This window comes from Homo sapiens, chromosome 18 (genome assembly GCF_000001405.40).
Source record: "Homo sapiens chromosome 18, GRCh38.p14 Primary Assembly".
NCBI lineage: Eukaryota > Metazoa > Chordata > Mammalia > Primates > Hominidae > Homo > Homo sapiens.
Genome location: NC_000018.10, coordinates 61,624,897 through 61,696,985, shown reverse-complemented (window position 1 = coordinate 61,696,985; position 72,089 = coordinate 61,624,897). Strand labels below are relative to the sequence as shown.

General features: G+C 40.5%; 1 long non-coding RNA gene across 2 annotated transcripts, besides 2 other annotated features; it reads right to left on the bottom strand.

The window, feature by feature from the left end:
- Positions 1 to 34,409: 34,409 nt before the first annotated feature.
- On the bottom strand, positions 34,410 to 44,914 carry LOC105372157 (uncharacterized). 2 transcript variants are annotated; one of them, XR_001753472.2, is made up of 3 exons: positions 44,873 to 44,914; positions 44,583 to 44,700; positions 34,410 to 34,761 (listed from the first exon to the last, which is right to left on the bottom strand). It is a non-coding gene; the product is annotated as an uncharacterized LOC105372157 (long non-coding RNA). The 2 variants fall into 2 exon arrangements; XR_935559.3 differs by lacking the exon at positions 44,873 to 44,914 and adding an exon at positions 34,910 to 35,006 and having other exon boundaries at positions 44,583 to 44,664.
- Positions 34,534 to 35,733: an enhancer, noted in NCBI's record as "BRD4-independent group 4 enhancer chr18:59328486-59329685 (GRCh37/hg19 assembly coordinates)". NCBI's record gives its function as "activates an origin of replication core promoter dependent on BRD2, P300/CBP, MED14 and CDK7 cofactors, and independent of BRD4, by STARR-seq in HCT116 cells {active_cell/tissue: HCT116}" and the evidence as "EXISTENCE:reporter gene assay evidence [ECO:0000049][PMID:35650434]".
- Positions 61,026 to 61,075: an enhancer, noted in NCBI's record as "active region_13428". NCBI's record gives its function as "activates an Ori minimal core promoter by ATAC-STARR-seq in GM12878 lymphoblastoid cells {active_cell/tissue: GM12878}" and the evidence as "EXISTENCE:reporter gene assay evidence [ECO:0000049][PMID:35858748]".

Here is a 72,089-nt window from a genome sequence, read left to right as displayed (position 1 = left end):
ATTAACTAGCTTTGTGAACTTGGACGTGTTGCCAACCACTCTGGGTTTCAGAAGTTTTTCAGTCTGTAAAATGAGATAATATGGTGAGACAGCTGCTAAGATCCCTTCTAGCACAAAGAATCTATGCTTGGTTCTTTTACTCCTTTCCTGCATGTCCTGGAGAGGAACTGTCCAGAAAGATCATCAGGTGATGACCTGCCTAAGAGTAAGACCCTGTCTAAAAGACAGAAGTGCAGTGGCATGATCATGCTTATTGCAGCCTTGACCTCCTGGGTTCAAGTGATCCTCCCACCTCAACTTCATGAGTGGCTGGGACCACAGGCATGTGCGACCACACCCAGCTATTTTTTTATTAATATTTTTAGAGATGAGGTTCTGTTATTCTGCTCAGGCTGGTCTTGAACTCCTGAGCTCAAGCAATCCTGCCGTGGCCTCCCAAAGTACTGGGATTACAGGCATGAGCCACTCCACCATGCCCAGCCTCTGTTGCATATTCTTTTTAGCTTCCTGCCTCCCACACACTGACTTTCTCCCTAGATGCTGAACCAGTGACTTAATCTACCCTTTGACACCTGCCTGATCCCTTAAACCTCACCCAGATCCCCCACATTGGCATTGATGTCCTACTTAGGTGCTGGCTTCTGCTCCAGCTGATACCTACCTGGGTCTGGGTTACTTCTGTGCTTTTCCCTTATCCTGGGTTATCAGTCTTTTCTTAGGTCTTCTGATCCCAGGTGCTCACTCATTGTATATAATACTAAATGACAGCAAAAACAGAATTCTTAAAAGCAAAGACCTCAGAAACTACAGGGGATGTTGAAAATTGCTTCAAAGGATGTAAGGTACATCTCTTTACTGGCCTGCTCTCTCCCAGTACCTTTCTTTATCGCCTTGAGGTCAGGTATTAACAAGGGTCAGAGGAGGGGTGTGTTGTATGGGAGAACAGTCAGCTTTCTTCTTCTCAAAAAACATTGATTTGCTTCTGCACTGCTGCCTAGACTCCTTTGGGTGCATATTCTTAGGCTTTTTTTTTTTTTAATCAGAAACAATAGCAATCTTGTTTTCTTATTTGGTGACAACTTTTGATGGGCCAGATTTATATTCCAAAGTAAGTGTTGCAGCAAGAGGCAGCATATACTTATAAATTATCTATTGCTGTGTAGCAAATTACCACACACTTAGCAACCTACAAGGGTACACATTCATTGTCTCACAGTTTCTGTGGGTCAGCCTTCTAGGCTTGGATTAGCTGGATCCTCTGTTTCAGGGACTCTCACAAGGGTGTAATTAATGTGTGGGCTGGAGCTGCAGTCTTATCTGAAAACTCAACTGGGGAAGGATCTATGTCCAAGATCACATGGTTGTCAGCGGAATTCACTTCCTGAAGGGTTGTTGGACTGAGGGCCTCTGTTCCTTGCTAATTGTTGGCCAGAGGCCACCCTCAGTTCTGTATGCAATGTAATGATGGAAACAAAATCGCATCTCCTTTGTCATATTCTGTTGGTGAAAAGGAAGTCATAGGTCCTATCCACACTCAAGAGGGGAAGATCACATGTTGTATGAACACCAAGCAGTAGGGATCCTGAGGCAGCAAAATATGTTGGTGAAGACATAGACTCTGGAGTTATTTGTCTGCTTTCAAATCTCAGTCCAACCATTTAGTATCTCTGTCTCAGTTTCTTCATTTGTGTAACAGGGATGATAATACTAGCTACATTATAGGGTTGTGAGGATTAAATGAGTTATTATATTTAAAGTTCTTAGTACAGCCTGGCATATAGTAAGTGCCATGTTACTGTTAATTTTTGCATTTTCTCTTTGTTACTATTTCTAGAGAGGTGGGCATGGCAGCTGGGCAATGTTTGCCTTCTTTCTGAGAAGATTTTACACTCTTAGGCAGTGGTGTCTTTCAATCACTTCCACGTATGTATCAAGTACACACTGTGGTTTGAAGATAATTACAAACAAGCCCTATATTATGCATTTAACAAATTGCTTCCTATTGATTTATGTCCAGTTATTCAAGGGGAGAGTAAGAGCCCACAAATGATAAGTAAAGTGATTAGAGCCAACTATTCAGATAGAAGAGTCATTGGGGGCAATTGGATACTGTACGAAGTGCTTTCATCTTTAGGAACTGTTAAGATTGGACCATAAAATATTTATGGGCTTAAGCAAAAGCTGTTGTCCTTCAGCTAGCTTGTGGAGTCTGTTACATGAGTTCTGACTGAAAACTAGTGCCTACGGTGGGCCTTTGGGAAGGGTTCTATGTAGAAAATGATCTTTACAGATACTTTAGCTTTGTAACTGAAGGAGTAGATTGGCCCCTGTGGCAGCCTCCAGGTAGAAAGTGTAATAACTTTGTTTAAAAAAGCGATACGAAGTATTAGGGAAAAAAGGAGGTTTAAATAAGCCCAGAAAAATCATACACTGTTGTGATATTATGAAATATATGTTTTGTCTTTGTCTCAGTTTCCTGGTATAAGGCTCCTAAAACCCTTTGTCCTGGTTTCCTGACTTACATTCCTAAAACCTGAGTGATAAGAGTGTCTTTTGTATGTTATTGAGCTGATTCAATAATGTAGATGGCTGGGGGCCCCTAAATAGCTTCAGGACAGGGGCTGGTCATTGGAAAGACCAAGGCATTAGAAGATTGGGCCTTTTAGCCCCAGCCTCTAACCTCAGAGTAGGGAAGAGGGACTGAAGGTTAAGTTGATCACCAGTCGACAATGATTTAATCAATCATGCCTTGGTAATGAAGCTTTTATAAAAACCCAAAAAGACTGGCTTTGGAGAGCTTCTGGATAGCTAAACACACAGAGGTTCCTGGAGGGTGGTGTGCTCAGAGAGGACATAGAAGCTCCACACCCCTTCCCACATGCCCTTCCCTATAAACCTGTTCACCTGTATCCTCTGTAATGTCCTTCATAATAAGCTGGTAAACCTAAGTAAGTGTTTCCCTGAGTTTTGTAAGCTGTCCTGGCAAATTGATTGAACTTGAGGAGGGGGTCATGGGAATCCCAATTTATAGCCAGTTGGCTGGAAATACAGGACACAACCTGGGGCTTGTGATAGGCATCTGAAGTGGGGGGCAGTGTATGGGACTGAACCCTTAACCTGTGGGAGTGTCAGAATTGGGTTGAATTATAGGACACCTAGTTGGTGTCTTCTGGAGTATTGCTTACTTGGTGTGTGGGGAAAACTCCCACACATCTGGTGTCAGAAGTGCTGGGTGAGAAAAACACCAACACCAACACTGTTTTTCTCCTATACCTAATAACTATATTTCACCAAATTAAGAAAACATGCAATAGTAATAAAGATTCCAGAATGTAAATAGCCAACAAAGTTGGAATAATCATCATGATTCACTATTTTTAGAAAGTTTGGCAAAGGACAGATTTTGTCTAGTACCATAGCAGTAGTGCAGGCTCAGGGTGTTGTCAGTCAAGACAGATGCAAATGCCTGTCACTAGGATACATGGTAGAATGACAGAGCTGAGCTAGCAAATGTTGGATGCTCAGAGAAAGCGCATCCATTAGGATTATATTTAGCTGCAAGTAACAGAACACCTAACTGACAAGGCCTAAACAAGGAAAGTGTTTATTTGTCACATGCAACATAATTCTGGGGGTAGATGATTCTGGACAAGAACACCAGTTCCAAATATCATCAAGAACAAGTCCTGTTTATCTTTCTCTTCTCTCATAGCAAGTGGCTTTCATTTTCATGGTCTCCAGATGGCTGCTGCATCCCCAGGTGTCATGGAGGAGGGAGTGAGGCTGAAAGGCAGAGGTAAGGAGCTGTGCTAGCCAAGCCCATCCCTTTAAAGAACTTTCCTGAGAGCTCTATCCAGTGACTTTTTCTTTTATTATGAGGACTAAGCTCTGATTGTTTTTTTTTGAGACGGAGTCTCGCTCTGTCACCCAGGCTGGAGTGCAGTGGCACTATCTTGGCTCACTGCTACCTCCACCTCCCTGGTTCAAGCAATTCTTCTGCCTCAGCTTCCTGACTACCTGGGACTACAGGCGCACACCACCATGCCTGGCTACTTTTTTTGCATTTTTAGTAAAGAAGGGGTTTCACCAGGCTGGCCAGGCTGGTCTTGAACTCCTGAGCTCTTGATCCACCCACCTCGGCCTCCCAAAGTGCTGGGATTACAGGCGTGAGCCACCGCAGCCGGCAACAACTCTGATTTTTTATCTTGACCAAATTCCTATCTAACGGTCTGGGGAGTCATACTCTACAAACCACATATTCTCATTAGCTGGACTTTATTTATTTATTTATCGTGACTTATTTTCCAACCTGATTCTGGCATAACATTATGAGACAACGAAGGAACATCAAAATATTTTACCACCAAAACATGTTTTTTGTCACATTTTGAAACGGCCCTGCGAGACATCCTTTGTGGGGGAATATTCACATCTGTAAGGAATCCCTATTAACATAGCTAGACCTTTTCCTTCCAGGCCCATCCAATTCTGAATAGATTAACTGAGAGTCTAACACCTTTTAAAGGGTCTGAATAGGACACATTTGTCATCTATTGTTTCTAAGGGCAGCCACTATGAGACTTCTGAAAGAACCTTGGTCTCCGCAATCTTTTAACCCAAACATTCCTTTCTGCTAATCTCAGGTCTTTAGACAAAAACTCAACCAATTGTCAATCGGAAAATGTTTAAATTCACTTATAGCCTGGAAGCTCACCCCCTCCCCATCCCCCACCCTCCCCCCCCAACTCCCCACCCCACCTGCTGCTTTAAGTTGTCCCACCTTTCTGAACCAAACCAATGTATTTCTTAAATGTATTCAATTGATGTCTCATGCCTCCCTAAAATGTATAAAACCAAGTTGCACCCTGACCACCTTGGACACATGTTCTCAGGACCTCTTGAGGGATGTGTCACGGGCCATGGTCACTCATATTTGGCTTGGGATAAATCTCTTAAAATATTTTGCGGACTTTGACTCTTCTTGTTGACAATTACATTGGCTAGAACTGTGTCCCTAGGAAAGAACATATTTTATTTTTCTGGCCTCCATAGGAAGAAGTAGAGGAAGGCAAGGGGGAAAAGGTTGTGAAAGATCTTTGAGTTTCTGATTTACAGAGGCTGCCACAGTAATTTCTAGAGCTCCACATACACCTTGTCACTCTTGTTTATATATCTCAAGCTGAGTTTTCAAATTATTTCTTTTGTCTGTGAGCAGAGAGACCATCAGAGATGTCTTATGGTGGCATTAGAGAATCGGGTAATTTGATATCAATAATTGGCTGAAGCATGTGTGTAAAGAAAGACTTCATATCTGGTTACACCCATATTAGTGGCCACAAAAGTATTCCTACCTCTAATCTTGGGTGCAGTCATTTGGACAATACAACTTTTAATAAATTGTGTTTTAGAGTCTAGTGGTCAAGAGGAATGAACATAAATAGTCTTGTCCACAAAAGCCTGTCCTTTTAGAATGAAGGCTGGCCATGACTTGTTTTTATTCTCTTTTTTTTTTTTTTGAGATGGAGTTTTGCTCTTGTTGCCCAGGCTGGAGTGCAATGGCACAATCTCGGCTCACTGCAACCTCCGCCTCCTGGGTTCAAGTGATTCTACTGCCTCAGTCTCCTGAGTAGCTGGGATTACAGGCACGTGCCACCACTACACCTGGCTAATTTTTTGTTTTTTGTTTTGTTTGTTTTTTGAGTAGAGACTGGGTTTCACCATGTTGGCCAGGCTGGTCTTGAACTCCTGACCTCATGTGATCTGCCTGTCTCAGCCTCCCAAAGTGCTGGGATTACAGGCGTGAGCCACCATGCCCGGCTGTTTTTATTATTTTAGAAAAACCAGCAGCTGCCAGCTAGGACATGGCAGTTCTCGACCAATACCTCATTCAGCAAGTACACAGTCCTTTCCTCTCTGACTGTCTCCCATGGTCACAAGGCCAAGGCTAACAAAGCAACTCACTTGCATGCAACATTAGCCCTCTAGCATATGCACGAAGATTCTGTAAGCTGCAATGCTACTGCATGGTTTCCATTGGACGGTGAGATGTGCTCATCAATATACCCAGTGTAAATAGCTTGCTTCATATTTTGGCAAAGTGCCCCCTCACTTTTCTGTATCACCATATCATTTGCCTTGTATGGGGAGCATTTATTAACTCATTTTGACCATGGCTGTTCTCATTTCACACAAGTAATCAAGGTAAATTGCAGGGATCTCTTCTTGATGCAAAGGTAGGAGGACAGAAGAAAGAGGCTGAAATCTGAATTTCCTTATGGAGGGACATGTGAGAAAGGCCATGGGGCACACAAGCATGTCACAGTCAGCTGGTCATGGTGACGGAGAAGAGGGGTTGGATATGAGAGAACTATTCTGTAAAGCTTAAATAAATACCCTGGCCTGATTCCCACTTAGGAAGATGCCAAGTCTTTGAGGAAAATACCTAGCTGATCATTAAACAAGCTGGCAGAGTATGTGTAATAAGACTGAAATCACGTGTTCACCTCCACATTTAGTCAAATTGCTTTGACACTTTATTGACAAGAAAAATAAAATGCTTAAGTGAATCCATCCCATAGATGGAAGGAGAGATTTTTGGAATTTTTTTCAAAAACATGATTTTGACAAAATAGCATTACTTGCCTGGTCCCATGGAGCCTCTGGGAACTCTAATCCTTTGAAAGCTATTGATTTCCTTTTGTTTTATATGGCAAGGCACACTTTCTCACGACTCAATTAGAACACATTTTTCCAGTGGGCAACAATCTTGATCACATTAACATTCATGAGATGAGTCTGTGTCCTACTGTTGTTTAATAAAAGAAATGAAATCTGGGGATATTATTCAGTCATAGTAGCCCATCACCTTGGGACAGTATTACTACTGCAATTCCATTAAAAGCACTAGCTATTGAAAGGCAAGTAGCAATAACAAAAAACTGTTGCTTTTAGGCAACAACTAGAAAATACTTGCTTGTCATGAATGTCCTGTCTTGGTTGTTTAATCAAGAGTGGAAGCAGACATGTTACAGGCAGCTGGAGAGGCTGCAGTGGCTCAAAAGGAATGGCCATGATGACAAGGCCAAAATCTCACTCATAAAGGAAGGAGATGGCATGCTACTCTTCAATGCTGTCTTCTAGAGCTTCTTTTCCACTGCAAGGAAGATCCACCTCCCACTAGCACACCCCTCCTCTTCCTTGTTGGGATGGCATTTTGCCAAGCATTGTGCCAGATGCCTTCTACATATTAGTTCATTAAATTCTCACCACAAGCCTAAGAGGAAGGTATTGCAACCCATCTTATAAATTATTGTCATTAAGCGTCTTACCCAGGGTTATATTGCCAATAAATGGTAGAAACTAGGGTTAGAAATCAGATCCTTGTAAGTCACGAGTGATAGAGAGTGAAATTTACACCAGTGAAGAGTAGGCCTATACAAAGGTTTTCTGTCTTTAGCCAGAATGTGTGTATAAGGGAAAATACAGACTCATCCTTTCAGCTTTTTCAGATTACTTCCTTGGCTACATCCACAAGTGGCCCCTATATCCTGACCCCTTCTCAGCGATGTGTCATTGTGTTAGTTGGCTCTTGTTTCCATAATAAAATCCAATAGACTGTATACCTTAAGTGACAATATATTTTTTGCAACTCTGGAGGTTGGGAAATCCAAAGTAAAGGTGCTGGCTGATTGTTCCTGGTGGGGGCTCTATTCCCGGCTTGTAGATCTCCCTTCTCTCTGTGTCTTCACATGGCAGAGAAAGATAAATAGCAGGCTTTCTAGTGTCTCTTCTTATGAGAGCACTAATTCCATCACGAGGGCCCCACCTTTATAATGTTGTCTAATCCTGATTATCTCCTAAATGTCCATCTCCAAATACCATCACATTAGGGGTAGGGCTTCAACGTATGAATTTTGGGGTGACACAAACATTCAGGTCATAACAGTCATCAACAATGTCTTTTTCAGGCCACATGCTTAGGGAACAACAAAATTGTTTATCTAGTGTAAGGATGTCACTTATCCATCCTAAGGACTCCCAGCGAGCACATTATGACTGTGCTCAGGAGGCCTGCCCAAGTCTTCAAGACAGGTGCAGCATCCAGCTTCAAGGAGAAGGAAGCAGATGTAGACATTCTTAAGGGCCAAACACTTCATCCAGATCCTCAGCTCAGTCCCTTCCTATCTTGGGTCCTTCTCTGGGCATTGATTTCCCCTGGTTCTTCATTAAGGTCCCAGGAGGGTCACACAACAGTTTTTCTTTGTTTTATTTTATTTTTTATTAAATTTTTTTTGCAGAAATGGGGTCTCACTTTGTTGTCTAAGCTGGTCTTGAACTCCTGGGCTCAAATGATCCTCCCACTTTGGCCTCCGAAAGTATTGGGATTACAGGCATGAGCTACTGCGCTTGGCTAACAGTCTTTCTTGCAGAGGAAGAAACATCCATTCTTTCTCCATCTCCTGCTTGTATCTTAAGTCAGGCTGAGCTCATCATTGGTGGTCAGCAGAAGTGCTGAACAATGGGCATCTCAGTCCAATCTGCAGAGACCAGTTCATTCTGGGGAGCCCCTACCATCATTCAATCTGCAGCACCCTCCTTTTTGGGCTGCTACTCTTTCTCCTTGGGTTCCTGGGTTCATTTTATTATTCTTTGTCTTTCTCCCATGCTTCTGACTGATGTTTCAATCATTTTATATACATATATATATATATATATATATATATATATATATATATATATATATATATATTTAACATGAAGAGACTCTGTTGAGTAGACACTTGGGAAGGACATAGAAAATGCAAGGCTTTTCATCCATCTCATGAATGGGTTTTTATTTAGAAGAAGGCTTTTTTTTCCCCCTTAACCAAAGAACACTTAGTTACTGCATAATGAATAATTAAAAAGCCTCTTCTCGTGATCAGAGTCAGGAGTTTTTCTATGTTCAAGTTAATCCAGCTCCTCTGGCAAAGAAAATCTTTATAAAGGATAATACCAATATAACATTTCTAGTTATTATGGAATCTGAATTTCTTTTATTGAGTGGTTCAGAAATAATTATCGTTTCTCTTAACTGGGTAAATGAAAAACGTAGAGGGAGATATAATAATGACCTTGGGGTTTTCTTGAGGCTAAGAGGCTTTGCAGTGGCCACCCGTGTCCTTGGCCATTTTGGGGTAATTTGATACAGTCCCTCAGTAATGAGGGAAGAGGACGTGAATAAGGATAGAGGGAAACTTAGCTTGGAACATGGTGCTTTTGCTTAATGAAAATTACTGCTTTCTTACTTCTTTGAGAGTTCAAAGACCTAGGGTGATTTCCCTAAATGGTTTTAGCTAACTGGGTGCAGAAAGGAAGATGAGAATTAACGGCACCCTCACTGGAAAGTTGAAAGTCTAATTAGCTCTTGGGCTGTTAATTCATCGACGGGATTCTGGGAGGGCAGGCAGGCCAGGCGGGCGGTGAGAGCTAAGTTCAAATGGTGATGCAGGGAAAAGCAACCAACCAAGGGGATTTGTTCCACATTTTGACCCACCTGGCCCATAAGCCATTACTGATTTGTGACGTTAAAAGGCTCCAGGAGAAACTTAGAATAGTGGCCCGCTTACGATTAATGTTCTATAACTCAGGATTCTGCAAGTAAATGGATTAAAGAACCATTTGATCTTCAAAAAGAGGTTTATGGTTGCTTTGATGATTAAGTACCCAGGGGACACATGGATTATCATGGATAATGGATTAGGAGAAGAGAGATATTAAAAAATGAACTCTCCTTCCTGGCCACATATAGATGGTGCTAAGTGGTTACATGGGGACTAGGTTAACTCTGTCATGCACTTGAATGACTAGTAGAGATAAGCAGAGTGAACTCAGTTAAGCTGAGTGCAAAAGCCAGTCAATGCGGGGAAGAATATCTTTTCCAACAAATGGTGTGGAGCAATTGGATATCCATGGACCAAACAAACAAAAACAAAACCTCATGCCTTATACAAAAGTTAACTCAAAATAGATTATAGATTTAAATGTAAAGCATAAAAATTTTAAAAGTTTTAGAACAAAATAAAGGAGAAAATCTTCAGTACATAGAGCTTTATGAAAAGCTCATAGACATAATACCAAAAGCATGATCATAAAAGAAAAAAAACTGGTAAATTATGCTTCATCAAAATTAAAAACGTGCTCTGGGAAATACTTTGTTAAGAAAAAAAGACAAGCTACAAACTGGGAGTAAATATTTGAAAACCACATATCTGATAAAGACCTCATGTCTAGAATACATACAGAACTCTCAAAACTCAATAATAAAACAAATAAGAAATAATCCAACCAGAAAATAGGCAAAAGACATGAAGATAAGGTCACCAAAGAAGATAAATGGATGGCAAACAAGTCATGAAAAGATGTTCGATATCACTAGCCATCAGGGAAATGTAAATTAAGGAAATGATGAGATATCACTGCCTACCTGTTCAAAGAGTAAAATAAAAAATATTGATAATACCAAATGCTGCCAATAATGTGGAAAACCTGAATTTCTCATATGTTGTTGATAGGACTATAAAACAGCACAGCTACTCTAGAAAATAGTTTGGTAGTTTCAAAACAATGTAAACCTATACCTATTATGCTATCATTTATCCCAGAGAAATAAAAGTTTATGTCCACACAAAAACCTATTCACAATTGTTCATAGCAGCATTATTTGGAATAGTCATACATTGGGACTATTTCCACTGGTGAGTGGTTTTATAAATATATCTATACTATGATGATATGATTTGGCTGTGTCCCCACTCAAATCTCATGTTGAATTATCATCTTCATTGCTGGAGGAGAGGCCTAGTGGGAGGTGACTGGATCATGGGGGCAGATTTCCCCCTTGCTGTTCTCATGATAGTGAGTTCTCACGAGATCTGATTGTGTAAAAGTGTATGGCACTTTCTCCTTTATCTCTCTCTCTCTCTCTCTCCTGATTCACCATTGTGAAGAAGATGTCTGCTTCTCGTTTGCTTTCTGTAGTGAGTGTAAGTTTCCTGAGGCCTCTTCAACTATGCTTCCTGTACAGCCTGCAGAACTATGAGTCAACGAAACCTCTTTTCTTCATAAATTCCCAGTCTCGGGTAATGCTTTATAGCAATGTAAGAATGGACTAATGCACTATATATTCCTACTCAGAAATAAAAAGCAACAGACTATTGAAAGACTCAGTGTAATAGACAGAATTATGTCCTTCCCCAAGATATCCACATGTTAATTCCCGAAACCTTTGAGTATATTGCCTGACGTGGCAAAAGGGACTTTGCAGATGTGATTGAGTTAGAGATCTTAGGGTGGGGAGTTTATCCTGGATTACCCTGGTGGGCTCACTGTTATCACAATGGTCCTCAAAAGAAGGAGGCAGGAGAGTCAGAAACCTCTGAATGATGAGCCTGAGGCACAAGCAGAGGCATGAGTGATGTGGGGCCTTGAGCCAAGGAATACAGGCAGTCTCTACCAGCTGGAAAAAAGCAAGAGAGCAGATTCTCCTCCAGAGCCTCCAGAAGGCATGCAGCCCCACCAACACCTTGATTTTAGCCCAGTTTTGATTTCTGACCTCCTGAACTGTTAGATAATACATTTATGTTGTTTTAAGTCACTAAGTTAGTAGTAATTTATTACAGTATAATAGGAAACTAATGTTCAACATATTTAATGAACCTCAAGGGAATTATGCTGAGTGAAAAAAGTCAGTCTCAAAAGCTCATATACTGCATGATTCCATTTACATAACAATCTTCTTTTTTTTTTGAGAAAGAGTCCCACTCTGTCACCCAGGCTGGAGTACAGTGGTACAATCACAACTCACTGCAGCCTGGAACTCCCGGGCTCAAAGGATTTTCCTAGCTCAGCCTCCCAAGTAGCTGGGACTACAGGTGTGCATTATGATGCCTGGCAAATTATTTTTATTTTTTGTAGAGATGGATCTCACTATGTTGTCCAGACTAGTCTTGAACTCCTGGCTTCAAGTGATTCTCTCACCTCAGCCTTCCAAAGTGCTGGGATTACTGGCTTGAGTCGCCGTTGGACCATAACATTTTTGAAATGGCAAACTTATAGAGATTGGGAACAAATTAGAGGTTGCCAGAGATCAGGAATGGGTGGGGGGAGGGTGGTAGTGTGACTATGAAGGGATAGCATGAGGGAGATCTTTGTAGTGATGGGATAGTTCTATATCTTGATCATGGTAGCAGTTACAAGAACTTCCACATGATAAAATGACATAGAACTATATACGCACATTGTGCCAATGTCAATTTCCTGGTGTTGGTACTGTACTATAGTTACATAACATGTAACCAGTGGAGAAACTGGGGAAAGGGTGCATGGGACTGCTCTGTACTATTTTTACAACCACTTGTGAATCTATAATTATTTTAAAATAATTAAAAAACAAAAATAACAATTAAAAATGAAGACTAATTCAAAACTTGCAGCAAAACATCTTTTCTGAAAGTATCTTTGATTGTAAATATCTGCCTAAACATATACACACTGCAAGTTTTGCTGCTTGGAGTCCATCTGCATTACTACATCACTCTAGTAAATTCTATAGTGATCATTTAAATTTATAAATACCAAATCTCAGTAACCCTTCACTTAGCAGTTTACTAGTGAGTAGCTATTAGTAGATATTTTAAAATATCTGAAAGAAAGAAAGTCTGCATTTTTGGTTCAGCTCTTGGCCCAGCAAGAGGATCCTGGGCTGCCCTTTAAGAATTATTATGTTGAGAGATTTAAGCAAGTCAAATAATGTCTAAAGAGCACAGTCCCCTGGATTGAATTCAGAAGGATCCTGTATTAATCAGCTTGGGCTGCCATAACAAAGTACTGTAGACTGGGTGACTTAGGCAAAAAGTTATTTCTCAGCTCTGGAGGCTGGAAGCCTGAGATCAGGGTGCCAGCATGGTTGGGTTCTAATGAGGGCTCTCCTCTTTGCTTGCCGACAGCCACCTTCTCACTGTATTCTCACAACGGCAGACAGAGAGGGGAGGGCAAGCTCTTGGGTCTCTTCTTATAAGGACACTAATCCCATAATGAAGTTTCTTCCTTCCCCTCCAACCCCTGCCCATGACCTCATCTAAACCTAAGGATTTCTCAAGGTCTCATTTCCAAATATCATTACATTGCAAGCTAGGGTTTGAACATATGAATTTGGGGTCGGGGGACACAATTCAGTTATAACAGACCCTGAAGTGGAGATTCGAGTCTGAAAGGACAAGAAAGAAATTGAGATTTAAATGAATTAGGAAGGAGACAGTTTGGTGCTCATTGCTCTAGGCAGTTTCCTGGGGGCTTGTCAGAAAAATAATCTATAAAGGGAAAATACCTTGTTATGAGTGTTAAATATTTTCAGTACAGCTGTATATGTTTGAGGCTTTAAATTTAGAAATATTGATGTGTCAAATGTGGTAGACTGAAAAGTCTTTGAAATTGGACTTGGGTTTAAATCCCTTTCCTGTGTATCTTTGGGCATGATGTCTCACCTAGCTAGCAAAGCCACCTTTCCCAGATTTGTAAAAGAGAACACTATCACACATTTGATTGTTGTAAGTGTTAAATGAGATCATATATCAAGTGCCTAGGGCATCATTGAGCACACAATAAGTGTAATAAATATTAGTTTATCCCTCTTTTCTTTTTATATTATTATCTAAAAAATAAGGTCTCTTTAATGGAAAATATATTTTACAAGTGGAAAAATGGATGAGAGATTCAAAGGGATAGAGGAATTGTAGGAGTTAGAAAACTACCAGCAATAAATACTGGCGATCTGCAAGGTCAACATCTTGAGGCAAGAAAGATTCCTGAAAATTGAAGGTGACATCACAGATACAACACCTCCAACCTGAAGTGACCCCCAAACTGACAAGGTCAAAGATTTTTAAAATTACCTCTCCATGGATGATAAAACAGGATACCACCCACAGTAAATTAATCTACCCAAGTTAAATAAGCCACCAGGGCTTGAAATGGAAACACTATTTCAAGTCTCATCACATTTTTTTCCCATTTGAAGCAGAAAAGGAAAATCATTTCTTTCTGTACCCTTTAAATGCAACTTTTATTTCTTTCCTTTGTTTCTTCCAACAGAACATCATTGCTTTTTAAATTTTTTTTTTACATATTTTACATATTTTTACATATTTTAGGGTGAGCCTCACCAAGCAAACAAAAGTGGAGGGCAGGACAAAGGAGAGTAGAGAAAACAATGAGGAATTTGATATGAACATTTGCTAGGCTGGCATAACATTTTACTTTTTGAAAGTTAGTCCAGAGTCATGACTAAATAAAAAGTAGAATCAATTTAATACAGACCATATTCATGTCTTTTTCCAACATTATTGCCTTTTTTTAAGCTTCGTTGTCTTGGTCACAGATAAGACAGATCTCCAGAGAGTTACTGGCAAATACTCCACCCTGGAATGGAAGCATCTGGTTTTTAATCTAGATGACAGATTTATAGAACTAACACCTGATATTTTAATCATTACCTTAGAGTGAGTTTCTAAAAATTGGATTCTAGCTGGATTCCAGTTCAACAATAATCTATTGTACATTTAAAAATGTACAATAATGAGGTGGGAGGATCACTTGAGCCTGGGAGGTCAAGGCTGTAGTGATCTGTGATTGCTCCACTGCACTCCCGCCTGGGTGACAGAGGGAGACCCTGTCTCAAAAACAAGCAAATAAATGAATAAAAATAAATATATTTTCATGTAATACAGAATTCTAAGGTGACAGTTTTACTTTTTTAATTTTTTTTTTAGTACTTTTGTGAAGCATTATGTGCTTATCTTAGTAGTTCTTTATCCTCTATCCTACAGAGGTAAGTATTTTCCTTTACACACAGTGAGAGTTCAATAAATGTCTGATTTGGATTGTACTAGTTACACACAAAAAAACCATCATTTTCAACTGGCATTATTTACAAACAGAATTCTAAAACATTGATGTAGAATATCTCCAGTACACCTGTCGAGGAAGAACCTTCATTCCCCTGGCCATGTCTTCCTGCGGGGAGAGACCCAAGCCACTCTTCTCTGTCATGAGGAAGAGTTAGCTTAGTTATCTAATAAGTGACTTCAAGGAAACCAAATGTGCCCAGTCCAGCCCTTCCTGAGGTTTCTCCTTTGGCTTTCCTTACTCCTGAGAGGTTTTGGCTGGTCTGTTCTCCATGTGGTGAATGTAGAGGGGAGCCTTGTGGGTTTGAGGTATAAGCTCTTTCCATGGGAGATGCATCATGAACTCCTTTTGGCTGTGAATCCACGTTGGCGCTGATATTAGGACCAAAGGAAAGGACTGTGGACAGTATAAACTTTTAGATTTATGTGACTTGTCCACAGATTCAAGGGTTGTCAACCTAAAATAATTTAAAAGAGTTAGAATTTAGTTTAAAGAGTTTATTTAAGAGCAAACTTTGAGGACTGCTGCCTAGGAAACACAGATTCCAAAGAATGGAAATCCGTGTTCTGAAGCATAGAAGTTTGGGGTCATTTATGAGCTTGGGAAGCCTAACAGAATTTTAACATGTTTTAATATAATAAAATGTGTAGCTAAAGCAATCTGATTAGTTGAGGCAGTCTGTTTTCTGGGGGCATGGAGAAGGTATATTTAACATTTCACACTGAAAATGTAACAGTCATGGGGCCTTGTGTACCATCTGGTCTGAGTTAGGTACAGGACGATAAAGGAAGCAATTAATCTACAACAAAGATCAGTGATTGGAAGGGGAGGAGGTCTGGGCTCTGATTGCCCCTAGTCATTCACAGAACAAGAACAATGAGGAGGAGAGTTAATCCATAATCTAAGAAGCAGAAGTTATAAAAACGTATTATGTGACTCAGATCATAGTTATACCTCTTCAAGGTTTAAAGTGTTTTGGGGGTTCTAATAGCTTTTAAATTTTATTTATTTTCAAAGAGTCATTATATAAGCCCTGATCAAAGTTTTAATTTCAGATATCCAGAACTTGACTTTATTCATAGAAAAGTTATAGTTTTATTAAAGTATTACCCCCTTTTTTCATGTCGTTAGATTCACTCTCATTACATTTTGCTTAGAACTTTTGCATCTATGTTCATGAAGAATATTGGTCTGTAGTTTCCTTTTGTGTAATGTCTTTGGTTTGAGTATCCGGGTAATGCTAATCTCATGTTCAAATTTTCACCTTTTTTTCAAAATTTTGAAAGATATTAAGTAAATTGATGTTTTTTTCTTTCTTAAATTTTGGTAGCATTCACCAGCAAAATCATCTGGTTCTAGATTCTTCTTTGTAACACAGTTTTAACTTCAAATTTAATTTTATTTTTTAAAAGATATTTTCCCACCTAGGACAACATATTGAGACTTTGTCTACAAAAATAATAATAATAATGATAAATTACCCAGGCATGGGCCTCTAGTCCCACCCAGTAGGGAGGCTGAGGTGGGAGGATCACTTGAGCCTGGGAGGTCAAGCCTGTAGTGATCTGTGATTGCACCACTGCACTCCAGCCTGGGTGACAGAGGAAGACCCTGTCTCAAAAACAAACAAGCAAATAAATAAATAAATAAAAATAAAGACATTTTCATTGGATATAGAATTATAAGATGGTGTTTTTTGTTTGTTTTTAGTACTTTAAATATGTTGCTTTATTCACTGCTTTCTCCTTTTTTTTCTTGGCTTCTTGTAAGATTTTTTCTTTATCATTGAGCAGTTTGACTATGACAGTCCTGGCTGTAGGGTTTTTTTTTTGTGTGTGTGTTTCTTTTGTTTGAGATTTGTCGACTATCTTAAATCTTTGGGTTGATAGTATTCATTAAATTTTGAAAAATTTTGGCCATTATTTCATCAAAAATTTTTAGACCTCCTTCTTCAAAGACTCCAATTATACGTATATTATGCCTCTTGAGGTTGTCCCACAGCTCACTGATGCTCTTGGACCTGCATAACTCAAGAGCAATGATGCTCTTGAGTCTGCATCATTGTTGGGTTCAGCCTGGTTGGGTTCAGCCAATGGAAAGTACGAGCAACAGAAGGAGGATGGGAGAGAACCCTTGATGCAATGCTGGCCACTCATCTCCCTTGGCTGCATTGCTTACCAGGCTCAGGTAATGCAGTTCCCTTTACTGTTGGATATAATGAGCTTCCTACTGTTAGTCTCTGGGTGGATCAGCATTGTCAATTCCCTTAACCCTTCAACCTCTGGGAGAAATCTCTTCAAAATCCCAACTGTGGACCTTCAAAATCCTGCTTAATGGATACAATGTCACCAAAAAATATTTATTGAATTTCTTTCATGGACCATGCACAGGGATACAAAGACATGATCCACTTTATGTAATTTGTCATCTAATGAGGGGTTCACGATCCAATTGTAGGATGTATTGCACTGCATTCCCAAGAATCATTCAGGAAGAAATCTTAGGAGGTTGGCATTCGTTGGGTGAATTTAGCCATAGCAGAATTGGCTTCAGCAAGCATCCCCTAGCTTTTGGGTTTACTTTCTATAAGTTAGGCTGGACATACGTACATGTAACTGTTTTTTTTAATTTTAAAATTATTTTATGCATACATAGTAGGTGCATATATTTATGGGGTACATGAGATATTCTGAAGCATACAGTATGTAATAATTACATCAGCTTAAATGGAGTATCCATCACCTCAAGCATTTATCATTTCTTTGTGTTATAAACATTCCAATAAAACTTTTAGTTATTTTTAAATGTGTAATAGATTATTGTTGACTGTAGCCACCCTGTTGTGCTATTACATACCAGATCTTACTCATTCTATCTAACTATATTTTTATACCCCTTAACCATCCCCACTATCCTTCTTAGCCTCTGGTAGTGACTGTTCTACTGTCTATCTCTGTGAGTTCAGTTATGTTAATTTTTAGCTCACACAAATGAGTGAGAACATGCAAAATTTGTCTTTTTGTGCCTGGCTTAGTTCACTTAACATAATGGTCCTTCAGTTCCATTTATGTTGTTGCAAATGACAGGATCTCATTCTTTTTTATGGCTGAATAGTGCTCCATTGCATATATGTACCACATTTTCTTTATTCATTTATCTACTGATGGACACTTAGGTTGATTTCAAATCTTGCCTATTGTGAAAAGTGCTGCAATAAACCTGGTAGTAAAGATATCTCTTCAGTATGTTGACTTCCTTTCTTTTAGGTCATATATTTAACATTCAATATGCCCAGTGCTGAAACAATATGTTATAATTACTCCATACTCTTTCTAATCTGAGGTACAACGTTTATCAAGGAAGGCTGCTTATTTGTTGTGCCTTTGGGTTTTGAAAACTGCCTGATTATGGATATGCAATGGCTTGGCCAATCAGACTAAAGTAAGGTAAGGCTGGCCTGTAGGCATAACTTTGTGTTCTGAAGGAAATCAAAATATTTCACCCTAAAATATACTTCTTTGATGTATTTTGAGATGGCTGTTGAGAGGGCCCACAAACAGAACTAGCCCTGCAAAGCTGTCTATTGTGAGGGAGATTTGTATTTGTAGAGAAAATCTGCATTGATGCAGCCAGGCTTTTTCTGAGACTCTCGCTTGTCCAGATCTAGGAAAGAGTAAGAATCTGATGCCTTGAAAGGTCTGAAAGAAACATTTTCCATCTCTTCTCTGAGGGCTGCTACCTGTAAGGTTTCATCTACATAACAAGACCACCTTTGCTAGCCAAGCCTCCTCTTCTTTCCCTCCCATAACGTGTCTTGTCACCATAACTTGATTTACCACCATACTCTCTTTTTTGGTCATTGACTGAACCCCCATTCTTTCAAGATGATGTAGAAGTGTTAACCACCTGGTCATTTCTTTGAGTTTTTCATTTTTATGTATGACTCACATGCACATGTGTGCATGTAATAAAATTTTTATGCCTTTTCTTCCTGTTAATCTTGTATTAGCAGTTTATTATATAGACTTAAATTATCAAGCCTTCAGAAAAATTTAAACTTCTCTGTAGCTCCATGGTTCCCACAGTGTCCATGTTCCTTCATAAAATGGAATGAGTGTTCTCAGATTGTGCTGGGCTTAAGGCAGTGAGGGAATGAATGTTTTCCCTTTGCCAGAGGAGGTATATGTTAGGATTGTACTTTCTGGCTCCCTGTGGTTCATTCAACCAATCTGGTCGTTGAGCCATGAACAAAAGTGACATGTATCACTTCCAGGCCAGAGCATTTAACTGCTAATGTGAGATACTCCAAAGCTCTTTCCTTCTACCCGGCAAAGTTCAAGGTTGTAGCTCTTCCAGCAGCCTGGGTCTTAGTGAGGAGACACGAGTCCTTAGCTAACTTGCTGACTTGCAGTGAACATGTGTTGTATGTCAGGAATAAACCTCCAGTAGTGAAAGCCTATCCTTTCTTCACTGATATGAAGACACGCACATAATCCACAGGAGACAAGTCATAGGGATTGCTTTTCTCCTTTGTAAAAAGTCTTAAGTCATGTGATTCTAATTGATACCTCAGCAGCAATAGAGTTTCTTTTAAACACTTCATTCTTTGATAATACAAACTTTGTGAAACTGGTTTCGCAAAAATTATAAATGAGGCAATTATTACAGTGAAGGATATCTGACTTAACTGACTCCATCTTGCTTCTAACCTCCAAGCTGTCCTGGTTCATTCCTGGGCATAGGCCAAATTAACTTTGGAATGCAGTTATAGTTTAGCTTTGAAAGAGAGATAGTAACAGTCCTTTCCTAAAACAAACCCTCTTCCTGCCTAGAGACTAGACTGCCTTTGCAGGATTAACAAATTAGCCACAAGATTAGAAATTATGGTCATGCATAGGGGTCATGTACAGCAGTCATGCAGCTGGAGGCTGCAAGATTCTAAACCTCCAAAATTGCTCTTAAGGATAATGTCACTATTGTAAAACCTAAGATCAGCATTTGAGATATTTTGCATATTTTACACTTGATGGATTAGGTGGTGGCACCCAGGGCTCATCTGGTCTTGTGGCCCCTACCCAGAAACTGACTCAGTGCAAGAGCACATTTTTGATGCCCTATGACTTTATCTCCGACCTGACCAATTAGCACTCCTGACTCACTGGCCTCCTACTCACCAAATTATCCTTAAAAATTCCAATCCCCTAATTCTTGGGAAGACTGACTTAAGTAATATTAATAATAAAATTCTGGTCTCCTGCACAGCTGGCTCTGTGTGAATTACTCTTTCTCTATTGCCAATTCTCCTATCTTGATAAATCGGCTCTGTCTGGGCAGCGGGCTAGGTGAACCTGTTGGGTGGTTACATTTGTTTCTTTTACTAAACACTAACCCAAATTGATTAGGTGGCATTTTGATTTTTCTTTTAAGAGAAATATCTCTACCTACTTTGAAACTTGTTATTAGTCTATGTTTTTCTGTTCAAGTAAAACGAACTGAATCTACTACTTGCTTATAACAGAAGATGTCCTTTTTTAACAAGGGGAAATAGCTAGATTCCTAATTAAAAAGCCAATTTTTAAGGGCCCTGGTGTGTGCTTTCGGGGGGGTGGGGCGGTTGGGGGGAAGGTTACCGACTGTCTCAACAATTTCCACTTCTTGCAGACAACCCTCCAACCCTCCCTCCAATTATCAAAGACTGGGCTTTTAGTTTAATTTAAGAAAACAAGAGTTAGGTGATGACACTGATCAATTGTGAAGGCCAAAATGAGTTAAGCAAAGGTGCTGTCACAAATGAAAGACTCCTAGACTAAAAGAGAATGAGAAGAGAAAGAGAAGAAAAGGAACTAGTTGATGACGTTTTTGTTTTTTATGATGATGGTTCTAAAATATTCAAAGTACCACATTCAAGTAGTTTTAAAAAGTCAAATGTTGCTAAAAGATTTATAAGGAAATACATATCAGGGTATTGAGTCTTTCTTGCCTCCCACACTCACCATTTTTCCTGAGGCAACCGGTTTCAATTCACATTAATTAATAATATGCTTGTTAATAACATGCTTATAATTTATATATTGAGATCAACTTTGCACATTATGTACATTTCATTAAGGATTTTGTTTCCTACACACTTCTATTCATTTTCCCCTCTTCCTTTTGATATTGTTTTAAGTCAGAGTTTCGCTCTTGTTGCCCAGGCTGGAGTGCAATGGTGCGACCTCTGCTCATCACAACCTCCGCCTCCCAGGTCCAAGTGATTCTTCTGCCTCAGCCTCCCAAGGAGGTAAGATTACAGGCATGCACCACCACACATGGCTAATTTTGCATTCTTAGTAGAGACGGGGTACCTCCATGTTGGTCAGACTGGTCTTGAACTTCCAACTTCAGGTGATCCTCCTGCCTCGGCCTCCCAAAGTGCTGGGATTACAGGCATGAGCCACTGCGCCTGGCCTTAAATCAGGATTTTTGATAAAATTATTAATCGGAATTTATATTATAAAACTACCTATATTTTTCTTACTGCTGAAAGTTATATATTTCCTTTCTTATAAACTTTTTGTGTTTCCTGGAGTTAGCTTTTGTTTTTGTTATTATTTGTCAGGTTTTCTATGTACATATGGTCATTTTTTTCTAAATGCTCCAACAGATATCACACATGTATCAAAAATGTTTACAAATGTTCAATTGCAATTCCAAATTGTATAGAAATCCATATCTACCCATTCCTTTCATCTCCCCCAAATCTCTGTTTTGAATTTCTCCATCTCCCTATTCTAGTCTGGACTAATTACCCTTGAGGCTGTATATGTTTGGTTTCCTGGAGCTGATTTTTTTTGGCTATTCTCTCCTGTTTCCTGGGTCCTGTCTTCCTCTTTCTTGATTTATTCCCTTATTCTGCTAAAGTACATCTTCCAAGAAAAGGTTCGTGAATAATAATTGTCTTTAACCTTTACGCCTGATTGATAGTTGACTAGGAGGGCTGGCTTCATAGGTGTAAGATCTGTGCATCTTACACAGATTAGTTTTTGAACAAGGGGAACCCACATTTTAATTTCTCATTAGGCCCCATAAATTATATAGCTAACCCTGTTGGCTGGATATAAAAACTTAAGCTGAAATAATTTTCCCTCGCTAATTTTGCGGTCATTGCTCTACTCTCTTCTAGTATCCAATGTTGCTGTTTAGAAGTCCGATGCCACTCTGGTTCCCTTTCTATTGGCTCAATCCTTTTCTTTCTGAAAGCTTGTGCTAGCCTCCTTTTATCTTGAGTGAATGAAATTTTATGATGACGCCCTTAGATTAAATCTTATTTTTTAACTCATTACATTGTACACCTGGTAGACACTTTGAATCTTGAATTTCTGTACTTGAATATAGATAAAATGTCCTGTATTATTATTTTGATAATTTTCTCTTTTCTATTTTCCATGGTTTCTCTTTATGGATTCTTATAGTTTAGATACTAGACTTCCTGGTTTGATCTTCTAACTTTATTGTCCTTTTTTCCATTATCTATTGGCTTATTTTATTCTGCTTTCTGGGATTTTTCTTTGATTTGGTTCTCAGTCTATATTGAAGAGTAGTAATTTTCCAATGCTTCTATTAAATTATTTCACTATCATATTTTAAATAGCCCCTCTAAGTCTCTGATTATTCCTTTTTTGTAGCTTCTTGTTCTTTTATTACGGGTTTACTATTTTATTTTCCTAACTTTATTAATGGTAGATCTTTTGGAAGTATTCTTCTGTTCCATGTATTTTATGTATTTTCTGTGTTCTTCTTTGTTTCTTTTTATTTTTGTCTTTCTTGTTGTAGATTTTCTTCAAATATCTGCTGGTCCTTGGTTCTCAGTCTATATTGAAGAGTAGTAATTAAAGAAAAAAAGCTAATTGGAGGATGTGTGTGTGTGTGTGTGTGTGTGTGTGTGTGTGTGTGGTGTTGTTGACTGGGGAGCTGTATATAAAATAATTTGACAGAGTTTTAGTTTTTTCTTGGGGGAAAACCCCAAATATCAGCATTCATACATCTTTTCTCTCTGATATCTCAATTTCTCCAGAGAACAAATTCTATATTATCCCCAGCTACAGGCATTGTAAGAGCAGACAGAGAGAGAGGAGAATGGTATTTTACTCTTCAGTATGTAGACTCTCATTTAATGCCCTATTTTCAAAATTAAGCCTCAGATCTCTCCATTGTGCCTGTGGTTCCCTACTTCAGAGGTGAAACTCTGATGCATTATTTTCAGAGAATAAAATCTATATTCTCCTCTAGTGAGAGGATGGGTTGGGGGTACACAAATGTAATCTTTTCACAAATTCCTAGTCTTTAGCCCCACTTGACTCCTACTTGCCTTATACATCCAAGCCTTGAGTTTTCCCTGAGTTTTGCAGAGCAAACTGACTTGCTTCTCATCATTGCCTCCTATGAGGGCAGATGGATTTCTACTTCCTCTGTTTGGCTAAGTGAGTTTCACGCCTCTGTTCATTTTTAATCCTCCCAAACTTGGTGACATCTATTGTTAGCTTTCATCCCTATGCCTGCTCTTTTTGTCCTTCTGACTTTATACCTTTTTTATTCTTTTACTTATATATTGGTGGCATTTTAGGAGGAGACAGAAACACACATTTTTTTTAGCCCAACACATTTAAATAGAATTCTTAACTAACCTTCTACAATTGTTCTAATAATTGAATCCTACATCAAAATTGAACCTGGCAATGAAATAGTATGGAGACTATCCAAAAGTGGGGAATAAAAAATAAAGAGAAAAACAGAATGCTATTGTTTGACAAGGAATGTTCCTAGCTATATAAATAGATATTTAATGCCAAGGACAGATTGAGGACTTTTTTTAATTCTTTTGAGGGTTATTCAGCTTTCTAGCTTTTGAAAAATATAAGTAATCAAATTGTCAATGTGGGTAAAACTTAGCTCTTATATATGAGCAAAAAGGTGGAGAAAATGTATAGTGAGAAATGTTTGCTCAGAATTGGGAGACCTGGGTTGGTTTGGACAAAACTTTCTAGCTCTAGGATTCTGTGTAAATTCATTTTAATGATTACTCATAGAGAAAAAAACTCCTTTTTAAAGAAAACTGTCACAAAAACCTGAAAAGAAAGAGAAGGAAAAGAGTTAAAAATGAAGATTAGGGGCCGACATCTGCAGTTTACTTTGAAAGATATTAAAAATAAGAATGTACAGAGGGATGGATAGATGGGCAGGTATGTGATAAAGCAAGCAGAATAGAATAGTAGCAGTATGATCTATGTGGTTAGTACATGAGTGTTCCTGGTAAAATTCAACTTTACTTCATGTTTGAAATTTTTCATAGTACAATGTTAGAAAAAATGAGGATTGTGATGAAGGAGACAGAGATGAAGGAAATGCTACTTCTAGACATAACTGATCAGCAAAATAAGCACAGAAAAGACAATGTCATCCAGATTTTCTTGGAGAAACATCTCCATGTGGACTTCTAGAATTTTACCTCTAAAGATTCTGAAGTTCATGCTGCATTCTTATAGCTATATGTATACATGATGTTGCCCTTCCCTGGTACTTGCCCTTCAAACCTAAAATGAATACAAGGGCTAAATTCAATAAAAAACTAGAGACTCTCAAATCATGGTCTGGGCATTCAACAGGGAGGAAGTGATATTGATTCTTACTGCTGTGTTAGAAGGTCGAGTTCCTGATGTGCTGATCCTGGAAAATGTTTTTTAGATTGTCCACTTTATCATCATATATAAAATCTAACCTTGTAGTTTCAGTTGGCGAGTTCTAATGACTAGAGCATGAAGCTAATGAAATCTAAGAAGTGTTGGCCGAATGGCCTTTACCCTAAAGTAGCATAATTCTGACTTGATATTAGAATTATGGATTCAGTTATCACACAGACCTGTTTGTTTCTTATGAAACAACTATCCGATGGCCACAAATAGAACCCTGATCCTTGAGTTATCTTTTGAAGCTGTGCCCTTGGTGACAAAAGAGAACCAAGAGCAGGTTTATATCAAACATACTTAACCCCACTTTTGGAAGAACAATTCACTTATGGCCATAGGAGATGTTTGATAGGATTAACTGTATGGTTATTAAGAGCTTATCTGGGTGGTAAACAATTTTCCCTGTAGGAGACTATTTTAATAAAGTGTTTTAGCAGTTGACAGTACTGCAGAAATATTGCCACAGAAAATATTCTGTACAAATAGAAATATTAAATGTGTATGTCCATGTATTGGATATATTCCTTTTTCTTCTGTTGAAAGATGCTACTGCTATAGTTTGGGATATTATGTATAGCATAATGTGGCTTGGTGTGTAATCAACCTTATTGTGTGCTGTAATCACAAGGCTGCAAGAGACACTATCACCCCTGGGCTGATGTTTTCACTCATGTGGAGTCTATTCCTTGAGGAAAAACCTCCCAAGGATTGTCTGAACATGTTAATATCTGCCATTTTGCAAGGGCAACTCTTTCATGTTTCTTCAGTCTGATTTTTTTCTGACTTCAGGGACACCAGTGATTTTTTTTAAAGTTGCTTGAGCATTCAAATATGGCATGTTTTGAAGGATCTTTAGGGCTATTTTGAACATTTAGCAAAAGGAACAACTTACATGTTGGAGCTTGAGAAAAGCTCGGTTACTTTAGTGCAGTCCCCTTATTTTAGAAATGAAGGAACAGAGATACAAGGATGTATGTGACTTGTTTAGAATTGTAAAGGTAAAGAATGCCAGAGCAGGCACTAGGTACCAGCTCTCCTGATCACCGGTCGGCAGTTATTCTTTGCACTAAATCACCAGTCCTATTCAAAACAGAATTTCTCTCCTGGTTTGGAAACTGTCTCGGTTGAGTTGTTAATCATTTGGCAGAGCTTTCTAAGTCCCAAATTAGAAATACTTTGTTATTTTTGTTCATACTTGTTAGAGGAAAAAAAAAGTTTTCAAAATGTAATGGTTAAAGTAATAAGACAAACAGCCTGATTAAAAATGGACAAAATATTTAAATAGATACTTTATGAAAGAAAATATATGAATAACTAAAAAGCTAATGAAAATATATTTATCATCATTAGTCATCAGAGAAAGACAAATAAAAACCACAACGAGATACTGCTATGTGCCCACCGAAATGGCTTATATAAAAAAGATTATTACAAACACCAAGTGTTGGTGAGAACATGGAACAAGTCGAATTCATGTACCCTGCTGAGTGGAAAGTAAGTTAGCACAATAACTTTAGGAAATGTCTTGGCAATATTGTGTAAAGTTAGACATATTTGGGTAAAATACACTTACCCAAGAGAAATGAAAGTATATGTACACACAAAGGCTTGCCACAAATGATCATGGGAACTTTATTTGTTATAGTCAAAAACTCAAGGCCAGGTGCGGTGGCTCACACCTATAATCCTAACACTTCGGGAGGCTGAGGTGGGTGGATCACCTGAGGTCAGGAGTTTGAGACTAGCCTGACCAACATGGTGAAACCCCATCTCTACTAAAAATACAAAATTAGCTGGGCAGGGCGGCCCACGCCTGTAATCCCAGCTACTTGGGTGGCTGAGGCAGGAGAATCGCTTGAACCCGGGAGGTGGAGGTTGCAGTGGGCCAAGACTGCACCACTGCACTCCAGCCTGGGCTACAAGGTGAAACTCCATCTCAAAAAAATAAATAAATATAAATAAGCTTAGAAGTATTCAAACATCTATCTGCAGGTGAGTGGATAATTCAATTATGGTATATTCACACAAGCTATGTCCAAGTCCTAACACCTGATACCTAGGAATGTGGCCTTATTTGGAAATAGGGTCTTTGCAGAAAATTAAGTTAAAAGTCTCAAGATGACATCATCCTGGATTTAGGGTGGTCATTAAATCAAATGACTGCTGTCCTAATAAAAGAAAGGACACAGAGACACAGACACAGAGGGAAGGCCCTGAGAAGACAGAGGCAGAGACTGGAGTGAGGTGGCCACAAGCCAAGGAGCTCTAGGAGCCACCAGCAGTTGGAAGAGGCAAGGAAGGATCCTCCCCTACAGCTTTCAGAGGGAGCATGATCCTACTGACATCTTGACTTTGAACTTCTAGCCTCAAGAACTGTGAGACAGTACATATCTCTTGTTTTAAGCCATCCAGCTTGTGCTAATTTATTATAGCAGCCCTGGGAAACTAATATACTATATGATTCCATTTATATAAAGAGAATTTAAACTCTAGTAACAGAAAGCAGATCAATGATGGGCTGGACCTAGGGATGGAAGGAGGGATGGACCACAGAAGGGCTTAGGAAATTTTCTGGATTGATAGAAGTGTTCTGTATTTAGACTGTAGTAATGGTCTCACAGGCACACTCATCAAATTTTAACTGGGTATGTCTTAAATGAGTGCATTTTATTGAACATAAATTATATCTCATTAAAGTTTTTTTAAAAAAAGCAATGGTTATTTCCTAAACACTGATGATCTCCAAAAGTAGAGAAGGTGGTCATGAGAACTCCAGAGGTTATGTTAGAGGTTTACCACAGTTGAGCCTCACCCTGGAAAAATGTGATGGTTTCATTCCCAGTTTGAGAACTGGACTGTAGATACACAGTCATTGCCTGGTCTTTGTACTCTGTAAAAATGTTAAGCAAATGGTAGTAAAGAAAGTGGTTTCATTAGATAATTCAGTTTCATATTTTACCTTTACTTTACAAAGTTCAAAGTTAAGTTGGAACGTTTTTTAAGAAAAGAAAAAAAGCTATGAAGTTTTTTATGTAATTTCCAGTTGTTTCTCCCAAATAGATTAATGCAGCATAGGGTGTTGCCTTACCTTGTGTATATGTGTGTACATGTGAGAGAATTTGCAATGCTTCACTGAGGAAGAGTAGTTAGACTCTGTTGGATAAGGGTGCCCTTCCTATCATTAGACAATTGTAAATTTCTCAAGAGGATCCTTCCTACCACCGATACCCTCTACCCTAGGCTCCTCACCCTCAACTGTTCGCATTTCCCCAAACATACCAAAGGTTGTGATTCAGAAGTTCTGGAATCTGAATTTTTAACCAGTTTCTTCGTTCTGAGGTAGGAAGTCCATGGACTATATGTTGAGAAACAATGCCTTTGGGACAATTAAATGAGCATCCCCTGCCTCTGTTCTGGGGATTTAAGAATTTCACCAAGAGCTGTGCCGTGTTTCTATTAATCCATCCAAAACACAATTATCCCGTTCAGTCTTCAGCCTCAAGTCTTTCTCCAGGGTGGGAGTTTTTTCTGCACTATTTGTTTCATTATTAACTCCCCTGTCTCTGTTCCTTCTTTTCCAGACATCCTTTTCTGCCACAAAAAGCTTCCTGGATCTGCGTTCAAATTTCTTTGTTTTGTCCTATGATTTCTATCTTTGTATTTTTTCCTGTGCAGCAATGTATTTCTTCTAGGCTTCTGAGTTGGTTCTTGATTGTGGCTGTTCACTTTTCCAAATTGTCTATTTGATACTTCAATTAAATTGTTTAGTTTTTAAATAAAAATTAATCTTTTTTTTTTTTGGTCCCACGAAGTCTTTTTCATGCCCTAATTAGATCTCTTTGAGGATTCTTGTTCCTGTTATCTGACTTCTTTATCAAGTCTCTTTCTATTGGAACAGCCTGTTACAGCTGCTTACTTTTGCCTTACTCCTCTAAGTATGTACTCTCATCATCCTTTGCCCACTCAAGGCATCGCTCTCCTCAGAAATTGGGCCACGCTGTTAGGATCTCTCAAGCAGTGTGAACCCCACTACCCCTCTACCTCCCAGAAATTCTCTGTTTAGAACTCTGATGTGGATTAAGGATGCAATTAGAACAGGGTGTTAAAGTGTGGAGCAACGAGGGAAAGAAGCAGAAGTTTAACTCTCTTGATTCACTGCGGAGTGTCATCTTTTGGGTATCAGACTCTTTGGAATATATACAAAGATATTTACATATATTATGTATATTTATATATTATCATATTTTAAAATGTATATCTATATATCTGTATATCTATGTATCTATCTATATATATATCTCCCTTCTTTTTCTTTATTCTATGCTGGGCCCGGAACTCCCTCTACTTGGGAGGAACCCTCTGCCCTAAAAATCCTCGTGGAGCTGTTCAAGGGAAGGAAACATGCAGGACCAATGACACTTAAGTCTTCATTTGATCTATGCAGAAGGGTCTCCTTGCTCACTCATTTTGGCCAAAAATAGCATGTGGATTGTTTGCATGTCATCTTGCATGTACTCTTCAGGAACTTGTGGCTGCAGCTGGATAGGATTCAAAGACACAGACTTGTTTTCCCTTGGTATTCCACTAAGCAGCTCCAGCGCATCCAAGGATGAATTCCTTATCCTTTGCAAAATAACGCCTCCTCTCCAAATTTCTTTTGGTCTCTTACAAATCGAGCAATCCCCAGTAGCTCTTTGGGAAGTGGAGCTCTTCAGGCCAGCTCCTGGTTCTGTAGCTCAGATTCTCATGGCAGAGGACAGTAATAGAATGAATAGGCAGGGGAAAAAAATATCAGGGCTGTGAATGAGCTCCCTTTGAGAGGGTAGAGTGAGTCTGATTTAAATTCAGGTAAGAGTCAGGTTTTATGCAATCTCATTACACGGCTGAACACAGGCTTGGAGAAGCGCTTAATGAAGGGCTGCAGTTGCTAATTGTTGACCTGATTTCTGCATGAACTACAGTTCTGCTTCCAAAATCTGACCCATCTGATCTGTGCATAAACCTGGAGGTTGAATCAGCAAGTACACAAGGAAAACAGCAGGGTCCTCTTTTGAGATATCTTAAGGTTTCAGGTCATAGTTAGATTTTTGCTTTTTTAATTAAAAGGAGATGCATGCTTGCTCTCTGATCCATCACCAGCTTACAGGACTCCTATGCCAGAGCCTTTGTGATTGTTAACATCCCAAGGAGATGTCCCTTCTGCTACCACTCTTTCTTGGCTCAGTAGCAGCTTGGTTTACCTGAATCTCTGAGCCACTGGGAGCCAGCAGGTGGTAGATAGCTGAGTAATGACTCTGCTGACTCCAGGAAGCCAGCTGGAGCTACAGGCTCATCAATGAGAGGAAGAGAGAAGATAGTCTAATGTTAATCAAACTAAGTCTTTCTCTTGTTTACAGAGAACTTTTCTTTTCTTTTCTTTTTTAATAAAAAAGAGATGGGGTCTTATTATGTTGCCCAGTCTAGTCTTGAACTCCTAAGCTGAATCAATCCTCCTGCCTCAGCCTCCCAAAGTGCTGAGATTGCAGGTGTGAGCCACTATACCTGGCCACTTTTTAAAGATCCTTATACACAAAGATTTCTTGTGAACCTCACTCACACTAGCCCTGTGAGGTAAGTCAACTCATTTAATAGATGAGAAAACTGGAGCTTAGGAACTTCCCTAAACTCATGTAGCTTTTCAGAAACAGAACTGGGAGTAGAATCCAAGTCTTTTAGTTCCTAGTTTCTACCTCTTGGAGATCTGACGAGTTGCCCAGGTCTGTTGGTAGATAACTTCCTAATTTTTCCCTGTCTCCTTTGACTATGGGGAGTTATTAATCAGCAGCAGAAATATGTGGCGCTGTAAGATTTCCTTCCCTAAAGGCACTGGGAATAGAATCCCTTTTGTGATCACAAAGGTACAATGTCCTGAAACCAGTGTGAACCAAGCCCACGGACATTTCCTGCTTTGGGCCTACAAGGCCTTGTTTTCCTAGGAGCTGTCTGAGGGCAACCTCATGTTTGACATTTGTGGGTTCTCAAAGTCCAGGCTGGGCTTATGTAGAAAGCACACAACCCTCTGAAAACCCCCAGAGTATGTTGCTCTGGAGACCACCCCTTTTCTAGACATGCGTGTCCTGGCTCAATTTCTGCAGTTTACCATCTCCAGGTAGACACTGGCTAATTTTTAGAATGTTGTCCTTGACTCAACTCTAGTGATGATTTTTGTACAGATGGAAAAGTGGATTCCAACTCAGATTTCTGTCTTGATCTCTTCTAAGTCAGATGGTGAATTCCACCAAATGTCACCAGTGCCTCTGAATCCCTTTGGTCCCTTCAGTGGAAGTGTCATACCAAGGAAAATGCTTTCGCTTCTTCAGCTGCCAACATCAACCAAGTGTTCCTGTCAGGAAATCCTGATGTGTATGTCTGGCTGAAAGGTGAAAGAGCTTAGTGTGAATGCCCAGAGGGACAAGAGCATGTTTGAATCAACTTTGAATCTGCCTACCTAGAGGCTGCCCTCCTTGCCTAAGCTGCCCACAGGTGTCCAGTGGGTTAAGAGAGCTTCATCTGAGGGAGAAGGGGGAAGGGGCTCATACCCAGAAGACAAACCATCTCAGGAGCCATGTGGAACTTGGTGATGGCCCTTAACTGAGCCCAGCTCATTTTCCTATTCTCAAAGTAGAAAGAAATTTCACAGATCACATTTAGAGGTTTGGGTGAAGGGGTGGGGCTGGGGGCAGACTTTAGCCTACAACTATGGATGATTTAAGGTAGTGCTTGGAGCTTTTTAGTCATGTGTGCAGAACACTGCAGTCCCATAAACAGTAAAAACTTGGTCTGTAAGCCATGTTTTTCGGAAGTTGGGTTTTATTGAGTGTAGCATGCTTAGAGTTATTCAGATGTAACTTTGCAATGGCTTTCTTCCATTTTCTCTATACCCAGCCTAAGCCTTATAAGGGACTGCGGTGATGAGTGGCAACTCATGACCTTAAGGCACAGGATGTATGCGTGGACAGAAGTCAAAATTCTAGACTTATTTCCATGACTACCTTGGGCACGTCATTTGAATTTCTTGGGCCTCCATTTTCCATCCTGTAAAATGGAAACATCCTCTGAGCTCTAATGTCTCTGCTGTTCCCCCAAACAATGGAATGTGCTACCATCTTACTTTGAGATATGACCTGTAGATTTATATTTCAACAGTTTCTGCAGTGGATTGCATTAAAATTGTGAATCTCATAGGGACAAAAGAAGCTCTGCAAAAAAACAAACAAAACAAAACAAAAAATTCCTTTCCTGTATTTGATCAAATGCCATTGCTAAAACAGCACTAAAAAGGAAAAAAAAAGTTCAGGAAAATTCGCTGAACTTTTCCCTTTTGCCCTGTGCTTGTTTTCATGTCTTAGTGTGTTTCAATGTACAACCAAGTTGTTAATGTTTTCTGTTTAATAAACAGAACATCTATAACTTCCTCTCCTGATGTTCTCGATCAGTTTGGCTATTAGCTAACAGGGAACTAGTTTGAGCCACAGGACTCAAGGTCACTTTCACTGTTCTTTCATTTGCATTCTCCATATAATTCACTGTGTTAATGCTCTCTCTGAAAACACCCTGCTTTAAATATATCATTGCTTTCTTCCTTGAGCCCAGGACAAACAACACAGCCCACACCTACAGAGTCCTGCACTGGATTAGCACAATGATTCATATTTAGTGAGCTGTGTTTCTGGGGCTCAAAGACTAACATTCATTTATATCTTCAAAAATAATCCTCAGAGCACTGATAAGTTAGTCACCAGGAACAGCTGGCTGCTAAATGGCCTACTTTGGCATCTCGACCTGAGAACCGCGGGAATCTTAGTGTAACGAGGGCTACTGTTCTGGGATTTGTTAGGCCTTGGGTTGCACAGGGAATATGATGGTTCTGACTTTCACCTTGAGAGGCAGGACAGAGCTGGTAGGTGGCCTAGCCTACCAGAGGAGCTTTTACTGCTCTCACATAGGACATTTGTGCATGGTTGTTATTGTTAGTAACTAGATCTGACAAACACCTGAAGAGCAACACACGAGCTCATGCCTTCTGTATCAGTTTCTCCTCCCCTTTCTATAGTTCATACTTTCTCTTCCCAAACTCCCTGTACTGGTATCCCCATTCTCCCTTTGAAGTATGTGTCACTTTTCTACTCACTATGTCATTAAATCATTTATGTTTTTCTTTTATATTAACCTGTTTTAACTTTAACCTATTGGTTAAAATTTTCAAGGAATTCATAATAACAGTTGAATCACTTTTCTAAAAGTCTTCCTTCATGTGATTTTCCAGTCTCCAGTTTTTGGTTTCCATATTGGAAGACCAGGAGCAATTTATAACCATCAATACTCTCACTTCTTTGTGTTCTATTTAAGCAGGGACATTATTGGCTATTTTTCCTTAAACTAAAAAAATATGGTAAAGAATGTAAAGGATCTACAAGGAAGTAATATGTTAGTGACTTCAATGGATACATTGCATGGAATATGTAAATGAACATGAAATAGTTAAGCTGCTAACAAATATAAACAAAACAAAACTTACAGCTCACCAGTTGCTGTAGATGGAGGGATTTGGGTGAAAAGGGAATATTGATATGGTAATGCAAGAAGTAAAAAGAGGCTAAAGGTCTTGGGCTAAGCAAGAGGGAAACGTTAACCTGTCCTAGAATCTGGATTAACTCTTCCTAGCCTTGATTTTCCCCCTCCATTGCCAAAGAGCTTCAGCTAGTGAGAGTCTTTGGAGACTTTGGTCCTTGATATGCAACCTAAAGATTGAAAGATTATATTCTCTCTTTAATTACACCTTTCTCTAACCTTGAATTGAGTGCTTGCAAGGTGAGTAGGCAAGACCCAACCTGCTGTGTGGAGTTAATTCCCAGGATGGCTAGGAGAGGCTGTGTCCTGCTAAGGGGAGGCCTCTATGATCATGATTTGCAGAGAGGATTGCTGAAGAAAAAGGGCTATATGTTCATATGGGTTAGCCGAGACAGGTAGTGAAATACATACAGCACATTTTTCCTGAGATACTGATGTTGTTGATGTCAATAGCCCTAAGAACAATTATAATGTGTCAAGATAGTGGGAACATTTGCATTTAAAAGAACAATCTGTTGTCAGGACCTATTTACTATGGTACTAAAAATTAGGCAGTTGCAGGCACAAAATTATCCTATGATTAAAGCCCTATGTAATGGGTGCGTTTTAAGCATTTGTGGGAGTTATTTTCCTTTAGGGAGGATGTACTCAAGTTTCCAAGGCTTCTTCATGTTTTCCCCTATTGTCTTTTCTTTGCTCCTAATACTATAATTTGCTAAGTAATTCTATGACATTAAGGACCTTAAATATGTATTGTGCAACTAATTTGTTTTGAGAAAGTGGAAGTTTCAAAGGGTTAAGTCACTCCCTTAAGGTCACACAGCTAACTAGTGACAAAGAAATGCTTCTGTTACTCTTATGCTAAGCAGGGTGTTTTGTGCACTGGACAAGCAATCCTTATTGACTTGGCATTGCTTTTCTCACGCTCTTGTTGCAGTCCATATGCTGCAAAGTGAAGATCAGGAAGAAATATTCTCGTACACAAAATATTTCTTCTCTTTGGGAAAAGAGGGGGTGAGCCTGGAGTAGATGAAGTGGACACTCCCATAAGTGAGGTGATTTAAGGGGCGTCAAAAATCACCATTTATTTTAGTTTCCTAGAACTGCCATAACAAACTGTCACAAACTTGGGAGTTTTAAAACAACAGAAATTTATTCTGTCACAATTCAGGGCACTGGAAGTCTGACATCAAGGTGTCTTAAGGCTCGAAGTGTAACTGCCTGAGGAGTTCTTCCTGCCTGCTGCACAAACAAAGACCATAGCATTGCAGTAAAGAAAGAGTTTAATTGATGTGAGGCTGGCCACTCCACACTGGAGATGGAGTTATTACTCAAATCAATCTCATTGAAGGCTGGTAGGTTAGGGGTTTTTCAAAGGTAGTTTGGGGGAAGGGGTGGGGATGGCTAGGCATTGGGTGCTTGCTGGTGATTGCTTGGGGGTGCAATCGTAGGGGTGTGGGCAATAATCCTGAGTGCTGAATCACTTCTGGGTGAGGCCAACAGGAGTGGTTGGTGGGTCCAGGTGGAGCCGTCGGTGTCAGACATGCAAAAAACCAGAAAAGATATCTCAAAGGTCAGTCTTAGGTTCTATAATAGTGATGTTATCTGCTGGAGTAATTGGTGAAGTTGCATACCTTGTGACCTCCAGAATAATGGCTGGCAGTTGTTTATGTCTATTCCTTAGCAGAATTCAGGCTTCTCTATCCTCCTAGCCTGGTGATCTCTCATTACCTTTACAAAGATAATTGACTTTCAGGGAAGAAGTATTATCATTTAAACTATAAACTAAATGTCTGGCAGCTTGAAGGCTAAAGGCGAGAGAGGGGGTTGGCAAGATCAGATCTCCCCCCTCCCCCGACCAGAATTTTCTGACTGTTATATTGTTTCACAGGTTTCATAAGGAAGTGAAGAAAATAAAAATATTTCACCCCAAAATATTTGACATATTTTGAGAGGGCTGTACAGAAGTCCTGCATAAGGAAGTGACCCTGCAAAGCTGTCTTTTTTCAGGAAGATTTGCATCTGTAGAGAATGCGTGTGATGCAGCCAGGTTTTCTTCAAAGCCTTCCCTTTTCTGGATCTAGGAAAGATTAACTTGGATCTGATAATTTTAAAAATCTGAAAGAAACATTTACCCTCTCTGATCTCTGAGGGTTGCTACCTGTGAGGTTTTATCTATGTAACAAGACCACCTTTGCTAGACAGGCCTCCTCTTCTTCCTCTCCCATTTCCTGTTTTGCCATGATCCAAGCCCCCATTCTTTCTGTAACTTCAAGACAGTATAAAAGCTTCTGAAATCTATTGAGTTGTTGGGACAATCACTCAGTGGTTCTCCCCTGTGTACACATTAATAAATTTGTATGCTATGTTCCCAATTAATCTCCTTTAGTGAGTTGGTTTTTCAGTAGATCTGCAGAGGGTGAAGGGGAAGCTTAGGGAAAGCCCCTTCAGAGGAATCCTTCCTTGCCTCTTCCTACCTTCTGGTGGCTGTTGATGACCCTGGCAAGTCCCTCAATTTGTAGCTGCCTGACTCCAGTCTCTGCTTCTGCTGTCATATGGCCTTCTCTGTGTCACTGGGTATACTTTTTCTGTCTCTCAGAAAACCCTTACTGGATTTAGGGCCCACCCTAATCCAGTAGGATCTCATCTCAATTCTTACCTTGATTATATCTGCAAAGACCCTATTTTCCGAATGAGGTCACATTCTGAGGTTCTGGGTGGACAGGAGTTCGGCAGGGACACCAACCCAGCACACCATTTGTTCTGATACACTTCACCTTTGCAAATGCTACACTGACTAGTGTTCTGTTTAGAGCTTGACTGTGAATCCTGGAGGAGCAGCTTACCACATCGCCATCACTTCCATGAAAGGGAAGGAGACCAGGTATAGCAAAGAAGATGGGAGGAGGGAGGTATTGCTATAAAATACAGTGGAAAGTGTTCATGTGTGGATAGGAAGGCCACCCAAAGCCCAGTGAGGCTCTGAAGAAAACTTTAACTTTTGGCCAAAGCTAGGCTTGAACATCAAACTCTGGTTAACAATTATTGAACTCACTTATAGCTGGAAGAGTTATCAGAACCCATTTCAGAAGCACAAGAATTGACTGGATTCTAGAATGACTGAATTAAGTGGCAGGTTCTATAGCCATTATTAAGCTAAACTCACAAAGATATAGACGGTAAAGTCCTTCTGAAAAAAGTCTTAGAGTTTATTTTTGAGGGAGAAAATTCATGCGTACAGTGAAAAACTGGAGGCTAAGTCTAAAGCATTATATAAAAATGAAAGAATATATTTTTTTCTCTTTAGAAAACTTTTTGGGCTGGGTATAGCTCATGCCTCTAATCCCAACACTTTGGGAGGTTGACGCAGGTGGATCCCTTAAGGCCAGAAGTTCAAGACTTGCCTGGGCAACATGGTGAAACCCTGTCTCTACTGAAGATACAAAAATTAGCCAGGTGTTGTGGCACACACCTGTAGTCCCAGCTACACAAGAGGCTGAGGTGGGAGGATCGAGGTTGTGGTGAGCCAAGATCATGCCACTGTACTCCAGCCTGGCTGAGAGAGAGATCCCATTTCGTAGAAGAAAAAAAAAAAAAAAAAAAAACACCAACTTTGTGCTCTCTAGTGCAAACCTGGAATTCTGTAGTTAAAATTCCATAGAAAGGCTAGAAGGTAACATAAAGCACCCAATAGAATTTAAAACAATAATATGCTTGCAGTATGTTTTTCTGTGCCAGCCACTGTGTTCAGTGATCTATTTCATTGAATCCTTTCAAAATCTCCATGAGGCTCACACCGTTATTGTCTCAATTTTATAGGTGAGGAAACTGAGGTTCAGACAGCCTAAGCAATCTGGCCAGACTTTGTTTTTACCTGTGTTTGTTTGTTTGTTTTAAATGGAGTCTTGCTCTGTCACCTAGGCTGGAGTGCAGTAGAGTGATCTCTGCTCACTGCAACCTCTGCCTCCTTGGTTCCAGCAATTCTTCTGCCTCAGCCTCCCAAGTAGCTGTGATTACAGGTGTGCACCACCACACCTGGCTAATTTTTGTATTTTTAGTAGAGACAGGGTTTCGCCATGTTGGCCAGGCTAGTCTCGAACTCCTGACCTCAAGTGATACACCTGCCTCGGCCTCCCAGAGTGCTGGGATTACAGGTGTGAGCCATCGCACCTCTCCTGTTTTTACCTCTTAAGCTCTGCTGACTGAAGAACTCTGTAACTGTGTGTCTTCCTGTAACTTGCAGTTCCTGTGATTAGAGCTGTAGAGGAGGAACTGTAATCACTGAACGTTGAAAATATCAGTAATAGGGATTCCAGATTTAATGGGACTGATGACTTGGCATGGGGATAAAGAGATAACAACTAATCTTTGGAGGCAGACTCTTCAAATTCAAATCTCCAATCAACTATGCATCAGTTTTTTCTTGCTACTGTAACAAATTACCACAAATTTAATAGTTTGAAATAACACAGATTATTTTATAGTCCTGGAGTTCTTAAATTTAGATGTCAGCAAGGATGTGCTCCTTCTGGAGGCTCTAGGAGACAATCTGTGCCTTGCATGCTCCGGCTACTTGCACTCCCTGGGTTATGGCCCCTTCCTCACATTACTGCATCCTCTGCTGTCATCATCGCCCTCGCTCTCCTGCCTCCCTCTTATAAGAACCCTTGTGATTACATTGGGTCCACCTGAATAATCCAGGATTCACCCTTTCAAGATCCTTAATCACAATTGCAAAGTCCTTTTTCCATGTAAGGTAATATATTCATTGGTTCTAGGAATTAGGACATGGATGTCTGTGGAGGGCCATTATTCTGTTTACCACATTATATGACCAGGGGTAAATTATTTAACCCCTTTAAAACTCATTTTCCTGCTCTGAGCAAAATGAGAAAATAATAGTATCTAATTTGTTGAGCCATTGTGAGGATGAAATGAGATTATGTTGCCTGGAAGACTAAGTTAATGTAGGTGTTATTATTATCATTATTATTTAAGGCATGAGCCAGAAGCTATTGTCATGAACTAAGATGACAGAGTGTCCTTGGAATCCATAGGGTGATGAGTGTGGTGTCTGTGGTCTTCACCCAGGACTGAAGTGAGTGACAGGTGTCCTCATTTTGCAAATAGGCAAAGCAGCGTTGAGTGAGGTCCCACCACCGCCTGCATTTGGTGAATTACAACTTGGGAAAACAAAAGTCTCTACAATTCTGTGAAGACCACTTTCTTCTGTGCCTAAATTATTTTAAATATTTTATCAAAAGTTGAGTGAGGCATCCAGGCTGAGAGGCTCCTTTGTGGAGGCTTCCCCAAAGTTTAGGGACAATTGAATGCAGGCCAAATCAGAGGACACTGTGAGACCTGAAAGCCCCCAAGTAAAGTCCCAAATTGCAATTTTGCCTTCCAGGAATATCGCTGAGTCTGACTTCTGCGGCTGAAACAGAAACAGGATTTTGGGCACGTGTGCTCCATTGAGCTAAACAGCCTGCAATAGAACAGAACCCTCTGGCTAATTTATTTAGGTACAGAAACAGAGTCATAACTAAGAGGATTTTCCTGCCCCCAAATCCCCTCCCATCACAGCTGTCATCCCTGTGCAGTTCCTTTACCTGTAAGTGGTGTGAGTAGTGTGATTTATGCAGGAGAAATTTCAATTCCAAATTCTCACCTGTTTCTCCACCTCCCAACCATGGGCTCTTTTGAGTAAAGGGTTTCTAGTCTCTGGGAGAGCTTTGCTAAAATAAAAATACTCTTGACAGAGCATTTGGTTCTATGGGGAACCTTTAGGGATTATTTTTTTTTCAATATTGTTATTTTACAGATGAGGAAATTAAGGAAATGTGAGGAGTTAGGGCCAACAAAAAAGTTACAGGAGAAGGTTTCATTTTTGGCTGCCTATTCACTTCTATTCACTGCCTGTTTACTTCTGACACCAACTGCAAGTTCAGGAGGTTTCCATCACCCTCTGGTTTGAATACTTTGCTAGAAGAACTCACAGAACTCACTGAAACCATAACCTGAATGCCCATGGTCATGGTTTATTACAGGGAAAGGATATGGTTAAGATTAGTCAAAGGAAGAGACGTATAGGATAAAACCCAAGAAGGTACCAAATGCAGAGTTTCTGTTGTCCTTTCCCTATAGTACTGGGATAATATTACCCTCCCAGTACATGTGTAACAACCAGGAAGCTCACTGGAGCTTTTGTGTTCAGAGTTTTTATTGGGGCCCTATTATGTGAGCATGATTGATTGAGTGACTGATTACCCACATTGTGAATCTATCTCAGTCTTCAGTCCCCAGACCCTCTGGGCATGACCCAAATCTCCCACCCTAAATCACATGATTATCTTTCTGGCATGGTCAATACCCACCCTAAGCAAAAACACTCCTATAAAGGTTATCTCCTAGAAGCCAGGGGCAAAGTCCAGGCAGCTTTTGGAGCAAGGTTAAGTTCCATACTACATAGTCCTGAAAAGTTGAATCACTCAACCAAGGTCACACGGCTCAGCCAAAGTATTTGCAATTATTAAAACTCAGGAAGTCGGCATATTCTTACATGACCAATACAGAATATGAGACAATATAGCATAGTGACTAAAAGTTGGGAACCAGACTATGGGGTCAGGTGACAGCTCTGCTATTTACTACTGGGTGACCTTGGGTAAGTTCTCACCCAATTTGTGTCTCAATTCATAAAATGGGGATGATAATAAATCCTAACTCATAGAGTCAACGCATGTAAAATACTTTTTTTAATGTGAAAATTTTCAAAATAGAGGTGGGGTCTTGCTATGTTGCCCTGGCTGGTCTTGAACTCCTCGCCTCAAGTGATCCTCCCACCTCAGCCTCCCAAAGTGTTGGGATTACAGGCATGAGCCATGGCTCATTTCCAGTTTTCCAATTCTGAAGCAGCAAAATATTGTTTTTAGCTGTTATGTCTAGAATCCAAAAGAGTTATGTTAAAAAAAAAAAAAGTCAATTATATTAAATTAAGGGAAAATTTAATCAAATTCGCATTATGTGCCAGGCACTGGGCTGGTCAATGTAAGGGATATAAGGTTAAAGAAGACCTGGACAATGTAAAGTACTTAAAACACTATCTAGCACATAGTAAGTACTCAATGATTTTAGTTTTTAATATTATTAAGCAGAAGTAAAGTTAATAGATCAGAAAACACAAGTTATCCATAATCCTCTCCCTTTTCCTATTTAACTGATAGATAATTGCCTGTTTCCAAACCTTTTCTGTTTATAAACAATGGTGAATTATATTACACATAGTCTTCAGTTTCATTTTTACTTAAGAGTTTCATCAACTATTTATTACTTTTAAATGAATAAGAATGTTTGAAATCATTTAAACATTTAAATAAATGCATGAAATATAAGCAATGGGCTGTGTGTGGTGGCCACGTCTATAATCCCAGCACTTTGGGAGGCCGAGGCGGGCGGATCACTTGAAGTCAGGAGTTTGAGACCAGCCTGGCCAACATAGTGAAACCCTGTCTCTACTAAAAATACAAAAATTAGCCAGGCATGGTGATGGGCATCTGTAATCCCAGCTACTCGGGAGGCTGAGGCAAGAGAATCACTTGAACCCAGGAGGTGGAGGTTGCACTGAGCCAAGATTATGCCACTGCACTCCAGCCTGGGCAACAGAGCAAAAACTCTGTCTCAAAAAAAAAAAAAAAAAATTCTAAGCAACAAAATAACCACTTCTTTTTTCTTGTTTATACCAGCATTAAATATGTGAGCAGTTGAATGCCACCTGTGTTAGGGAGGCTGAAAAAGTCCTTTTGATTTGTTTCAAGTCACAATAAAAAATGTTGTTTGTCCCCGCACAGTCCTGTTCCAACTCTCGGATTGTTTCATCACATAGGAGAGTAGTATTGTCAGGAAACACTGCTTTCCTAATGTCAAAGAAGAAAAATAACCTGGTGGAAATTTCTGCTCACCTCAGTGGCAGATTTCCAGTTTTCCAATTCTGAAGCAGCAAAATATTGTTTTTAGCTGTTATGTCTAGAACCCAAAAGAGTTATGTAAAAAAAAAAGTCAATTATATTCAATTAAGGGAAAATTGAATGAAATTCCCATTATGTGCCAGGCACTAGGCTGGTCAATGTGAGTGATATAAGGTTAAAGAAGACCTCATTTTGGGTCCCGTGGGTCCCCTAGCCTAGCAGGACACACAGATGCAGAGAACATGGTAAAGGGCATGCTAAATAGACGTTCGGCCCAGAGGATATGGGGCTACATCAGAAGAAGCATTTACTTCTGACTGGGCTAAGTAAAAGCAGGAACACTTAAGCTATGCTTTTAGTGGTTTCTGGGAGCACAATGGGGGCATCTACTCTGTAAGATCAGACCATGTGGATGGCAAAGACTGGCTATAGCCAGAAAGAATTGCTGAACGAAGGCTGACAAGACATATGTTCACCATTCATGGAAGGTGGCCCGGTCATCCAGAGTTTCCCATCTCATTCAAATAGGAGAAATTAGCATATGCCTTTTTGGGGGAAGCAGGTAGAAGTGTCCTGAAACATTATACTCTAACAAAAATGACATTCTTCTCCCTCTATTTTGGGTTGAGACTTAATTGATTAAACTAATAGTAGCTGGAATTTATAGAAGTCCTTCTTATAACACTTTTCAAGAGATGTTTAGGGTCATCAGTATGCCCAGCAAAACCTTTTGAGAGCCATTAAATCCAATGAGGACAGGGAGACCCAGGGTCGTGGCATGAGCTGATAATGCCACACTGGGAGCAACATGAAGGTCTTGCCTAATTTCTCTCTTAGCACTTTTCATATTCTCTGTACTTTATCTCATAACCACTCAGCTTTCTGGACATCATTTTTTTTTTTTCTTTTTAATGGGCAAGAGTCTTCAAATTGCAAGGCACACTGGCACCATTTACATTTTAAGAGGCTTAAATTTTTAATTTTCTTTTTCATTTCACTGGAACATTTTAGAAAGTTGCACTGCTTTTTATTATGCCACATTCTGAACATACCCTACTGCTTTGATCCTAACCCCTTCAGAACCTGGGCAGGGCTGGACTCTCAAGGAATCAGTAAACAAGTTGAGAAGTCCGGCAGGCTGAGGACACTCCATCAGGCAGGGGTGGGCCAAAGCCCTCTACCTTATGAGACTCCATTATGTGAAGAAGACAGAAGATGATGGCTTTGGATTGTTGGATTCCAGCAGCCCAAGTGCACACAGCTTACCTAACTTGCCCTCTGCTGCTTAAACTGTTTCTAAGTCTGTCCCCCAAAGCCTTGTCAAATGGCAGTGTTCTCCCCCGGCCTCAGAATGCTGGATTGCATTAGGCTGTATGTCATTGCATTCCATGACTGACACCGATAGTATCTATCTGTTGAATTTCCATCCGAGTGCCATCCTTATTAGATTTCAGGAGGAACAGTTAGTGGCTCCATTAAAATTTCCTGACTTATTTTGGTTTCACCCTTAAGCAACTGCCTAAATGGCTTGTTTCCCTTGAAACTAAACATTTTCCTATGGTGAGAGCAGAGAAAATTAATAGCTTCTGGAATATAGAACAGTTGGGTAGGGATTTTGGAAACAATTCTCCCTTTTCTAAGGTTCTTATTGGAAGGGAGTCTTTGTTATCACCTTAGGGGGCCAAAGTCCTGTATCCTTAACACTGCCTGTATTTATCTCTGCTTACTCCCAAGCCTATCAGTTAAAGGGGTGAAAAGCAAATCAGCAACAAAGCCAACTGTTAAAAGAATGAGATCTAGGGTGGTAGGTTAGCACTCACAAGTACAGGCAAAAATAGCCTATTGTTCCTGGGAAAGCAGAGAAAACACACAAATTAACAGGATGCCACTGTTTCTCCGCAGCAAATTCTTGGTTCTTGTCATCAAATCATCTCACTTTTGAGTTCAGAAGCATAAGGAGTGTTTCTACTTGTGGCTTTGTAAGAAGAAGAAATTTCTACTTGTGAATTGTGATGACATACCTTCATTTAAGTCTTTGTGAGGGGTGTACCATACAGTTAAAGAAAGTGTAGAATTTCTGTTTTAAATAAAAATACCTGCTTTTCAATTTTCCTGCATCTGTTGACAACTGGTTAAATATTGTTTTCCTCTCCCAGGAAAATCATTATCCTGGTGGCTACACTATGAATCGTACATCTCTGCCTCTTCCTTCTTCCCTCTCAAGTAAACCATGCACATTCATTTATTTAATTGTTCAACATGTATTTATTGACTGCCTTCATGGCATATTGTACTCTGCTAGGTGCTGGGTATATGGTGATAAGCATAATAGATGGTTTCTACCTGCCTAGAACTTACAGGTCTTGAAGGAGAGACAGATATTTTAAAATATTTACATAGACATACACACACGTATGTATAAACACACATGCATACATACATCTAAACATAACATACATGCCTACATATATGCATCATATAACACACAAATTAAAAATGGTAATAAATGAAGAAAGAGAAATAAGGCTGGGCAAGGTGGCTCACACCTGTAATCACAGCACTTTGGGAGGCTGAGGCGGGCAGATCACCTGAGGTCAGGAGTTCAAGACCAGCCTGGCCAACATGGTGAAACCCTTTCTCTATTAAAAATACAAAAGTTGGCTAGGTGTGGTGGTGGGTACCTATAATCCCAACTACTCAGGAGGCTGAGATGGGAGAATCGCTTGAACCTGGGAGGTGGAGTTGCAGTGACCTGAGATCGTGCCATTGCACTCCAGCTTGGGTGACAAGAGTGAGACTCTGTCTCAAAAAAAAAAAAAAAAAAAAAAGAAAAAGAAAAATGAAATGAAAGATCTAATTAAATGAGGGCAGTCAGCAGTGGCCTACCTAAATAAATAAATCACTTTTGAGATGGGTTGGGGCTAGAAGGCAGGAGAAAAGAATAGCAATGAGAGAGAACAAGCTGTATGAAGGCCCCCAAGGGAGTGGCGTGTTTGAGAAACTGAAAGGAGAGTGACTGACAGGAGTGAGCAGGAGCCCCATGGCCATCAAGGGTTTGGGAGTCAAAGCAGTGAATGCAATGAGATGCATTTAGGTTTAAAAGGGTCATTCTAGCTGTTGAATGGGGAATTGATTTGAGGGAACTAAGAGAGGAGAGGTGTTTGCCATGAACATAGAGCAATGGGCCAGGAATGGTGGTCAAGCCTATAATCCTAACACTTTGGGAACCCAAGGTAGGTGGATCGCTTGAGTTCAGGGGTTCAAGACCAGCCTGGGCAACCTAGGAAGATCCTGTCTCTATAAAAAAATAGAAAAAAAATTAGTTGGGCATGGTGGTACTCACCTGTGGTCCCAACTACTTGGGAGATTGAGGTGGCAGGATCATCTGAGTCCGAGACGTTGAGGCTGTAATGAACTGTGATAGTGCCACCACACTCCAGCCTGGGCCACAGAGTGAGATGCTGTCTTTAAAAAAAAAAAAAAAAAGGAGTGACGGATTCAAGTACTCTTGGTGGAACAATTGAGAACTTGTTGATAAATTGGACATGAAAATCATGGAGACGGATGTATAAAAGTGACTCTTTCCCCTTTGATTTATGCCCTGACTGTTCAGTTAATTTCTCTTTAGGTGACCTTTCTCCCATGACTGCGCCACTTGTCTCACTCCCAGTAGGAAATAAGCTGAACTGGTTTTTCCATTCTTCTCCGGGGCCTTGACTGGGAGAGGCCAGTCAGCTCCACAGGCAGCTTCTCTGGTTGAATAAATACCTGCAGGGGTTTATTAACTCCAGATCTTATACAAACAAATAATTTGAAAATGACTGAAACCACTCTAGAATAATGCTTATTTACAGGTTTTATATCATATATGATAAATGATTAAAGATATAAGATGAGTTCTATTATAAATTTCAATTCTTTTTCAGTAAGGAATTGGCTTTACCCCTTAATTTGTGTCAACAAAGAAACGGTTTTGGCCTGGAGTTTGTTCCTCCTCCAGGTCTGAGGATATTTTTGTTTGGCTGGTTGGTTGCTCCATATTGGCTTGCTTCAGGACATCTGAATAAGAATATTTGTTTCTTGGTTTTAGGCCTCTTACGAGGGACTCCTTTCGTTTGCTTCTAACAAATATGTTCAGTGCACTTTGAATAATGGGTCTTTGTCAATTGACTTCCACAGGTGGCTTTGTTTCTTTTCAAAATGTTTTAAAAACTTTTTGTGTTATCAGTAAATAGTCATAATTAATAAAAGCATAAGAGCTACTGTGTATTGAATGCTAAGAAATGCTGCTTACTGTTTTTTAGATGTAATCTCATAAGATGGGTGTCAGTGTTTTCCATCAAAGTCATGTGGTTATTAAGTAGTGGAGATGGAATCTGAACCCAGGCAGGGCTGGTTTCAAGGCCAGAGCCCTTGGCTATTACCTTGGGTGTCTGATGAAGGTTCCCAGTAACCTGAGTCCTCTGGGCTGAGGTTCTTTGTGGCAGCCACACTCTCTGGTATGACCTGTGATCATCCTCTGCTTTGGCAAGGGGAGGACATTTTTAACCACCTGAGCAGGAAACAGTGACTTCCTCCTTGGCATCCCATCTGAATTTAATCCCTTCTGAGGATTAAATCCTGTGGATGTTTACGTGTCCTCTTTGATTTTCTTTTTCTTTTCAATTTTCCTCAGTTACTTCAGAAAGAAAATCCTTTTCTCCAATTTTATCATGTCTTCTCTAAGCCAAAAGAGGATGATTGAGTTATCACGGCTGATAAGCATTAAGAGTCAGTGATACTGTTTTATATATATTAAAAAATGTCTGTTTCAGACTTGGTTCTGCCATGCAATGATTGTTTCTAATTTCTAATTATGGAAGCTATCTTAGATAAATTGTTAACTACCTTTTCTTTTCAAAGTACAGTGGCTGGCCAGGCGTGGTGGCTCACACCTCTAATCCCAGCACTTTGGGAGGCTGAGGTGGGCAGATCACTTGAGGTCAGGAGTTCCAGATCAGCCTGGCCAGCGTGGTGAAACCCCATCTCTACTAAAAATACAAAAATTAGCCAGACGTGGTGGTGGATGCCTGTAATCCCAGCTACTTGGGAGGCTGAGGCCCAAAAATCACTTGAACCTGGGAGGTGGAGGTTGTAATGAGCTGAGATTGTGCCACTGCACTCCAGCCTGGGTGACAGAGTGAGACTATCTAAAAAAAAAAAAAAAAAAAAAAAACACACACACAGTGGCTGGTACAAAGTAGAAATATAATCTGTGTTAGTCAGTGTTGAATCCTAAATAAGGGAGGGGTTAAACATTTATTTACTTGACAAACAGGTACTGAGAGCCCTCTATGTGCCAGGCACCCTGCCAAGGGTGGGTGTGCATAGATGAGGTTGAGATTTAGAAAATCCAGAGTCAGTGACTTGGATTCTAATCTTGCTCTCCTCCACATGAATTGTGAAGCTTGGTAAATTGCTTTATCTCTAAGCAACAGATTTCTCGTCCAACAATTGGAGCTAATCAGAGGGCTGATTTCATAGGCCCTATGTTAGGTGGCTTGAATGAGAATTAATGGGAAGCACTTGCACAGTGTATAGCTCATTGTAAGGGCTCTGTCAGTGTTACCTGTTGTTATTATGAAAAAGAAGATCAAGAGAAGAGGAACTATACCCCCAGTGTAATTAATTTCAATAAGCATTCAGTAAGCACACACATGTGCATGTATACACACATACTTATATACCTACAAGGGGAATACAGATATTTAATGTTGGGGAGAAGGGTGAATATTCAATCTGAAATTATTATTATTATTTTAGACAAAGTCACTCTAGTCGCTCAGGCTGGAGTGCAATGGCGCGATCTCAGCTCACTGCAACCTCCTCCTCCCAGGTTCAGGCGATTCTCCTGCCTCAGCTTCCCGAGCAGCTAGGATTACAGGCACCTGCCAGCATACCCCACTAATTTTTGTATTTTAGTAGAGACAGGGTTTCACCATGTTGGCCAGGCTGGTCTCGAACTCCTGACCGCTCACCTCGGCCTCCCAAAGTGCTGAGATTACAGGCATGAGCCACCATGCCTAGCCTTAAAATTATTTTTATAAAACAAAACAATGCATTTTTTATATAACATAAACTGTGGAAAGTCAAACTTAACAAATCTCTTGGGCAAAGAATAAGCAAACTTGAACCAAAGACTTTCAGTGTCCCTTGATGTTTCCATAGTATATGAGTCTATGGAAAAAAAAAAGGCAGACTTTGATTTTAATGTAAATTTAGACAATATTGCTATTAACTGGATTTTCAGAGTGAAGGCAGACATGACAAAGTGAACTGTGGGCAGAGAAGCAGTTGGACAGAACCAATCTTTAGCAGATGGCCACTAGAGTGACATTGCTGTGTGGTGGCAGCCCAGCGGCTGCTGTTGGGCTGAGATTTGGTGTGCTGTCCAGGACAGAGCAACTCAAGGATACAAAGAATGTTGACCAGAGTCCTGGCAGGCACTCAGCATGGGGTGGGTGGATAGGCCTCACCCCTGGGGTCAGGATGTTCCAACAGGCAGGCAGAGCATGACAGAGGAGGATGGGGGAGGCAATACTCAAAGTCCAGCAGGATTGGCTGTGGATTTCAGGGAAGTGCATCAGCAGGGAGCAGGGCCCTGATCTCTGGGGTTGAGCTGAAACGTGGAGACTGGCAAGAGCAAGGCAAGTCTTGTTTACAGACCTTGAACTCCAGTTCCTCTGCAGCCCAGGCTTATGTGGCAGGATTCAGGATTCAGAACTTATGGTGGCCGGGTGTAGTGGCTCACACCTGTAACCCCACCACTTTGGTGGGCAGAGGCAGGAGGACTGCTTGACCCCAGGAGTTTGAGATCAGCCTGGGCAACATAGTGAGACCCCACTTCTTTTTTTTTTTTAATTTTTTTTTTTTTTTTGAGACGGAGTCTCACTCTGTCGCCCAGGCTGGAATGCAGTGGAGCAATCTCGGCTCACTGCAAGCTCCGCCTCTGGGGTTCACGCCATTCTCCTGCCTCAGCCTCCCGAGTAGCTGGGACTACAGGTGCCTGCCACCACGCCCGGCTAATTTTTTGTATTTTTAATAGAGATGGGGTTTCACCGTGTTAGCCAGGATGGTCTCGATCTCCTGACCTCGTGATCCGCCCACCTTGGCCTCCCAAAGTGCTGGGATTACAGGCGTGAGCCACTGTGCCCAGCGTGACACCCCACTTCTATGTAAAAAACAAAACAAACAAACAAACAAAAAACTTAAAAATGAGCCAGGCTTGGTGACTCTTGCCTGTAGTCCCAGCTACTTGGGAGGCTGAGGTGGTAGGATCACTTGAACCCAGGAAGCTGCAGTGAGCTATGATAGTGCCACTGCACTCCAGGTGTGGTGACAGAGCAAGATCTTGTCTCAAAAAAGAACTTATGGTAACCTAGAAGGACCCAAACGCCTCTATTTAAGTCTCCTTGACTGAGGGCGGGGCTGGGCTTGCCGGTAAGGGTCAGATGCCACTTGCTGTGAGGAATGGAGAGGTGCAGAGACTGAGAAACCCAGAATTTCTTCCAGAATGTGCATAAACAATTCCCACTCCCTTCTTGTATTCCTATTTTCTAATTATATGTAGTTACTAATACATCATATAGCTTTACTTAGTAAAAAAAAAAAATCAATATATACTATTAAAATGGCATTCTCCATCTAAGCAGCTATATGATTTGAAATGTCCACCACAGCCTTAAGCTTCAATCAATTTAATTATTTTTGATACATGGAAGTCATAAAACTAACTTAACTTAAAAAATTTTGTATATCTTTTTCTATAATTTGATAAATGGAAGATTCATTTATACTTCATGTTTTCCAACTTTTGGTTTGAAAACCTGTCCCTATATTGAGGAATATTTAAAAAGAGCTTTGTTAGGTTGGGAAAATGATCACATTTGTGACATTTTTTTTCTAATGAAAAATGCATTCCAAATTTGCAACAGCCACCCTGGAAGTTTCTTTCAGGCAAGATCTGTTGGGAATGTACCATAGTGCCATGTCCAGAACCCTCGGTAGAAATGGTGCTCAATAAATATCAAATGTGTCTGACGGTAGGGAGAGGCTTTTAAAGCAATGCCTCTCCAAAATTGAAGCCATTGAGTCTGATCCACTGTATCCTTGAAATCATAACAGAACCAACCCCCTATCAGGTGGAAGTGTTCACTACCGAAATATGACCAAGTCGATTAATCATCCTTGTTTCTCCCTCAGCTCCTCAGCGCTCTCTCCCTACATTCCCTGTAGAGTGAATGTCACAACATCCACATTGGTGTCCAAGTCAGGCATCTTGGAGTTAACCTGCTGCAAGGAAAAATGTGGGCTTCAGGGGAAAACTATGCATTGTCTAAAGACAGCCCTCTGAGTTATGTGACTCTATGGGAGCTATTGTACAACTCTGTAAACCATACATAATTGATGGGATGCAAAATCATTTTTAGCTATAGCTGTGCAAATTCTGTCCTATCTTGTAGAGATTCAACTGAGTTCTCCCCCACTGTGGAAGAAACCAGTTTTACCTCCATCTGCACATTCATTTCAATATTCCTGATCTATAAATGTGTCTGTTTTTCAATTTCTCCCTTGATCCAGTTATAACATCTGCCTGGCACCTTCTTTATGAGTAAAAGAAAATCTTTAACATGTGTTCATTTTATATCCTTATGAGTCATAATTTTACCTTTTTTTGGAAAATTATCTTTTAGCACTGCCTTTTTCTCACTCATAGCTTCTCATCCTTCATTTGTTCACTTAGTTCTCTTTCTTCTAATGTCTCTCTAATTTTTCTCTTTCTCTGCAACTCCACTGCTGCAATCCAAGTTAAGTTCACTGTGATTTTTTTTTAAACATAGATCATGGCAACAGACTTCTAATTGGTGCCCTGTGTTCAACCTTGGGCCTCCCAACCCTCCCCACATTTTATTCTATACCCTTTAACTCTCTAAAAATGTAAATCCTCTCCTATCTGTTTCCTTCTTAAAGCTCCTCAAAGGTTTTGCATCATCTGTAGACTACTGGTCTTGTTAAGAAGCTGGGTCTTTGAGATACATTGTGAGCTATGTCCTGCTGTAGCCTCATAACTATTTTCCCCACTCCTTCACCTTCAATCTGAGGGCCAACCACAATTAACTTCTTCCAATAACCTTTAATACCCCACTCACTTCTGGGACTTCCCTCCTGCTGTTTCTTCTGCCTGCCTGTCTTCCCCCTCCACCTTCACTGGGCTAGCTCATCTCATCTCAGCCCACATGTAACTTTCCATGGGAGGCCATCTCTATTGTGTACCCTGTTCTTTCTCTGCAATAGAGAGCATGACACTGTAGGGCTACATCCTTTATTCCACAGAATACTGTAATCTCCATGCGGACAAGGATTGTCTTCTTAACTCTTATAACTCCCACTGCCTAGTTTAGAACGCCAATGAGTATTTATTGGATGCATGTGACTTAGGGTCTGGGCACTCAGTGTGGCCCAGCATAGCAGTGCTGGCATTTTTTCTATTATAATTTTGCAATAGTTATTAAACAATAGAGATGGACAATATCCAGAGAGACTATCATCTCCTAATCTTTCCTTGTAAACAAAGAGGTTAATCTATGTTCTTGGAGTACATAGGCAGGCAGGGGGTTATTGGCAGAGCTGGTCTTGCATCTTGGTTCTGAAGATATAACTAAGGTGGGCTGAGTCCTAGAGTTTTGTGACTCAAGTGTGCTCTGTGGGACCAGCAGCATTGGCATCCCCTGGGAGCTTGTTAGAAATGCAGAATTTTCCTTCTGAACAACAGTTATGTGGAAAAGAGAAAAAATGTAAAGAAAATAAAGAAATGCAGAACCTTAAGCCCAGCCCCAGACTTCCTGAGCTAGAATTGGGATTTTAATAAAACAAGATGCCTAAGTGACTTGATTGCACATACAGTTTGAGGAACACTGTCTAAGAGGTCCTACTTGTTGTGTGATCTTGGAGAGGTTACTTAAGCACACAAGTACTTCCATAATTGTGGAATGAGGCTTCTACTTTATACGTAGCTTATAGGGCTATAATGAAGATTCAAAGTTGATATACACAAAGACTTTGTAATAATAGCATATAGTAAGACATTGATTAAATGTTATCTTTTGAAAATATGACATAAGACCGAAGAATAAGGCACACAATTGGGATGTCAGACCTGTAGGGCAGGCATGTAGACAGGCCTGCATTCTTGTGAGCCAAGTCTGTGGGAGTTTTCACCCTTTTACACTTTTGCTGTCTCTAAACTATTCTCTAGCTTAGCTCCGAGAGTATAACTCAAGCCGAACTTGAATCATGATAAAGTCACATTATCCTCTGCACTAGGAGTGGAGAAGTGTGGAGTCCCATCCTCTCCAACAGCATTTATTGAACCTCCCTGTGGTGCCAGCCACTGAGCTAGATGTGGGAAGTGTAGAGACTACTGGCCTAGACCATGACCTTTAAGAGTTTGTGCCGTTATCTGTGAGGTTATGTGATGATCTGAGGAGCCTAAAACAGGTTGTTTTTAGAAAAGTTCTATACTACAAAATAAGATGAGAAAACAGATAATCCCATTGCTTAATATGTTGGTATGCATAATTCCATCTTACTACTCATGTATGATCGCTTTATCACCTGTTTATCTATTTGTCTGTCTTCATAAAGTTGTTTTGTATTAATGGAATGAGTCCATATGTATATATTATTCTGCAATTTGGTTTTTTCATTTAACAATGTATCACAGCATTTTTAAGACCCAGATTTCTAGTGGTATTTCATTCTTCTTAATAGGTACATAATACTTATTGAATAGATGTACCATAATTTACCTGATCATTCCCTTTGTATCCATATTGGTGTGCAATTTAACAATTGTTAAATTGTTGGATGACATCTTTTAAAGGGCAGTTTGTTTACCAAACCATTTACACTAGATTGAGCTCTTCAATTTGGCAATAGCTCTCTGAATATTCTATCACAGCAGTTGATCTTTTTCAAGAGAGAGAGCTTAGAAAATTTATCTTAATCTCTTGGTGTGCAAAGAGTATATTGATGGAGTGTTCTTGTTGGTTTTCTTTTTTTCTTTTTTTTGCATGAAGTTGGCATTGAGCTTCTTGCTTTTAGGGGAGGACTTGTCTCGTCTGGTGAGTGTTTGCAAACATTGTGGAAAAATCCAGGTGCTGCATGTTTGGGGCCTCTGGAGAAGTATAAGTGGCCTCTCAAGAAAGTTACCATGCAAGAGCAGTGAGATGGCATAACTTAGGGAAGTAAAAATTAATGATGGATGAAACTGGCTCATTTTAGAAACCACATCCTGGGCAGAAATAGGCTCTTCACTGGCTGCATCTGCAGCCCTGGCCCTGCCCACACGTCTTCCTCCAGCGGGTCTCAGCCTTTCCTTACAATGTCATCTTGTTGTGGCAACAAAAGGACCTTTTTTAAGGCAAAGACCTTTGGAATACTCCATGGCCTTCCTCCTTGAATATTGGGATGGGCTCAACGAAACCAAATCAGAAGACAGAGTCTCAAAAGACCTAAAGCAGCCTGCTGCATGATTTCCTGAGTTGGTTTTGGTACTTACTAGACCCCACGTGTGGGCAGGAGGAAAACCACTGGCTTGGTTGAAGGTAGCACCTGTAAACCTAGTCCAAAGATGCCGTGGGGAGCCAGCTGATACTTACTGGCTGATCTCAGCCACAGGCGGACCTAGAGGCTTTGGGATAAGGAGCTCAAGGTGATTAGGGAAGCACAGAGAATTCTCCTTGTCTCTAGGTTGATCCCACAACCCGGGACTGCTTCCCTACTTCTGTTTGGAGGCATCATAAACCTCCTATGCCTAAATATATCCCAGCTCCCTACCTCTGTCTCACCTCTAGCTAAGTGAGTCTTCCCTTCTACATGAAATTCTACTCTCAAAGTAGCTCAGGGAAGCAGGTGGGATGATGGAAAGGAGGGAGAAAGGAATAAAAAGTGAAAGTGAATCTGGAGCAGACAAGGAACTTTTGAATATTCATAGGAAAAGGAAGGAGCCTCACTGAAAACCAGGCAGATGCTATGGACATGCAGTTCCCAGTGTATTAGCTTCCCAGGGCTGCTGTAACAAAGTGCCACAAAGTGGGTAGCTTGGAACAAAAGAACTTCATTGTCTCATAGTTCAGGAGGCCAGCTGTCAGAAATCACCATCAGTGGGGCCATGCTCCCTCTGACACCTGTAGAGGAAGGACACTTCCTTGCCTGTTCCAGTTTCTGGTAGCCCCAGACGTTCCTGGGCTTGTGGCAGCATCACTCCAACATGGCATGATTCATTCTTCCTGGGTGTCTTCACATCATCTTCCCTCTGTACATGTCTGTCTCTGTATGCAAATTTCCCCTTTTTATGAGAATACCAGTCTTATTGAATTAAGAGCCCACCTTAATGACTTCATTGTAACTTGGTGACCTCTCTAAAGACCCTATTTCAAAATAAGGTCACATTCTGAAGTACTGGGGATTAGGACTTCAACATATCTTTTTTGGGGGAACAAAATTCAACTCATGACACAGAGGAAGGATTTCAAAAAGCTAATAAGCTTATGAACAGCGAGGACATATTGTAGGGAAGGACAGCTTTCTTTACTCACCCATGGCTAGGTTCATGGCTAAGATCCCTATAACAAAAGATAGATTAACAAGAGAAAAACATACACATTTAATATAAGTTTTATGTGACATGGGGACATAAAGAAGCAAGGAAACCTATGTATTTTTAGGCTAAGTTTCATGAAGAAGTGGGTAGTTGTGGAGAAGTATGAGTGTGGACAAAGGGGGTATAATCTAATGTTACTAAGTTGGGGGGAATTTAGCAAGGCCTGTTTGTTCAGATTCTTCTCTGTATCTTTAGAGTTAAGGATGTTCCTTTACTCAGGGAGAAATGGGAGGAGAACTCTGGAATGAAAGTTTTATGGCTTGCTTCATGGGAGTAGCATGAGTGGAAGCTAAGAGTGACCTTCCTGCTTCTGCTGTTTTCTCAAATGCCAAGGCGCCATATTTTGGGCTAGCATGTCCTAAACCCATCAAGATAATCAAAACCACTAGCAATCAGAGGAATGCAAATTAAAACGACACTTTCCTCTATAGGGGTTGCAAAAACTAGAAAGCTGTTAATGCCAATTGTTGGTTAGAGTGTGAGGACAGAGAAACACTCATGTTCTGCTAGTGGGCAGGAGTGTAGACTGGAGCCACCATTTTTTGGATAGCAACCTGGCAGACCTTGATTAAATGAAAAATGTAATGTCCCAGCAATTCAGCGTCTAGGAAGGTACCCAGAGAAATTCTCACACAGCACCATCATGACACTTGCCCGAGGATGTTTATTGCAACCTTATTATTTTTTGTGGTAGGGAATTTGAGGCAACTTAGATGTCTACTGGGAGAGATGAGAGTTAGATGTGATGCTACATGATCACATTATGCAATGAATTAGGTACATACCTAAGAACATAGATCTTAAGAGTATAGTGATTAGGTTTTTTGTCTGTTTGTTTGTTTTGTTTGTTTTGAGACGGAGCTTTGCTCTTGTTGCCCAGGCTGGAGTGCAATGGCACTATCTCGGCTCACTGCAACCTCTGCCTCCCGGGTTCAAGCGATTCTCCTGCCTCAGCCTTCTGAGTCGCTGGGATTACAGGCATGTGCCTCCACTTCCGGCTTAGTGGTTAGGTTTTTTTTTTAGCAAGCAAGAAAAAGAATGAGATGTATAACACAATAACTTTTAGATAAATTAAAAATATAGACATATATCTTGATTGAAGTGTCAGTTATACAAATTTGTATATGTGATAAAGTGTCATAGAAGTATACATCAAGATATAAACACACATAAAAAAGTGAGCGCATGCACAGAGCTGATAAAACCTGGCTAAGATCCATAGTCCAGGTAACTGTTTTATGCTAATGTCAATTTCCTGATTTTGGTATTAAAAAAGTAGTTATGTAACACTGGAGGAAACCAGGGGACCTGGATTGTAGGGGACCTGGCTTGTAGGGGACCTCTACGTGTGATATTTTTCTAGATTTTTTTTGTATGTGGTAAAATATGCATAACATAGAACTTACCATTTTAAACATTTTTACCTGTTCAGTTCAGTGGTATTAATTATATTCACATTGTGCTACAACCACCACCATTCATTTCTAGAATGTTTTCATCATCCCAAACTAAGCCTCTGTACCCATTAGACAGTAATTCCCTGTTCTCCATCCTCTAGCCCCCTGTAACCACTATTCTACTTTTTGTCTCTGTGACCTTGACTCTTCTAGGTACTTCAGATAAGTGAAATCATGCAATATTTGTCCTTTTTAATCCAGCTTATTTCGTTTGGCATAATGTCTTCAGAGTTCACCCATGTTGTAGCATGGATTGGAATTTCATTCCTTTTTATGGATGAATAATATCCACATTTATTTTAAAATATAAAATATTAATATTTAACTATATACCACACTTTTAAAAAACATTCATCAGTTGATGAATGCTTGGATGTTCCAACCTTTTGTCTATTGTGAAGAATGCTGATATGAACATTGGCGTACAAGTATCTATTTGAGTCCCTCTTTTCAATTCTTTTGGGTATATACCTGGGAGTAGAGCTGCTTGATCATATGACAATTCTATGTTTAACTTCTTGAGGAACCATCAAACTGTTTTTCCGCAGTGATAATGGCTATACCTCCACCAGCAATGTATAATTTCCTGAGTTGGTTTTAGTACTTACTAGACCCCAGGCATGTGGGCAGGAGGGAAACCACTGGCTTGGTTGAAGGTGGCACCTGCAAATCTAGTCCAAAGATGCCTTGGGGAACCAGCTGATACTTAGTGGCTGATCTCAGCCACAGGTGGACCTAGAGGCTTTGGGATAAGGAGCTCAAGGTGATTATATCCCCACCAGGAATGTATGAGGTTTCCAATTTCTCCACATCCTTGTCAACACTTCTTTTTTTTTTAGATAATGGCCATTGTCGTGGGTATGAAGTGGTATCTCATGTGGTTTCAGTTTGCATTATCTAATGACTACTGATGCTGAGCTTTTTTTCATGTGCTTCTCTATACTATTTTTTTTAACTTCTTGGGTGTCAATAATTTTTGGAAAATAAAGAGCTCAAACTTTTAATTTATAGCATCAATATTTTATTTTATATTTTAAATATTTTATTTCTAGCATGTATATGCTACATATATGTGTGTGTGTATATATATATATCCATAGATATCATGCAATAATATTATTTTGCAAGAACACATAAAAATAAAAAGATACACATTAAACAGATTAGAATGGTTGCCTCTAGTGAAGTAAGTAGTATTTGGAGACTTAAAAAAATAAACTGTAAACTAAAAATATAATCCTAAGCCCCCCAACAACTGAACCTACCCCCTCTTGGCCAAGGGGACTCCAGAGAATCCTCAAAAACTGAGTTCCCAGCCATGATGGAAAGGGAGCTTGGGCACGCCTCATTATCCCTTTTTGAGTTTAGGCACAACAACCAACCAGCATTAATGTTAGAATAGAGATCATAAGGCTGATAAAAACAGACTCTTTGTGGCTGTAAGATACCAAATCATAAACAAGACCTAGGACCAGGCAAGGCACAAGTTAAATTATGCCCGAAGGCCACTGGTGTTGCTAAACAGGTCATATTGTGGCTGGCTCTGACATCATTATTTTAACTTAAACATCCCTTTCTGTTAACTCCAAGTTTTTAGACAAACTTTTGTTCCTTTAACTGATTGCCAATTAAAGGATATCTGAATATCAGAATTCACCTATGACTTGTAAGCCCCCTGCTTTGAGATATCCTGCCTTTTGGGGCAAAACCAATGGGTACCTTCCCTATATTGATTTATGTCTTTGCCTGTAACTCCTGCCTCCCTGAAATGTACAAAACCAAACTGTAATCTAACCACCTTGGGCACACTTTCTCAGGACTCCTTGAGACTGTGTTTCCCTAGGCTATGGTCACTCAGACTGGATCAGAATAAACCTTGTTAAAATATTTTACAGGGTTTGATTTTTCCATTAACAAAATAAAGCAGCCAGACACGGTGGCTCACACCTATAATCTCAGCACTTTGGGAGGCTGAGAGAGGAGCATTGCTTGAGTCCAGGAGTTTGAGGCTGCAATGAGCTATAATTGTACCACTACTTCAGCCTGGGTGACAGAGTGAGACCCCGTCTCATTATATATATATTATATATATATAAAATATATATATAATTAAAAATATCTCAGAGTATGCTTAAGCAAAATAATAATAAATTAAAAATAAATAAAACTAAGCAAGAGGAGGCATTGAGAAGACCAAGATGACAAAGGACCACGATCCAAGGAGTATGATTAATTTGAACGTTTGCACATGAAGTCCAAAAGGAAAAATAAAATGAGAAGGAAGGTGAGAAGGCAGGGAAAACACATTCCTCAAGCCTACAATCATGCCTGTTTCTGCCTCTCCTCATCCCACACGGCAGGTTGATATTTGGAAGACCAGTTTGTCTTTTTAGCCCTTAGGTCTCCTTCCCACTGCCCCTCCCTGGCTCCATGAAAGAGACCCAAGCTTGGCTGACGTGGAGGTGGGGAAGGTTTGGTGGTCCAAAGATGAATTGACAGGTGTAAGCATCCCCTTTCCTCCCCTTCCCACAACTGGCTAGATGCATGGCCTCAGGCCTCTGCTTCTTCTTGAGGAAAGTGTGGGAATTGGTCTTCTCCGAGGCCCCTCCTAGCTGCCTCACACTCTGACTTGAAACCGCTCAGGCCATCTTAACCCCAATCAACTTTCTCTGGGCCCAGCAAGTGCCAGGCCCTGAGTGTGGCTGCCATAGTCAGTCATGTGAGCTGTTGGTAGGGACCACCCTCTTTTGCAGGTGGAAAGGGTGGACAGGTTGTTCTTTCAAAGATGACCTCAATTGGCCTAAAACCTGGAGAGGAATCCAAGGAAGGTTAATTTTTTCTCAGGAAGCTGCCCTTTAGACAGTTTCAACCATCTTTTTGATATTTCAGCATTTCCAGTGCCAACTGGAGACCAGTTGACTCCGGAGGGGGGTATTTCTTAAGGGGTGTAGTCAATTTTTAAAAATCCAAACAAAACTCAGAGAAGAGGAAGCCAAGGGTTGCAGGTTGCAGGGAAGAGAGTAAAAAGCCCGTTTTGTTTTAACTCCATTTAAGTACTTGGCTTCTTTCAAATAAATACCAGGAATAGCACTTGCCAGAATTCAACTTCAATAGCACATATGTGTGAGTTTCAGCCCAAAGTGCTGTATTGGAAAGGCTGGCAACTCTTCTACGAGAAATTTCCCTCACCAGGATGTGTAGAAGACTGATTTCCATTATTTACATTACAGCAGGGACACTTTCCCATTCTGTTGCACTTGGGAAATAAGGAGCTGGAAATCTTTTAATTAAACAACTTGTTTTGTTTTGGTGACTAGCTCAGTGGAACCAGTACTGAAGGGAGGGTGTGGTGGAAGGTGGGGCTTTGCAGGCGGCACCCTGGCCAGTGGGCTCAGTGGTGTGGCTGGCAGAGTTTACTTCTTGAACCTGCAAAATGACTTGGCTTCAAAGTCACCTCGGTGAAAGTCAATTTGCTCTGGTGGAATTGAATTCAGAGATTAGAGGCACCACTGTCTCATGGAAATTTACAGGTGACACATGCTCTACAGGAGGGCAATGCTTTTTCTTTCTTAGCATCCCCACTCAGTTTAGAATAACAAGCAACATTAGCTACAGGGGAAAATAAATAAGTTCAGGAATGCAAACTACTTTTCCTAATTTACTGGGAAAGAACCTCTTTTCAGTATATAAATCAGGCCTTGTTGGGTTTTTTTTTTTCCATTTAAAAAAATTACAAAAACCAAATGTATCATTTGAAAAAAACACAACTATTAAGTATGTGTTGCTTTTAATTAATCAACTCAAGTCTTCCAAGCTACTAGCAAACAAAATGTGCATATATACTGGTACATTTAAGCAAGACTGTAACAAACATGCCATCTGTTTACAGTAACTTGATGTGAGTCCTACATATGCTGGCACACAAGGGGATGACCCAAGAGCTGTATTGGCTGGAATTTGCACCATTCGGACCCTGCATTTTTAGGAAGTGTGAGAAGTCATGCAGGCTTACTGGCCTTTAGAGAGACTTTAAATAGCTCTCCCCAAGCCAGCAGAGATGGCATATGCAACCTGGCTTGAGGTGCAAAGAACTGCCTGCAGAGGGCCGCCTGCCAGCAAGCGCACACACACGCACACCTGCTGCGCACGCTTGGCACGGCCAGTGGCGCTGGGTCCATCTCAGTGAAAAGCCCTCAGTCCTCTGCTTGATTCTTTTATGAAAACAGCACTGGGTAGCACTAGGGGAGGTCCCAAAGCTGCTTAAGTGGGATCAAACAAAGGTTCCAGGAGCATGTGTGCTCTTCAGAACGCAGGTTTCTTAAAGAAAAGGGAGGAAATTCAGTGATTGAATAGTTTGGGAGGTGCTGCAACCAGTCTGCTCCTCTAGAAAATGCATGGTGTTCATACACTGCCATAGTGGAGGGCCTGCAGCAAGGAACTCTGCTTAACTTTGTTTATAAAATAAAAATGCTTTTGAGCGGGGGACGGGAGAGTCCCCTGATCTGGAGAAAAGTAACCACTCCCTAAAAAATGGCCAGAGGAGCTCCCAGACAGAAATCCCATCCTACTTCTTCCTGCTTTGGTAAGGAAACAGGCACAGGGGAATGCACATCGTGTGGCATCTGGGGAGACTGGAGCCCCTACCCAGTGGTTCCCTGGTAAAGGTCTTGAAGATGAAAATTGCCCACTTGAGACCAATAGGAACTCCCATGCTTGGTTCAGCCCTGACTGGTAGAGATTTCCGCAAAGCTTCATTCAGAAGCTTGGTCTGGAGGTGAGGAGGGGCCTGTTTGAGCTCTCTGTCGATGACCAACTCTTCCCAGTTGACCAGGACTCTCCCAGGGTTAGCACTCAAAGTCCTGAATTCCAGGAATCTCCTCACACCTGGGCAAACCTGGACATTTGGTCACCTTAGCTCTCTCAGAAAAAAGACAAAGCATTCAATCCAATCTAGTTTTTAAAAGAAAATAAGAACTAGAGGTCTGTCCACAGGAGCTGCACAAGATTGCCTTTAACCTGGGTAATTCACCCTCTGCTTATTTTTGTTGCCTTTTAATCTGTTTCCTGGTAGTAAATCTCAGAGAAGAAAATGTACCGTGTGTTTGCCTGGGGCTGGGTGGGGCGTGGTAGCTGGGGACAGCTGGCTCAGAAGCCAGGGAAATCTCTTAAGGTGAGAGAAGCTGGTTGCACCCTGGGGCCTGTGGAAAGAAACAGCAGGCCAGCTGGTCTGGGCCCTAAGTGCCCCCCTTCCCCAGAGGCTGCTTAGCCCAGCCCTCTTCTACAGGGCTTCAGCCTGCAAGGGCCTTTCCCTGCTCCCTTCACTTCAAACCTTCTTCCCCACAATGCACTGGAGTGGATTAATTCCATGCTTTGCACTGTTTCACGCTGGGGAGGGAGTACGGCTCTGGGAAAAACATTAAAATGTGTTCTTGGCTCTTTTCACACCACACTTCTTTTCCTTGCTCCTTCTCTTCTTTCATCTTTGCTCCTTCTCTTCTTCCATCTTTGCCTTCTATCATTTTTATTTTTCTCTTCTAGGACTCAATTTTAAGTCCCACCACCGTCAAGCCCAAGTGCCACTACCGCCCCCTTGTGTTTTCTTGATGGAAGAACGCAGCCCCAGGGCTGCCCACACACCTGGAGAAAACTAGGGGTGGAAAGGTGTGATACATTTTCTTACCCATCATAAGGGGCACAGCTGACACTCCTATAGGAAAAGACAGGTTAACAAGAGGAAAGTGTAACAAATTATTTGAATCAAAGTTTTACATAGCGCAAGAGCCTTCACAAATGAAGACCCAAAGACCCAGAGAAAACCATCTATTTGTATGCTTACGTTCCATGAAGAGTGGACAACTATGTCAAAATGTGAGTGGACAAGGGGTGTGATCTAATGGCGATAGACCGAGGCAGGGGGACCCAGCCAGGTATGTCCAGACTCTTTTTGGCCTCTCTATGTAGGCTTTCTCCCCCGTATGGGGCAGAATCTTTCTGGAAAGAGAAAGGGAAGAAGGGAAAGAGTGACCTTTTCAGACTTTATGGCTTGCTTTGGGGAAGAGGGATCTTAGCTTTATGACCCACTGTTGCGGGAAGTCAGGGACCCCGAACGGAGGGACCGGCTGAAGCCATGGCAGAAGAACGTGGATTGTGAAGATTTCATGGACATTTATTAGTTCCCCAAATTAATACTTTTATAATTTCTTATGCCTGTCTTTACTGCAATCTCTGAACATAAATCGTGAAGATTTCATGGACACTTGTCACTTCCCCAATCAATACCCTTGTGATTTCCCATGCCTGTCTTTATTTTAATCTCTTAATCCTGTCATTTTATAAGCTGAGGAGGATGTATGTTGCCTCATGACTCCGTGATGATTGCGTTAACTGCACAAATTATAGAGCATGTGTGTTTGAACAATATGAAATCTGGGCACCCTGAAAAAAGAACAGGATAACAGCAATGTTCAGGGAACAAGAACCCACCTTGGAGAAGGGGGATTTTGGTTTCTATGATTTGCTTCAGGGGGAGAAAGAAGACAGGAGAAGATCAGAGGAGAGACTGCTTCTGAGGCCACGTCTGAGGCCTTCCAATCTCCTCCTTTAGTTCAAAGTACTCAGCGTGCCAAAGCACCATACTTTGGGGTAATGTTTTTTTGAGCCCCAACAGAACCAAAGACTGGATGTATGAACAGTTGTGAATAGCTAGAATGCCGATTGATTAAATAGGGTTGGCAGGCCAGGCATGGTGGCTTGTGCCTGTAATCCCAGCACTTCGGGAGGCTGAGGCAGGAGCGTTGCTTGAGCTCAGGAGTTCAAGACCAGCCTGGGTAACACAGTGAGACCCATCTCTACAAAAAAATAAAATATTAGCTGGACATGGTGGAATGCTCCTGCAGTCCCAGCTACTTGGGGGGCTGAGGCAGGAGAATTGCTTGAATCCAGGAGGTCAATGGCGTAGTGAACAATGATCATACTACTGCACTCTAGCCGAGCAACAGAGAAAGACTCTATCTCAAAAATAAATAAATAGGGTTGGCAAAAGAAACACATGCCAACTGAGGTGAAATTCAGACTGGGTGGCCTGAATGGCATCTGGGAAGCCAGAAAGTCTTGGGTAACTGAGGAATTCCCTAAGAGAGAACATCTTGATCTTGTCTATGTACAATGAGCCAGAGAGGGTCTTTATCTTCAGCTCTGATAAGCACATAAGGGCAGGGACTGTGTCTGTCTTAATATTGAATTTTTAATCCTTAGCACAGCACTTAGTCCATATTTACTGAGAGCTGTATGAGAGTCAGATTTATATCGTAATTACATTATTGTAATTACACATGAACAGAGAACACTATCATGTTTTTACTATGTGCAGGGCACTGTTCTATATATTTTGTATGTATTATTTTGCCTGTTTGTCACAAGCACCCTATAAACTCTCTCTCCCATTTTACAGACAAGGAAAGTAAGGCTGAGAATATGTAACTCACCCAGGGGAACTGGCAGAGTCAGTATTTGAATCCAGGCTGTCTGGTTCCTGAGCTCTCTCATGGACTCTTCCATTAAATGTCTCTCATTTATATGTGTCTATATTTTGTCACAATGCAAAAGCATCTGCTGTTAGCAAAATAAAATGCACTTTTTTTTTTTTTTTTTTTTTGAGATGGAGTTTCGCTCTTGTTGCCCAGTCTGGAATGCAGTGGTGCAATCTCAGCTCACTGCAACCTCCGCCTTCCATGTTCAAGTGATTTTCCTGCCTCAGCCTCCCAAGTACCTGCGATTAAAGGCGTCCGCCATCATGCTCCGCTAATTTTTTGTATTTTTAATAGAGATGGGGTTTCACCATGTTGGCCAGGCTGGTCTCAAACTCCTGACCTCAGGTGATCCACCCTCCTTGGCCTCCTAAAGTGCTGGGATTACAGGAGTGAGCCACTGTGCCTGGCCAAAATACACTTTTTAATCTAAAAAAATGATACATTATGGTTTACACTTGAGTACTCAAAACTAGCTAGAGTTTTTAAATATTCTTAACTGCTAAATACTACCATCAAATAATGCGTATGTATATAATTTAAATTAAACTAAATTTGGCCTGAGGTTGCCCTTATACCGTGAGTCCCTATATAATGAATTGCAACTTAACTTAGTACATAAGCAAACTGAAAGCCTAATTTAGGAGTATATTTTTTGTAACATCTAGCTGAGTCTCAGCCAATCACAGGCTGCCAACTGATCAGACAGATCATGCCCAGTTAAGGCAAACACAGAGCTGTAACCAATTGAGTGGATTCTGTATCTCACTTCCATTTTCTGTCTATAAATGCCCCAGCTTAAGGACAGCAGCTGTCAGAACTTCTAAGGGTCCTGAAGGCTGCCCGATTCTCGAATCATTCTTTGCGCAAATAAACTCTGTTAAATTTAATTTGTCAAAAGTTTTTTCTTTTAATGAGGTAAAGGACAATGTTTTGATAAGTATTAATGCACATTTATTTTACCTTTCTGAGAGCCACGCCTTTTACCTAGTTGGCCCCAGACCAATTTGCCTTGGAAAAAGGGATGTGCAGCACTGGGGGATTTGGTGAATTACAGTGTGAATGCAGAGAAAGACAAGACAGCATTTAGATTCTGATGTGTGAAAGATAATTAAGATTTTTTCCAATTAATCTCCCACTCCATCCCACCCCCTACACCTTAACATAGGAAGGCCAATCCTGGGTAACCCAGCTCACATAGTTCTGCTGGGGAGAGTAGACGTGGTATCAGAGTGAAAGCTTGAGATGTGTCGCCAGGTGATAGAAGGGGAGAAAGTCGACTCTTCTGGCCCAAGGGGATTGTGAACAGTCTTGGAGAAGGAGGTAGACCAGAATGGGTTGTGTGTGCCCAGATTTGGGCTTTATTTGTCTTTGGCTCAAGTAGAGGGGAAGGAAAAAGCCAAGGGCAGAGGAAGGGCTCTTCTAAACCAAGATACTCCTTAGGATATTGAAAATCTCTCTGGATCAGTTCTCAGACCTGCACAGCTCAACCTGGGAGGCAGCCATGCCAAATGTACTCTCACTACAGAGAGAGGCCCAGGGTGGAATGATCCTGGGCTGCCTGCACATCCCACATCGCATGGATGCTGAGCTGAGAGCCATGGGGCTTTCCCCGAGCCTGCCGTTGGCGGGTGGAAGGGATTTCAGGATTGAGGCTGGAATTGGTGGAGGTCTTTGGGAGCAGAGGACCACCAGGATGGCAGGCTGAGTGGAGGATGGGCCGGGGCTGAGGGGTCTAAAGTAGTGAGGATTGAGTTAATTTGGGGGGTGTCGGGGTAAGCCAGAATGTGGCACCCAAGCAGTGCCCAAACCAAGAAAGACCAGATAATAGTTTACACTAGTTGTAGAATTCAGCCATGAATGCCAGCAAAGCAAGCAGCCACTTACTCCCCCAGACATCTAGGCAGTGTCCACAGGAGAGAAGCTGGAGGAGATTGAAGCTATATGAGAGCCTGAGGACTTTTAGCTAAGAGATACTAACACTTCCTAAAGCATTGCGTGTATCATCAGAGTGGATTTATTTTTATTTTATTTATTTATTATTTATTTTTATAGAGATGGGGGTCTCACTATGGTGCCCAGGCTGGTCTTGAACTCCTGGCCTCAAGTGATCCTCCTGCCTCAGCCTCCCAACATGGTGGGATTGTAGGTACAAGCCACTGTGCCTGGCCAGATTTAGTTTTAAACTGGTTTGGTCATTTAGTTAACATGTTTTAAAGTATCAAAATCGTGGGAAGGAGATTTCTTATGATTACTCATGAACAAAATAAAAAATTCTGTATTCTCTGTGTATAGGTGAAAGTTTGCAACCCCTCTATGATAGATACATCCAGGCAAATACATTGAGGATCATGTCCATATTGATTATTCTGTTTTCACTCTGAGTTGTATTTTTATTCCCCCAGTTATTTGCTTTGCTAGCTTCCTCAAGGTGGTAGCTGTCTATACTGCAGACAGAAGTTGTGGCAAGGGGCCATCAGATTGTCACATGAACAGGCCAAATAATTACAATACCCACATTTGCTAACTACTCACTGGCCTCAGCTGCTTCATGTATGTAGCAATCGGAATAGTTCAAATGTCTTACTTATTTAATTTATTTTGAGAAGCCCTTCAAAGTTGAGTTATTCATACACTATACAATTCACTCTTTTAAAGTGAACAATTCAGTAGTTTTTAGTATATTCACAAAATTTTGCAATCATCACCACTATCTAATTTTAGAACATTTTTGTCTCCTCAAAAAGAAACCCTATAATTCAGGGGTTCCCAACCCTTGGGCCGTGGACTGGTACCAGTAGGTGGCCTGTTAGGAACTGGGCCACACAGCAGGAGTTGAGTGGCTGACAAGCAAGTATTACCTCCTGAGCTCTGCCTCCTGTCAAATCGGCAGCAGCATTAGATTCTCATGGGGGCTCGACCCTATTTGTCCTATGCATGCGAGGGATCTTGGTTGCGCACTCCTTATGAGAATCTAACAAATGCCTGATGATCTGAGGTGGAACGGTTTCATCCCCAAACATCTCCTCCCTATCCCCCACCTCTGCCCCTTGGAAAAATTGTCTTCCATGAAATGGGTCCCTGGTGCCAAAAAGGTTGGGGAAAAAACTGGTCCCCGGTGACAAAAAGGTTGTTGTAACCATCAGCAGTAACTCCTCATTCCCCTAATTTCCTAGTCCCTACCACCACTAATCTACTTTCTATCTCTAAAGATTTGCCTATTCTGGACTTTTCATCTAAATGGAGTCATGCTAAATGGTGTCTGGCTTGTTTCAGCTAGCATAATGTCTTCCAGGTTCATTCACATTATAACTTACATCACAATTGTATTCCTTTTTATGGCTAATGAATATTCCATTATATGGATATACTACATTTTGTTTATCCATTCATCGATCGGCAGACAATTTAGTTGTTTTCACTTTTATTTGTCTATTATGAATAATGCTGCTATGAACATTGGTGTACAAGATTTTGTGCAGACATAAAGTTTCAGTTTTCTGGGTATAAACCCAGCGTGGAAATGCTGGGTCATATAGTTACTCTATGTTTAATGTTTTGAGGAACCACCAACCTATTTTTCAAAGTTGCTGTATGATTTTACATTCTCACTAATGGTATACGGTGTTCCAATTTCTCCACATCCTTGCCAACACTTGTCATTGCCCATCTTTTTGATGACAAGCATCCTATCAGGTGTGAAGTAGTATCTTGTGTTAGTTATCTCTTTTTGGTTTCCAATAATTAACTTTTTGGGTGGTTTGCAGACATCTTGGTAAGGTTTTCTTATTCCTCTTAACATTGCTTCATGATTTTTTTTTAATTTTAGCTTCGTAGTTTACTGCTATTATACCTTTTGTGAGTCTACAAGAAACACTTCTACTAGACTTTTTTTTTTTTTTTTTTTTTGAGACGGAGTCTCGCTCTGTCGCCCAGGCTGGAGTGCAGTGGCGCGATCTCAGCTCACTGCAAGCTCTGCCTGCCAGGTTCATGCCATTCTCTTGCCTCAGCCTCCCGAGTAGCTGGGACTATAGGTGCCCACCACCATGCCCAGCTAATTTTTTTTTTGTATTGTTAGTAGAGACAGGGTTTCACCATGGTCTTGATCTCCTGACCTCGTGATCCACCCGCCTCGGCCTCCGAAAGTGCTGGGATTACAGGTGTGAGCCACTGCGCCCGGCCTCTACTAGACTTTTTAAGCAAGTGACGAATCATATGACTTTATATATAATTTTAATTGCATTATATATGGAGCTATTTCTTTACTTTTGAAGGGCCAAAAATAAAGTCACTGCAGATCTTCAGTAATTCCCTCTCTGGTTGCATGGGGTAATATTTGTGCCCTGTCATACTCTGTATGACAGATGTGTGACCAAACCTTACTCTGTTAATAACTTTATTTTTTAATTGAACTTTTACCTGTCATGGGCTGAGGGACAGGTTATATAGCCGATTCTGAGTTAATTATAGCTGCCATTATTTTTTCTTTGCAATGCCTGAGTAAGCAGTAAAACAGCAAGTTAAGTCATATTTGCAATGGAACCATGACTCAATTAATGTTTTTGAATAATAGGCAATAGTAATTAAGGTCATGGCAATTGCAGTAGCAGTATTCTGTGGTAGCCTGGCTTTAGCAAATGCTATTTTATAACATGTCCAGAGAGAAGGCAGAAGGGAGACAGAACATACTAGGTAGAAGCCCTCTTCTTCATGTCCCTTGCAAACTGGGAATGGAAGTTCTTGAGATTATCTTGCACAACTTTTCAACATCACTTTATCAGCTTCTATGTCAGAAGCGCAAAATTCAACATAAAACTCATGGGTCCTTCAAGGTAATATTTTTAGTCCAGTTAACCTTGTCTGTGAAAAGCCAGAGTCCTGAGACTGAATGACATATGCAAACATGACATGCACTTGGACAACAGAATAGGCAGGGGAAAATTAACAGCCCTTTCATTATTGGCTTTGTAAACCCAAACCTATAAAATTTCTTCCAGTGTAGGAGAGAATATGGCCATCTTAAGGATAAGAAGACTGAGGCCCAGTGTGGTCATGTAACTAGGGTATGATCCTTCCAAGAGGGACCTGGGTAAGCATCTGATTCTCATTTTAGATTTCAGCTGCTCATATCACCGTTTCTCCCAAACTGCAAGTACCAAAACTGTTGCCTGCAGCCTCATATTTTATGCTGATAATAACAAAATTTCTTTGGAGAATAAAGAAAATTTTAATACAAAAGATGAGACATTATGACCATCGGGCTCAAGAAGGGCTACAAAAGACAGGGAACTCAGATTAGTGTTCTGAATGCTGTCAAAATGAACATCAAACCATCCTTAAAAGTGAGGAGATGTTATTAGAAGAGAGAGACTAGGTTCAGAGACAGACCAATTATGTCTAAGGACCGTCCCCTTGCTCCTACCACAACCTCCTCACAGTTCTAGTTGCCCAGAAGCCCAGTCCTTGTCCCAGCTCAGGGCAATAGAGTAGTTTGTCTAAGCATGCTTCTCTGGGCCACTTATGGATACTTCCTCTCCAGTTTGCAATAATTCTATGTGGAACCTCAAGGTCCACGAAAAAGGCCCAATGGTGGTCACTTTGCCATAACATCAGTGAAACTTACATACAAGGTGTTGCAGGCTGGGTCCATAGGAAGCACGTGAAGAATAGCTTGCAGGAAGTTGTTGAGGAATGCTCTCAGAATGAACACTAACAGAGAAAGGGCAGGAAGCAGGACTGAAGGAAGAGGGTAAGGGTGAGTAATAGTGTGAGTAAAGACATGGAGACAGGAATAAAATCAATCCGTTTGATCGCAGTGTAGGATGACATCAGAACAACAGGATAAAGCCTGCAAAAGGATATTGAGGCAAGATAGTTGGAGATGATATCAAGAGCCAGGTTAAAGTTTTGAGCCAATAAAGAATGCTGAACAAGAGAGGAATCTAAATTCCAAGAGTGAACAGGAATGTTGAAGCCATGGGAAACTCTAAGGAGGAAGACCTGAGGAGATACAGGGCAGAAAAAGGTAAGCTCTTTGGATTAGCTTCAAATGAGAGATGGAAGTTGGGAGGTTAAGGATTAGTCAGCTCAGATATTTTAAAAGAAATATGCATTGTGCACTATCATTCCTTTATATCTTCCTGGGGTTTAAAAAGATTATTCCTCTTTTGACGTTTAGGACTCCTACTTTTTAATTTAAGATTAGAAATTTTTCAGGTTGGAATTGATGAAACTCAAAACATGCCACCCCAAAATATGGCACCTTAGTATATTAAATTTTTTGTTGTTGTTGAGACAGGGTCTTACTCTGTCACTTAGGATGCAGAGCACAATCATAGCTCACTGCAGCCTCAATCTCCAGGGCTTAGACAATCCTCCCACCTCAGCATCCCAAGTAGCTAGGACTACAAGTGTGCGACATCAAACCTGGCTAACTTTAAATTTTTTCTGTAGAAATGGTGCCTTGCTATGTCTCCCAGGTGGTCTCAAACTCCTGGGCTCAAGCATTCCTCCCACTTCAGCCTCCCAAAGTGTTGGCATTATAGGCATGAGTCATTGCACCCAGCCTACATATTGAATATTTTAAACTAATGTAATTTGAGAAAATGGCAGATGCAGGAAGATTGGAGTGAAGCAGATTATAAGTCACTCCTGTGAGTGGTGTCTTCCCCGTGCCCCGGGAAAAGGAACATCCTGTCTCCAAAGACAAGGGGACACAGAATAATCGGAATAAACAGGTCTTGCTAAGTATCCCCCAGTTTATTACCATTAGCTTATACTCCTTGCCCTATTCTATTTCTCCATGACTATCTGTTCTTCATCAAACCTACTATGAAAAAGTACTCAGGTTTAGCTGATTCTTTAGGGCTTCATTTCCTTATAAAGTCTCCTGTGTTATGAAAATTAATTTGTATGCTTTTCTCTTGTTCATCTGTCTTTTGTTACAAGGGCCAGCCAATGAACCTAAGATGAGTAGAGGAAAAGATATTTTTCCTTCCATACAGAGTGATCCTATAATTACTGAAAGAAAGATCATGAGTGCCCTGCACTGTGGGCTGGAAGGGGAGAGGATGAAGTGGGTTTTAAAACGTTTTTCTTGGAGGCAGAAAAATTTCACTGGTTCCTTATAAAGAATTAAAAATCCTCAGTGTTCTCTTAGAGACCCCACTTTCCTCCACTGTAACAGCAAATTTTTATTTATTTAGTAGGGCAGCCATAACAAAATACCACAGAATGAGAGGCTTAAACAGCAAAAGTTACTTTTCTTACAGTTCTGGAGGCTAGAAGTTCAAGATCAAGGTATCCATAGGGTGGTTTCTGCTGAGGATTATAGATGGCTACCTCCTCACATGGCCTTTTGTCTGTGTGTGTGGAGGTAGGGGGTGGAGAAAGAGAGATTGAGAGAGAGAGAAAGACAGAGAGAAAGAGAGAGATCTGGGGTTTATTCCTCTTCTTCTAAGGATCCCAGTCCTATTGGATTAGGGCTTCATCCTGATGATCTCATTTAATCTCCTTAAAGGCCCTGTCTTCAAATATAATCCCATTAGAGGTTAGGATTTCAATGTACAAATTCCTGAGGAGACACAATTCAGTCTATAAAAACAAATAACTCAATTCATGAGCCAGACATCTCTGATCATCTTAGAACAACCAGCCCTTGCTTGTTCTAAGTTTTCTAAGTCTTTCTAATTGGCCATCACCATTATTTATGGCCCCTAAATCATTGTATCAGAGCAAAGGTGATTCTTACCTTAGTAGTCCTTTATATTTTCTGAGGAAACAAAATGGTAGAAGAATTTCCTTACCATCCTCACTTTTATGGTACTCAGAGCTTAAATAAAGTTCATTATCACTAATGAAGAGGACTATAAACTATTTTGATTGGTCATCTTTATAAACTTTTGATCATACAACCCTGATGTATGTATTTATACATTTATAAATTATATATATACACACATATACATATATATAGTGTGTATCTGTCTTCCTCCATACACACACACACACACACACACACACACACACACACACACACACACAAAGGGAGGAAAAGAGTCAAACTCTGTAAAATATTTGAAGAGATTTATTCTGAACGAAATGTGAGTGACTATGGCCCATGATAAAGCCCTCAGAAGGTCCTGGTAACATGTGCCCCTGGTGGTTGGGATGAAGCTTGGTTTTATACATTTTAGGGGGGCATAAGACATCAATGAAATACATTTGAGAAATACATTGATTTGGTCCAGAAAGGCAGGATAATGCAAAGCGGGGGTGATGTGGGGTGGGGTGTTTCTAAGCTATAGGTAAATTTAAACATTTTTCTGGTTGACAATTGGTTGAGCTTGTCTAAAGATCTGTGATCAATGGAAAGGAAATGTTCAGATTGCGGAGACCAAAGTTCTTTTGAAGTCTCATAGTTGCTGCCCTTAGAGACAATAGATGACAAATGTTTCTTATTCAGACCTTTAAAAGGTACTAGACTCTCAGTTAATCTCTTCAGTATTGGGAGGGCCTGGAAGAAAAAGATCTAGCTATATTAATAGAGATTCTTTACAGATGCAATTTTTTCCCCACAAAGGACAGCTTTGTAGGGCCATTTCAAAATATGGCAAAGAAACATGTTTGGGGATAAATATTTTGATTTTCTTCTTTGTCATGTAATGTTATGCCAGTTAGATTGGAAAGTAAGTCACAATACATAGGGTTAAATAAAACTCACCTGATGAGAATTTATGGTTTGCAGGGCATGACTCCCCACATCCCTTGGATATTTGAACAAGATAAGAAAAACTCATAGCTTAGTCCTTGGAATGCGTGGGTCCACTTATATTCACATATTTTTAAAACCAAACACTGATTGAAAATACGTTATTTGAAAGATGCAAAATGCATGTATATGAAGGTCTGGCTCTTCATGTAGGAGGAGTTCCAGTCTGGAGGGCTGACTGCTGGACTTGAGTGTGCACAGATATTGGCATATGCTGGGGACTTGAAACTGTAACAGTTAAAGAAAGAGGAAAGCAACACAAAAAGCAGCTCAACAGTCAAACACGGGTTCATTTTGGAGAATAAACCCGAGAGGGGCTTCTGGCTGATTTTTTTTTTTTTTTTTTGGTCAGGAGAACTCTTTCTTACAGGCTAAGAGTATTTATTGGTGACAC